The following is a 72,089-nucleotide window of genomic DNA, read 5'->3' on the forward strand; positions in this document are numbered from 1 at the left end:
CTATAAAAGCATTTTTGGCCGTTTTCAAATGTTAGGTCAGATTTTAAAAATCTGAAAATATTTTTATTGTAAAGATCAGACAATTTTACATAAGAATGACGATTTGCACTTGAAAGTTTGACACATTTATGTTGATATAGAAATTAAACTAAATAAAATGATTGAAGAATCATTTTTGGGCCAATTTTCCCAAACGCAGAATAAACTGCCTTTTACATACATTTTATTTTTATCAACATAAATGTGTCAAACAATCAAGTGCAAATCGTCATTCTTATGTAAAATTGTCTGATGTTTACGATAAAAATATTTTCAGATTTTTAAAATCTGACCTAACATTTGAAAACGGCCAAAAATGCTTTTATAGCGGAATTGGGGTTAAATGAACCCTAGGTGATTTTTGCGGTGCAAGTGGTTATTTTTACTGGATTCCTGGGACATTTTCACATAAGTTAAGTGCATTTTGGAAGGCCGCATAAAGCCTCCGCTCTAAATACAGACCGATTTTCAAGGAAAAATGTGAAAAAATGGGGAATTGGTGCAAAATGGACCCTTTGCCGTTTCGTGCGGTGGATGAAACCATCACCAATCGATTCCCCGGATTTTTTTACATTAGAAACAGTATTATTCATACCAGGGAACCAGCCGCGTTCAATTAAGTCCGATTTTGGGTTCCATTTCGCCCACTGTGCGGTGTGCTCAATTGTTGGAAATATTTAAGGTTTGCAGTTAGAGTTGCGGTGAAATGATGATTTGAAAATTTTCATGATAGTTTAAATATTTTTAGAATCAGATATTTAACTCTTGGCAACACAATTGGAAAAAAATTGGTAATCAAAATATCCACCAGGTGTAACAATCCTTGAACTATAATTTAATGCCCAATAAACACAGCTGGCCATGATTACTAATGGCCATTTGCAGCCTGGTGACCGTGGTAGCCACCGTCGCCGCCGCTCATGGCCTACTTTGGTCGTCCCGCAAAAACATTCATCAACCAAGAAACGACAATTTCCTCGCCCTGGAAATGGCTGCCGAGTTGGCTAATGGTAATTATGGTGTATTAATTTATACGAGCCACCACGATCGATAACGATGATAAATCACAACTGTCTCACCGGTGTATAACCTCTACCAGGGACATTTGTTACAATAAGGCTTTCTAGGCCCAGTGAAAAAAATATAATTTAACTCAAAAATGATGAACTTCTCGTCACAGTGTCCTGATGCAAACAATGATCGAGCTCAAGCTGTCACAGCCCTGCGAAGTATGTTGGCTGTCATATCGGGCGGTCAGTCAAAAAAAACAACTAGAAGTCGCCTGACAAAAAACTTTTGCTAGAAAGAGATAGGAAACCTGATGCAAACAATCGTCCAGCTGTAATGTAAACATACTTTGAATGTATTGGTAAATTTCTGACTAGAAAGCCTTATAATGGGCGCTCTTTTTTGAGGTGGTTTACTTTAACGTGTGAAAGCTCTTTAAATTACTTGGAAATTTTATTATTTTTGATTTTCTCGTTATTTAAGCTTGACTGTAATATTCCATGTTCAACAGTTACCACTCACATGGATTCGATTCAAATTTACGTTATTTATGAGAACATTTTCCTATCCATTTAACGATCAGCAATAATGGGTTCAACCGTCACCATGGTGGCGACACTTTCCACCCTTTTCACTCTCTCAGCATGCATGCTGCGATGATGGAAAACGGCTCAATTATCGGTCGCCAATTGCTGAAATTAGTTTTTCATGGCATGCTAATTATACACCAGTGCAACCTCTCACGGCTTACTGAGCTTTGCATCGGGAACATAATTAATCGCATTTTTTTAGGTTTAATTGTGCCCAGTTTGTGTGAAGTGAAAATTTAAAAGATTATTATTTATGAACTTTCCGCTTTCGAATCAATAACATTTCGAACAACTTGTAACCGTTTACATCAAAATGACTGCGCTTTCACAGCCTACTACGAATCGAAACCCAGCTATTTGTGACCATTTTCACCCCTTTGGAAACGTGTGATTCATTTCACTGTGAAACCAAATCGAAAAGAGGCTCTCCCTCGGTAGGTTCAAGTGCAAACAGTAAATATTATTTCAACAGTTTGCAGAGTGACCAATACTCGGCCATTTGAGGAGGATAGCGGGGGTCGTCCATAGAACGGGAGCCTATAAATTGCACCATTGGACATGGGACAACAAAACGGTGGTCACTTCGTTTTAGGGACAACGTAAAGGACTCTTTTGGGGTTCAACTAGATGGTTGAGGGTCGAACATGCAAAATGTGCGTCGAACTAGAGGGGGTGAAATTGGTCCAGAGAACATGAGCTTGTTTTGGGGTTTTGTAATGGGTTGGTTTTGGGACGATAAACTTGCACTGGTGAGTTGAATCATGTTTTCTATATTTTTGAAAAAGAATTTTTTCCTCGATTTAAAACCGCCTTTTAAGCAAAATATCTAAGAGTAATTCCAAATAAGTCTTATGACAAGGTTGCCAGCGCATCGCAAACAATATTGCATGGTTGCCAGATCATAATATTTTAATTTACTCAACTCAGCTTCATCATTCCATTTCACAAAGCATTAAACAATGAATTGCCCTAAAGTAATTTTAAATTCTCACTTCAACAGACCTTTTTGCACGAAACCACTTCCCCATACAAGGAGGAATTCAGCATCATTTCGACACCTCCTAAAACTTCCGACAGATCCCATCTCCCGGAAGCCTGCACCAACGACTGTGAGTTAAATTTCAAACAGTCACTTTCACGTCGTGCAAAATCCCATCAAAAGCCAACCCGTCCTAGTCCCAAACGGTCCCAGGATTCCGGAAAACTATTACGGAAAAAGTGGCGCAAAGGCGACTTATCATCCATCTTGCGGCGCTCGGTTGGTCGTAGCAGGCCTTGCCGACGACCCCCGACGACTCGTCCGCACAAACTAGCAAAGCGCTTGATTTGGGGATTTACTGCGTAATTTCTCATTTTTATGACTGTTTGATTGGAACTCCGTTGGAGCGGGGCAGTGTTGCCAGATTGTGGTGCAATTTTTCAAACAGGGGGATGGCAACACTTCCCGAAGTGAGAAGGATCACTTTCCGGGACTGAAAAGATGGTGTTGAACTGACTACTTGGTGTTATTGGGTCAAATTGGCTGCAACGAGTTGAAAGAGTTGAGTTTTTGAGGTTGACGACTGTTTTTTGGAAATTTTAAAGTAGAATTATCAAGGGGCTGGAAACTCTAATATTTCTTTAAAATACTGAGTATATTAACGATATTCCAGTATACTTGTTAGTATACTAACCGAAAAGCAATAAACTGTTAGTATATTAAGATACTCTCAGTATATTGGTAAGTATACTGGCGATATGTAAAGGAAATAATAAGTATACTAACATATATTTTGATATACTGGTTGACATAATAATTATAGCTCTAAGAGTTTCCAACCCCTTGAGAATTATTCATTTTCTAACAGAGAGGATTGCTCAGCGAACCGAAATCCGACCAAATTAATCAAGCAAATCCCTCTTCAAACATTTTATACTCCCGTCCCCAACAGAAAACTAATCTTCTAGTCCCAACACGCAGACAAGTGCAGGCAAAACTGTCCACAACCGTCACTTTGCCTGCACCACCCTATTATTAGTGTTCCGCGTTGCAGCAGCTCAGGCTGAGCCGTCATAAAACCGAGTAGACCTCGCGCCGAGCAAATCCGTTTATTGAATTTGGAACATTTAAAACAGAGCATATTGGTTGACGTTCCGCCGCCATGTTGAAATAAATGTCGTCGTCACAGCCTACTGTCATGACACGTTTCGTTTCAACCAAAATTTGCCAAATTCACAAATTCGGCTTGTTTTTGGGTTTCGAGTGAGAGGGGAAAGAGTATGATTTAGGAAGCAATTTATTTGCTCTGTTACTCACCCCTCGGCCGCTCTTCCTCGTGTTTTGCTCGCTCTGATGATGACTAGCGGTGGACCCCTCGCGTCGCAATGATGTGACATAATCACGGCGGAAAACATGCAAACATTTATGTTGGAGCTGCTCATTCGATGGTGGTTGTGGTTGCAGAGTTGAAACGTGAGCTGACTGTGTATGTTTTTGGCGGGTTGTTAGTGTGACAGTTTTTCGTTGTGAGGGTGGTGGCGGGTGAGGGTTAAATTAGCAACGGGAGGACAGATACTACGAAAAGGACTCATAAATTTTCGAAATAGACGCAGCAAAGTGCTGGAGGGGGCTAATAAAAGGGGTCCGTTTTGGTCAGAAAATGGCGATGTGAGCACGGTTTTATGATGATTAACGTACGCGTCGTAATGTGTGGACGTGTGAGGGTTGACGACGGAATGACTGAACACGTGTTCAAGATTTATTCTGTGGAAAGAGAGTGTCATTTTAGCAGTTCGAGCAAATTTGCGGTTGTCATTTCTAATTGATGTGATTTCATCTCTACTGAAAAGAATCTTAATCAAACTCTAACTTTAACTCTAACTCTGACTCTAACTCTAGCTCTAACTCTAACTCTAACTCTAACTCTAACTCTAACTCTAACTCTAACTCTAACTCTAACTCTAACTCTAACTCTAACTCTAACTCTAACTCTAACTCTAACTCTAACTCTAACTCTAACTCTAACTCTAACTCTAACTCTAACTTTAACTCTAACTCTAACTCTAACTCTAACTCTAACTCTAACTCTAACTCTAACTCTAACTCTAACTCTAACTCTAACTCTAACTCTAACTCTAACTCTAACTCTAACTCTAACTCTAACTCTAACTCTAACTCTAACTCTAACTCTAACTCTAACTCTAACTCTAACTCTAACTCTAACTCTAACTCTAACTCTAACTCTAACTCTAACTCTAACTCTAACTCTAACTCTAACTCTAACTCTAACTCTAACTCTAACTCTAACTCTAACTCTAACTCTAACTCTAACTCTAACTCTAACTCTAACTCTAACTCTAACTCTAACTCTAACTCTACTCTTGTCGATATCGCTCTGAACAAAATTAATCAGTTTACTAGATTAAATTTTCAAAAGGTCCTATCTGCATAGGAAACCCATGACGGATAGGTTGTTTTGAAGATTTAATCTAGGTTCATCCCGTTAACGTTTGTTTACTGCCTGGAGCGATTTCCACTGATGCAGAAGCTTTTCGAGCGAGCTTTCTCGGAAGCAACGCTCAGCCGAGGCGTAACTGATGTCTCCTTCGAGACGACAGAGATTTATTCTTTGCTGTCTGAGACCCGTTTTATAATAAGATTTTTACTTTTATTTTTCTAGCCATTTCTCCTTCCTGTATCCACGTCGTCTTGCATAAATCACCGGAAACTGAGTGGAAAATGACGATAAGAACCATGAATCACATGAGGTCGGCTGCCTTACTGGTTGCAGCATTAAAAGCGCATCGCTTCGATCAGCACCATCTAGTGGGCAAAATTTCTTTCATTACGCAAAATTTCGCCTAAAAACGCCACAAATTTGTCGAACGACTCCTCCAAGAAGACATTGCTGAAAGTTGCGAGGGTTTGGTTACCAAAAATTTCCACTTTCCAAGTGCGGGTGGTGGAAGAATAATTGAATTTTACGCCTCAACCGGTTCACTCTCGCTCACATGTGTGCGACATCAGCCGTAAAAGCCATGCAAAGCATCCTATTTTGGGACCATTTACGGCACCCGCGATGGTCACAGAAGAGACGTTGACGACGAAGAAGTTGAGGGCTATCAGCGATTAAATTACGCGAGAAATATGGAAAATTTTCCACACGAACTGCCTGATTTGATGGCTCGTATTCCCTCCGTGCTTCCTTGCCAATCTTAGGGAAGGAGGAATGTTTTATTATTTGATTGAATTACGAACACTCACACGCCAGACACGCAATTTCCCAAGCTCAGATTAAATTTCAAGCATCGAACGTCTTCAAATTTCGCTTGATTTCAGTCCGCAAATTAAATTTTAATCCAATTTAATTTCATCAGAATTCCTAACCTCCCCGCATCAAGTTAGCCTTGCGCCGCCGTCAAAAACGTTTCGAATTTCGCACCCCACACTTCTTACCCCCCCACACGAAAAAAACACGAATTGTTTCCGGTTGTCACATCGAACCCATAATAAAGTGTGTCTCGGCAAACAAAAAAATATGCCCAAAAATGTTGTTTCAGTTGTGCCAACATGGAAAAGTTGGTCCTTGTGGTCATCCCCCAAAATGTCGCCACCTCCAGCGCAAAAGTTTGGTGCTATGTTGGGCCAATGTTGGTCAAATTTCGGGCTTGTTTCCGCTCGGGCAGTAACTCTAACATTGAACCGTCATAAAAACATGGAAAATTGTTAAACTCACACCCATTGTCAAATTCATAACGGAGGGAGCACACTTACAAACACACACATACAAACAAAAAGGGAGTGACGAGCTTTTTTGCGTTGTTTAGTGTGAGCAAACTTTGTGTTTTTTGCTTGTGTTTGTATTGAAATTGACACTTTTGGGTGAGGGACGATGAGTGGAGTTTAATACACTGGGGGTTGGAAGTTTGGCTTGCCTTTTTTGTTTGGCATTTCTGGTTATTTTAACTACGTCGTGATAATTTTTTCATGCAAAAAAAACAAATTTGAAATAACTTTCGCTGGAATGGATTTGTTGAACAGCTTGTTCAATTTGTTTGACATTTTGTCGGGTCCAACAAGTTGCTTTATTGGTCGAAATTTGAAATTTTCTATGAAAATAAATTGCTTTAGAATCTACAACTTTTCTTCTCTCTCTGAGTGACATTCATCGGAATTAGACTTCACCTGAACGCGTTTCACCACAAGAGGAAAAAAGCGTCAACCACCTGGAAAACACCAAAAACGCCCCCAAATACCCCAGAACGATGACAGTCATGGATCAAAACCTGCCCCCTTTTTTGTGTGGATCACACAGCAAGCCATTGCCGGGTGTCGAACCAGATTCGATGGTGCCTGTCATTGGCACTTACGACGGGGCTGTTTTGAACTTGAAAGGTTGACATCCTCCCCTCTGCCTACCAACACTTGGGGTCATGGATTGCTTTGATGGTTGCGCGAAATTGCCTCCTGGGAACCAACAAAAAAAAGTGTGTAAAAAATTCAAATATTCCGTGTTTGACGGAATTGACGGATGAACGGATTAACACGTTTCGAATTTTTAGGGGGTTTTTGGCGAATTCCGGTGAACACCTTTAAAAATACAACACGTTCACGGTTTAATTCCACCATGGAATCCGGCATTTTCCCAGTAGAACGAAGGAAAACCAATCAATTTCCCGGGTGTTCTCCCACTGCAGCTGTGCTAATCAGATCTAATACCTTAGTCTCTGCGAGACCCCAAGCGAATTTCTAACCTCCAAATCTGTGACAAGAAAGCAAACTCAGTAGTTCGCCCTCTCGCCTGCTGCGATGAAGAGCACCTGTTTTATGGCTGCAACATTTTGTTGATTTGAAACAATCGGTGGTGCGAGCGTGAAGTAAGTTTTGAACTTTACGACCCCTGGGAGGGTCGCAAAAGGGTCGTAAAATCGTTTGACGTTAAGCGTTCTTCTGCTGCTTTTCCTTGAAGATGAAGGAAGGGCACTTCAAATGACGTCTTCATGAAGTTCACTCCGAGAGCTTCTTGGAATTGATTGAAAATCGGTTGAAGACTTCTTTTATCTGAAGTCATGATGGAAGCAATAATCATCTTTGGTTGTAATCGTAGTTGGCTTCGACGCAATCGTTCACTCAGAATCCAGAAATGCAGCCTACTGTGATTCTGTAAAAAAAACAACGATTTCTGTGAAATCTACACAGTCAATTAACGTCCAGAGCTATCTGAAATTTGACCACCCCAAACTTTCCCGGAACTCATCAGGTTCATTTCCGGAATTTGTCCGACATGGCACCCATATAAACTTGGCAAACCCAGTATCATTTTCGGCCATCGAACACCGATTGATTTAATTTCCCCCACACTCTCCCCATCTAGCTCGCTCGACCTCACTGCCTAGTTTCAGGAGCAACTGACAGATTGGCACTTTTATGGCCATCTGTAGAACAAGATGTGATTTACGAACCGAAACGCAGCGTAGCAACTGGTCAAACACCCAAAGCGGCTGGCCTGCTGGGATTGTGGACCAGAGGAAATGACTTTGTGATTTTGTAAAATCAGTGCCAACCGAGGATGATGGTGATGATGAGGGTGGTGGGACGACCACTCATTCGCTCACTCGTAGTAGGCCAATATTGACCGAACGGGATTGGGAGCCAACTTGGATGCTGCCGAAATAGTTGGCGGTTGTCAAATTGATTCGACAATAAGTCAACCGGAAATGAGACGTGGGGATTAATGAGCCCAGGCACGTGGACGCTCGGTGGTGGTATCGATCAAAGCTGGCTTAGAAATCGAGTGCATGAAGCGAATTAAATAGATTTGGAATTTGGTAATCACGTCAGATGTGTCACATTTTGGATGGAATGTTGGACGTGTCAACTTCAAGAACTTAAATAAGAAGAAAATACACAAAATCAACAGCATTCCAATGGAAACTCGTCAATTCACAGAACCAGAAGTGAGGTCTGTGGTTTGATTGCAAATTCTCATTTCACAATCACAGTTGGTGTTGGTCGTCTAAATTGGATTGCTTTTTCCCCTCAACCAAACTCAACCAACCATCAATTCACGCTGTAACAGGCTCTCATCAAAGTTGGCTTTGATTTTTTTTCCGAAGCACCACAACAAGTTGAAGTTGCATTCTGAGTAAACTATCATTAACGCACTGGTGAGCTTCAAAAACCATCCACGCCCTTCCCTTTCAACACAGTTGGTCATGAATCGTAGAATTTGAGGCTCACAACCATCATGGCCAGCTTTTCCGAACTTGTTTGGAGTGAGTCCTATTCCTGTTATCAACAGAATTGATAGCGATATCAAAATTTACCAGAGCAACTGAAAAATTCGTCTGGCTTCACAAAAAAATTTCATTGACTCGCCACCTCACCCCCTGACCTGTCTTCCTTTGGGGCTCGAAAACTCAACTTTGAAACGAAATTCACGGTGCTTTTATCTGTGGCCAACGAGTGCGCCTGGTAGCACACTGAAAAAAAGTTGCAATCAGTTATGCCAGTCTGTCCATTTTTATGATGTCAGTACTATAGGGTGGTTCTAAATATTTTGTAACTAGAAGAAGATGCAGGTGATAATAAAAATACTTCTATTTTGAAATTTTGACATAAATATTGAACAATTCTAAAAAACAGTGCAAAAGTATCTCGTCCGGGTTCACGCTTGAAGTGTTCTCTCCTGCTGCACTAGAGTGTGTTGCATTCCACAAATTTGGTCATTCACGATAGTACCCACGAAACCCCGTTGGCTTCAAGTTGGTTTTTTTTTTTCGAGCAGTTTCGAGCATTTTCGAGCAGCGCGCGTCTGGCAAAGCGCATAAAATTAGCCAAAAAGCGCGGCAAACCTCCATCGCTCTACATAAAGGAGGCTCTCGAACCACACTCGACGGAACAATTCGAGTCGTTGTCGGCGGAATCGGGTCGGTGAACCGGAATCGATACCGGTCACTGACTAGTTGGCTGGCCCTGGTCAGAGTTGGTGCCTTCCGGAATGGAACTTGGACCTTTGGTGGATCAAAATTTGATTTTTAACGGTTGATTTTTGGTTATCTTTTTTGTTCGCAATTTTCTTGTCAATTTGTCAAGTTTAAAAAAAATCCCTCCTCAAAGCCAAGGGTTAGTTCACAAAACCCAACTGATAGCGTTAGTTCGCACGAGGGGAAAGTCACCCGAGTGAGTAATTTCAAAGCGCACACAATTTTGCAGTCTAACCTTTTTGTGGGTGTTTTTCCACGCCACGCTGAAAGTACCCACCACGTGACAGGACACTACTTGCAGGGCAGGGCGGAGTTTATGGATAATCCCCACCCCTTCACCACTCTGGATAGGATAATTTCGCCATTTTAAACAATCTCTCTTGCTGCCAATTAGGAGTGCTTTCGCGTGTTACTTATTTCGTGACGTAAATTTGGGGTGCATCCAACCTGAAAGTTCGCGATTGTTTATTTTACGCAATTTTGGGTAGATTTTGACAGGGCGTAAGTAATCTTTGCGATGCTTTGCGCAATTTTGATAAGATTTGGTTCTATAAGTCAATTCAAACAAATTTTAAAGCTAAATTTAGATGTTCTTCAAACTTGTTCTCGTAACAAATATTTATAACACAAAAGTGCACCTTGTTTGCTCGGTGGTTGCCGACTTGAAAAATTTCTTTCTTTGCAATCTTTTGTTGACATAAACACATACGAGTCATTTTTTCCCATGCTCTTCTCAGAAAGAAACAAGAAAAATGCAACAAGCTGAGCTTCCTTCTCGTGTACCATTATTTGGAGAATACAACTTGAAGAGACATCCACACACACAATCACACACAGACACACACACATGATTTATTGACAAGGCAAGAAGAGCATTTTACTCTATTCCTTATCAGTTCCACTCGAGTGGTGGAGCGCATTTTATGGACACGCCAAATTGGATTGCAAAAAAATTGGAAAATTAAATGAAAAATCTAAAATTTTAAGTTATGCAAAAAATTGCATAAAAAATACAATTTAAAATGATCCTCATTTCAACAAAAGCTTAATAAATTTTGACAATTAACCTTTGAGTGTCTCACTCTTCTTCCGTCCCACCCGAACAACGATGCAATTTCGTGTTTCATCAGCAGAAACTCACAGTAACAAACGAGAGAAAAATAAACTCTTCGGGTGCCTTTTCCCTCCCAGTGTGTGACCATCTTTTATCCAAGCAAGCTGCTTTCTCATTGGAAACTATCATATTCGTGAAAAAGTCAGGAAGGTGCTGTGTCCTATCCCTCGCCTAGATCAGACCAAAATCCACGATAAAGCTGTCAGACCAAATCTGTCAGACCAAGACTGTCAGATCAAAGAGCAAAAAGTAAACAATCTTGGTCTTCAACGTAGGTGCACACAAATCAAGAAAGGAAAATTTGAAACAGAATTTTATTTTTTCAATTCAATGACTGGTTTTTGACTGCAAATTGAATGTACGTCAGAAAATGATTGAATAGTGCGGCGGCCTGTACACCGACAATTAAATAAGCAGTTATAAGCCTTATTCTTCCACTTTAATTTTTGATCGCGTTTTCGGTTTACACCTGAACAATCTTGAAATTATTTATACGGATTTGTGATTTCTCTCTTTCCATCATTCCCTTGGAAAAAGTGGGGAAAAGCTAAAACATGGCATGCTGTCCACGTTTTGACACGCAAAAAAAAACACAAACAATTTGACATAAAGCTCTTATGAAAATTGAAGCCCTTTGGCTTGAATTGCGCTGAAAAAATGTCGAATTGATTCTACTTTTTATTCCAGAAATGTCTCCCACGCAAGTGACACAACAAACAATTCCGCAAATTGGGGGTGAAATTGGATAAAAGCAATTCGTGGAAACTGTCGAAAATGTGCTTTTTTTAAGGTTGCTGACGCACGGTGAAAGCAAAAGTTCTCCGACAGACACCGCACAAAACTATTTAAACTTGAATGACGACACGGAAAAACTTGAATTGACGATAATGTCTTAAGACAAAACAATAACACGACAAGATATTTTCTCCGTTTATCATCTGTCAGTCACTTCCAAGTCGTACCGCTCGCGGGGAATAGTTGACGAAACGAGATTCAACTTCTGCGTTTTCCCAACTCCCCCCTAATCTCCCTTTCATTTCCCACAAAACTACTTCACAAAAGAATTTCTCTTCTTCGTCTTCTCGAGCAGAAGGAGAAAGTCAGCGTCGAAAATTAGTTGGGCAAATAGTTTCAAAACTGTGTTTGCGTTCTCGACTTTGAGTGTCTTCTTCACCGTCAAACGTGGATCCGGAGTCGCTCGCGTCGCGAAATTATGAGCCGAACTTAATCAACGGTGAGCTCACGCGAAAGCGCTTTTAAAAGATTTTGAAGAAACAAAAAAGAAAGCTCTCAGTGAAAAGTACTTTTCCGTCGTTTGTTCGGAAAGAAAGAGCGAAAAAACAATTTAAATTCAATTAGAGCAGTAGGCTACGCGAAATGAGCGCAACCATGCGTGGTTAAGTCGACGTTGCTTCCCGTTGTACATTCGCGCCTACTTTGACTCGTCCCCGAAAACCCCTGAATTGCTGAAGGTAGATGAAAAGAAAGCAATCAGCACTCCGAGAAAAAAAAAGCCCACCTCCTAATGGGAAATCGTTGTCAGATGCAAATTTTTGTTTTTCCTCATAACAGCTTATTGCGCGCGTTCGCGAACTTTCAAGAGTTGACGGTGTCTTCTTCGTGCTTTGGCTTGACAGAGCTGCTCCCTGGAAGTAGGCTGTGACAATTATCTGAAGGAACAATGGCGGTGCCTACTAGGAGTGTGATTGTGAAAATGGTGGCGAAATTGGATTTTATTTTATTCACGATGGCACTTCGCATTTTGAGGAAATTACTTTGAAAATGTGTTGATATGGTTTCATTTGACTTGGAAAAAGTTGTTCAAAATTTTAAAATGCCAGCTTTTACCTGGTAAAGCTTAATCAAGCCAATAAAAATTGAGTATTTCTTCAGGCGAAACAATTTCATTCGAAATAATTCCGAAATTGAGTGGAAAAAATCGACACAACATGCTCCAAACGAAAAAATAAATGTCCCAAATTGGTGACCTTCGAACCAGAAGCTTCGTTCCAATCTGTCGTCGTCGTTTTCCCCCCTCCAAAAAAGGAAGTGAAAATTTTCAACCCGCAAAAAAATGTCACACGATAAAAAAGCATACGCGCTCCCAAGTGTGCAAACAAATTTTGGTTGTTTATTTTCCGCGCAAATAAATTCCAGATTATGTTTTTCCTGATTTCTGATAATCCCTTCAAGGGAACTTGATTTATTTCTTTTTCATTTTACCTCTCCCCGTCTGCTCACTATGTCGAGTTTTTTGCGTATTTTTGTTGAGATTTTTGTACAATCTCGCAGCAATTTTCAACAGTTATAGGAGATTTTTAATAATTTTACTTTCTATAAATGAATAATCCATAATATCTTAACAAACAAGGCAACTTTCAGAAGGTTCCCGGAACAAGACAGTGAGCAAAGCAGTTACTCTCATTTTCCTCATTTTCTCCTCTTTACCTTCGCCTGTTTGAATTCTTTCTTTGTTAGGTTTAATCTAGAGAATAGGAGAGCAAATGAGGAAACCGAGAGTTATTTCTCTGCATATTTTTTAAATTATAGAAGCTAAAAAAAATCTAACAAATTGAGATTATCTCAAAATTTATCTGTAGTTTCTGTTTGATTGATATTTGAGAGACATTCTCAGGAAAAATTCTAAACTTATTTCAGTTACCTTACCTTTATCCTTTCCACAAAACACAATCTGAAACATATCCTGGCCTACTCCGAATAACAACAACGCTCACTTACCAAGCAGCATCACCACCGGGACGACAACGACCAATCTCCCTTAGCACGCACATCACCGAGCAAAGCAGGCCATGTCCTGAAACCATGACCTAACCCAGACCGTGTCCGTAGCACAGCGCGCCTATTCCGTTCCGTTCATCAGCAACAACAGCCAAACAAGGCCTACTTTGTGATGGATTTCGCTCGAAAATGTCCTACATGGCCTGCTCGGATCGAATCGGAGGAGGAGTTCATCTTGAACAAACAATCCGAGTTCGGGTCGATGATGATCGGTGTTGGAACCTACTCAGCAAGTGGGGGTAATTCGACAAAGTACCAATTTGTGGTAAAGTGCCTCCTCCTCCACTTTCGCATCACAACGATAAGAGAGAGGATCCTCTGGCGGAAAGTTTTACGGCCACTTCCGGCAGCACTGCAGAACCTTGAGGGCACGGAACGGTAATGTCTGAATTTATTGGTACACAAAACCCGGAAACTGCGCTGCTGCTCACTCGGTATCGCGGAAGTGCTTCATCTCAATCGTCTTCCTGTGTAAACAAACGCACACACAAACTCACACGTACAAACGTTGTCTTAAGTGTCTCTCGTAAATTAAGTTTTATGTTTCTTGAAGCGCCACAAAACGTTCGAAAAACGCGGAAAGCAACAACAACAAGAAGCATCTGCTGCAGACACAATCTACTGTTGTTGTTGATTTTGTTTTTGTTTTGGTTCTGCCTGCCAGGCAAGACTTCATCTTCTTCATCTTTTCCAGCTCATCCCATTAGATTAAATTTATTTTCTGTCAAAATAATATTATCTCCAGCGTGCAGACAACTTCTTTCATGTCTGGAGAGTAAGAAAAAGTGGCGAACCTACTTTGAGTTGTTTTGAATTTTAACTAGTTCCATCGCGCAGTGTAGCGCACCACGTGTCAATGTATTCTCAGCCTACCTGGATCCTTTAAAAGACTTACTCAGAAGATTTCATTACAAAATCTTCCACGAATTATAAAGTATTTTTTTTAAGTGACTCTTCAAGAAATTAAGAAGAAATGTTTTTTTATGGGGTCATTCATAAACTACGTGGGCACTTTTTGGAAATTCTCTTCCATCGGGTTGACAATTTAGAGAATTTTTGAACCAACAAACGGCAAACCAGTACCAGACCTTTCAAACAATACTTTCTTCAATTCAGAAAAACTCTTCATTGTCATTTGGCAGAATCTGTTTCTTTCCTCAGAAACGGCAGTAGCAAGGCACCTCTGAACCTCCCCAAGGAAGTAAAATCTTGTCGACGAAGCGAAAAAGAGTAAGATTTTCCTCAACCAGGTGCGGAAAACCCCTTTTCTTTCCTTTTTTGTGGAAAGCTAAGAAAAGAATAGTTTATAAGGACGATTTTTTGGACTAAGAGGATTTTCTTCTTTCTCTCACTCTCCCAACCGGGAAAGAGACGACGTCGCCTTGGAGCAATAAAAATGAGAAGTTATTAGGATAATAATTTTTATATGTAGTTGCGGTGTGGTTTTTCGGGAATTTTGGGTGCTGAAAGAAGTGGGCAGGTGAGCCATTCTAGTTTGTGCAAAAGTCAGCGGAAAACAAAAATATGAATTGTTTCTGGGGAACCAGCATTTTGTAGGGAGAAAGGTAATAAAAATTATTAAGGTGATTTTTTTTCTTTGAATTTAAAATATGTTGCAGGGACATGTTAGTGAGTTCCTTTTCGTAATATTTTGATGGGATTTTAAGACATTTTATTCACATTTTTCATTATTTTTAAATTGATTTCTTATTGAAAGTTTCTTTAAAATGTAATTAAATTATAAAAGTTTTGATCACTACTCAGCTAGATGCTTGGCTAGATGTAAAAAAAAAAACCTTAAACTCATCTTATCACAATATCACCCATTTCCTTCAAAAAATCGCTTAAGTTGCTCTTCAAAAACACATCAAATTAAAGTTGCTCGACACGTGCGTCGAGTTTACCTCTTGAAATACGTTCCAAAATATCACTTCGATCCATCGTGAAAAACTGAAGCTAAAAACGATAACATTTAATACGCTTTCAAAGCGCCATCCAAGCCGCCTTTAAACCGCCAACGCAACAGCAACACATGACAGTTTTTTTATGGGAAACCAAACCGCACACACACGCACCATCAAAGCAAGCCGCGCGCCGAACGTGATCGGCATAATTAGTGCGATTTTGTGTTGGCCTTTGTCGTTTAGAGTGTATTGAAAAGCCATTTTTGTGTTTAAAGAGAGGGATTTCTTTCGATTGAGGAAAACGATTCGCATTTGTTGTTGTTTGAAATCGATACTTAGTCATCCAAGTAAGCATGTTAAACAATGACATTTGTTGAACTCTTTCACTTCAACCAGCTTGTTTTAGTATGTTTTCTTTGAATTGAAGAGGTAAATAATGTTGTGCCAGCTTTTCACAATATTTCTTTGAATCAGTACTTATCTGAATTTGTTGATATTCAACATAAATCGATCGATTCCACGAAAAAAATAATAAAAATCTACTTTCTATCTAATCCCATTATTTTCCGTCCGAGGACCATAGTCGCAATTAATTTCTTGTCCTCGTCGGTCCAAAGTCGACGCTCCACCAGCTTCAAGAGTGCTTAAATTCCCGGAAACCCGGAGCAGCTCAAGTGGAGCTGTATCGTCTGTCGAAAAGAAACTAGGAGGTCCTCCATGAACAACAAGTGGTGCCGCCGCCTCTTCATAATCATCGACGAGGAGATCTATTTTGGCCACCAGCTTGGTACCGAGTAATGAAGACCCTCTTGGCTCGGAGGTGGAACGAGACCACTTGAGAAGAATTCGAGGGGAATGAGAGCTGGATGGAAATGGAAACATCAAAAATTAAAGTAAAATTGGTACAAAATGTTTAGTCAAATGTTTCTTCGATCTTTTGTCAAAATAAATGAAGGTTCACAAAACTTTCTCCCCTCAGAATCAAAGCAACCCACTCTTGTTGATGGTGATGAGAACCTGCCAGCCAGCATCATAGAGTAGTGGTCAGTAGGTCATGGCTTGCTACGAAAAAGACCCTCATCGTCGCGTCCCCGCAGGTCGTTTTGGCCTGAAGCTGAAAATTTTCCTTCCCATACAATAAATCGCGTGGGAGCTTGTTTGCGCCTGGATGTAGGCACACAAGGGTGCGTTATTTTTTCACGACTCAAAAAGCTTAATTATCACCACGAAGTTAATTACTTTACGGTCGCGGCCTCTTTTGCCGAATCATTACGCTTAATGACGTTGCGGTTTTAATTAGGGAAATGTGCTTTTGAGTGTTATGGCTTTCTTTTTTCGTCCTGAGAAAAAGAGAAAAATCTGCAACACATGCTGTCCCTTGGGGTTATTTCCCGTCATAATCCTTTGAAGTGGTCTCAAATTGACGTTTCGCACATAATGCAATTACGTCAGTCAATCACAGCATGCCGCGAGGAAACGCACCATCGCGACGAACACAAAAAAATGGCCTCCTTTGTTGTGCCTTTTTGTTCTGGGAACACTGCATTGACTGGACTGGCCTGAGCGGGAAATCGTCTTTACTGGGTTCGATTCTGGGATTTCGACGGCTGGAGGAAGAGGATGGGGACCGATTACGTGATCCGTATTTTTTTTGTCCTTCCCTAGAAGTCGGTGTTCGACGGATAGGGTCCTCTGAGCTATTTTAATGAGCGTTTTCCTTCTGTTTAGCTTTTCGACGGAATTGTTTTCGTATTGTTTTCGTTACAGGCCAAATCGAATAGGGTGGAGTGGAGAATCGTTTCCGCCCAAGTTGTTGTCCAGTGAAGTTTCCGAAAGAATATCTAATGAAGCTGAGACTTTGAGACTGGTGAAAAGGGAAGGAGATTTGAAAAGGATCTTAAAGGGCATGGAAATTCAGGAATCGAACTTTTCTGTAAAGATAATTTATATTTATTGTAATTATTATTCATTTTACTATAACGTTTTATATCAACTTTAATTTACAAGAATAATAAACATAATTCTGGGATAGCTAATTCAAATCTGGTTAGATTGGAATTCTTTAAAAATCGACAGAACGTGCTTCCTTATCTCTTTTTTTTCGCAAAAAATAATAAATAAATGCTTTGGGCATTACAATTCGTGCATGGTAATAATTTTTGTTGACATTTTTGTTTCGATAAGTTTGATGAGTAGCCTCCGAACATTTGCACTCATTTTGCCTTTCTCCACATAATCTGGAACAGTTTTTCCCTCTTTGGTTTTTGCAGTTACATATGCTTCATTTTCTATTAATCTTCTCGCGGTCGCTAAATTACCGCTCATTGCTGCCAGATGAAGTGGAGTTTCTCCTTTCGAATTTTGACTGTTAACGTTTGCGTCGAGATTGATTAAAATATTTGCAACGTCTTGAAGATTATTTTTTAATGCAACGTGTAAGGCAGTGTTGCCATTTGTGTCCGTAAGATGAATACAAGCTTGCTTAAATAACAACAATCGTGCCGCGAATGATTTTTTGGCTTCTAGTGCCAAATGGAGTGGTGTTTCTTTATTGGAGTTACATCGATTTATTTTACAACAGTGATTAATTAAAAGTGGAAAAATAGCTTCAAATTTCGAAGCATGATGTAAAGGGGAATTGCCTTCATTATCAAATTGTTCAACTATTGCGCCAGCTTTTATCAACAACTTAATAATGTTTGGGTTTGGAAAAGTATTATTCTGCACCAAATGAAGATGAAGAAGTGTTTTGCCTGTTTTTCCATCCTGGAAATTTACATCAACACCAACTTCAATCAATGACTTTAACACGTTTTCCTGGTTTTTCATAACAGATTCTTTTAACAATGTTTGTAGGAGATCTAAATCGTGGTTTACTGAATGCTCTTTCAACGATCGTACAATTTCATGGTGTCCATTTTCAATCGCCAGCATCAATGGAGTTTTTCCTTTATGATTTTCTAAATTGATTTCGGATCCTTTATTCAGCAAATATTCCACAATATTTTTGTGCCCTTCTTGAGCAGCAAAGTGTAAAGCTGTATTTTTTTCACTGTCTTCAGAGTTTCCATTGATACCGCTTGTTATGAGTATTTTTACAGATTCTAAACATCCAAATGATGCAGCGTGGAAAATTAAAGAATCCTTGAAACGATAATCTTCGAAAGTATCCATTTTTTCTAGTAAACATAACAAGATGTCTGAAGAATGTTTAGAGGTTATTAAATCCAATGGAGTATTTCCAGATTCATCAGTTGCTATTAAATTGGCACCACCATCAACCAACAGACGAACGATTGCAGCATTCATTTGTTTGACCGCCAAATGCAGTGCAGTGTTGCCATCATTATCGGTTAAGACTAAACTTTCGACATTTGAGACAAAAAACTTACAAACTTCAAAAGATGAGCTCAAAACAGCTTCATGAAGTAGGCTTTGTTCAGTACTCAGGTAATCCGAAATAATTTTCTTGGAACCAAGTTTTTCCTCCAAGTCCAAACTACTGATTTGACTGTCTTTGAACTGACAAAGTTCCTTCCAGAAGTTTGTGAACATTTTTTCACTAAATTGATTGTCCATTAAAACTTTATATCTATTCCAAAATTCATGTATATCTTTTTCCTCTTTCGGAACCTTTTCAATGAAATAATCGGTTATTTTTCCCGACTTTCTTTTTTGCGTTGCAGCCGATTTTTGCCTTGAATTTGTTTGACGTTGCGAGGAAGATGATGTGCTCGGTTCAACATTCGGGATGATTGCTTCAGAGTTTGTTTCATCTGTTTCTGGGTTGCATTTGAGTTCTTTAGTCAAATAATTCTGTATTTTTATAGCTTTATTACTTTTTGCAACACTTAGGAGGGACCGATTTTGGCACTTTATCATTTTATACTTATACTTCTTACGAAGGTGTTTAAGCACATTAACGAAATCTTTTTCGCATGACCAAAATAAGACTTCTTGGCCCAAATCTTGTAATAATTTAAGCTGATTGTTATTTTCAGTGGTCGTTTCTGCGTTTCGTTTGTTCGCAACATTTGGAATGGAATTAATCATCCCAAAGAAGAAATTTCGAACATTTTGCTGATCCTTAAGGTCTTCTAATATTTCAGGAGTGCAAAAACTAATAGAAGCTCGACCCACGTATTCAAACAAAAACTTTGCTGCATAGTACTCCCCGTATGCAGGATGACTGAATTCCAGTACATTTGACTCAATTTTTACCAAATGATGGTGTTGCTTACCAATCCTTTCTTCAACTGTCTTGAACAAGTCGTTTTCCATAAATAACAGTAGTTTTTCTGAAAACATCCTTTTGGCTGCCAGTATTTGGTAATCATAGTCGATGGATTTAAAAGTAGCGTTGAAAAAGTGATTTGATTCAAAATCATTGCTCGCATTGAATCTCCTGTTCATCGTTATTTGGATAAATTTTGTAACTAATTGATCAAAGAAACTGTTGGCGTTGAACTCATCTCCGTGAATGAATTGGCCAAAAAAAGGTTTTTTTTACAATATACTTGGAAATGAGGTAAAATTATTTCAGCTAATATGCTTAATGTCATTGGAGTACCGGTAAATTTATAGTCACCATAATCTATACCATTGTTTATTTTACTTAAAATTTCTTTTGAAAACTCTTTGAGATTAGTATTTTCATTTGAACCGAATTTCAAAAATAATTTAAGAAACTGTTCTTGTTCGTCCTTATTAAAATGTTTCATGAAAATTGTCGTCCCATTGAGGCGCGTTTGGATGCTTTCCTTTACGTCATTTCTACAAGTGATTACAATTTTTGTATTGATTATCTCAAGTAAATCATCAATTAATTTTAGTACCTTGCCTTGATTGTGTTCGCTCAATTCATCGAAACCATCCATAAATAGTACTTTTGGGCAGCTGTGATTTTTTATGACAAGATCCACATTTTCGGGGGATAAACTGGATTGCAAAAAGTCTTCTAAAGAAAAAAGGTCAGGTATTTTGATCTGAAAATGATTTAAAAACATCAAAAATACTGCCGTTTCTGGAAATGATTTTTGCGCTTCAAATGCCATTGATTGCATGAGTATAGTCTTTCCCATGCCAGGATCAGCTGCTATTATGAAACATTTTTCAGGAACTGAGTGACTGCAGCATTGTTTGATGAACTTGGTTTCATCTAGCTCACTGCTCTGATAAATCAACTTTCGTTTTATGTAGTAGCGATCATCCAACCTACCACAAGATCGATTAGCATACATTTTGGCCTCATTACGCAGTTCAATTTCAATCGCTTCTAAATATTTTTTACCATTTTCCAAACTTAAAAAAGATTTTTTGGTGCTTTGTGTGGATTTTTCCCAGTCGGAAAATTTGTCCTTAAGTATGTGCAAAAATTGCATAATTTGACACTTTGTTAACCTACCTAAAATTTCCGGCTCGAGCCTCTCGCGCATCCAAATTTGGCCTTCATTGAACATGCACCTTGCTAAATCATCCACATCCGGCTGGGAATGTGCAAATATAAATACTTTAAAGAACTCCTCAATGCTTTTCCTGGTTGTCAGCGTAGGTAACTGATTCTTGGATTTGTTTTTTCTCTTTTTCTCTAAAGGCTCGACATAGGAACTGTTAGTGTCATTCCAAAATTGAACCACATTTGTTGCGTTAGTTGATCGATTGTTCAGTTCGGGATGTGTTTCCATCAAGGCACTTAGAAAAAACGTTTTCAAGTCTTCACATGAAGAGTTAGAAGTAAGTTTCACCTCATTTTCTTCAACAGTTATTATTTTCCTCAGGTTGTCCTTGTATTTTTCTAATACATCGTCCACTTTACCCTCGTCAAACATGGCGGATATTGAGTTACCGACAGAGTAGAATTCTGAATTCATCAAAGCATTCATTTCTTCTTCTAAACCTTTGAATTGAATAAATCTTCCTCTGCCGAAGTTGATAATTTCGCCAACTTCCACTTCCTGTTGTAGACCTTCTTCTTCGTTAAATGTTACATTTGTAAACAGACAGAACCACTTCTCACCACCATCGTGTCTCCAGTCTTGCATCACTCGTTGATAAGCCTCAACGTACTGGGCAAGTGCAAAATCATTGCTCTTCGATGCGGACACCAGCGACGAGCGACTCATATTCTGCTGCTCCTTCTTTTTCACGTGCTTGTTCTGGAACAACCACCACTGTTTGTCCTGTGCCAGGTGCAACACCACGTCGTCAAATTTCACACCCTCCTTACACTCGAACGCAAGTTTGAACGTTTTGCGCTCCCGCGTGGCCCTCTGCAGCAGCATCAGTGCGAAAAGCCGTTGAAACTCTTCGCCAGCACCGCCGAGTCTTCCGCATGTGTATTGCGTTTTGCTGGCAACACTGCCCGTTAAAGTTGGCAAAGTCATTTGTTTGTTTCCTGATTTCCTCAGAACAGACCAGGGCCCCGGCGATGGCCTGATATGAGCTACCGAACAACATTGGCAATATGGCGTCGTTTGTTTACCAACATGAGGTTGTTTGTGGACGAACAAAAAAAAAATACTTTTTAGTAAACATTTCTATAACCGTTGTGTTCTATTTTTGAAAAGTTACATAATACACACATTTTCACTAAATTCTAGATCAGAAAAAATATATTTAAATTTCTCACTTATATCGCGATTGAGCATGAGCATGAGCATGAGCATGAGCATGAGCATGAGCATGAGAGACCACCCATGGTTGTCCTTCTCCGTTGCTGGACCGTAATATCCTATCAATACAACCGGTCATACGCTTCAACGATCTAATGGTGTTTCCCTTATCAACAGCATGTATGAATGCGCTGAATAGATAAAACATCAAGATCATTAAAACTAGATCTGAAGCAAATAGGTAACAGTCATTGGCCACCAACGGCGCCCGCCATGTCAGTTTGTAGATCTCGGGGGATTGGGACGGGAATGTTAGTTAGACAGGTTGCTACCAAAGGTGGGTTCTATACGATATCCACACCCCCACGTGTGCCAGAAAAACTACTTCTACTTGGGATTTTGTTAATGGGAAAGGGTAATGGCCAGGATTCATCATAGAGGATGATGATGCGACCCAATAATCAATAAATTTTGTTTAATAGTGTGATGGATTATGAATTCTCAAGGCAAACAGTCGGATGATGCGGATGAGACTATTCCCGGTTATTTGGTGTTGTTTTAGAATAAATGATTCAATCTTAGACAGCCGGCTGTGGAAAGATAAAACCAAATAATATTCGAAAAAGCGAAAACGCGAAACCGCCCGGATAGAAAAACAAACGCAATCGGGGGGACAACAAAGACGGAAACGGCAACGAAAATCTTGCGTGATGACCGCGACGTGCACCGTTCAACTTCACGAACGCAACTCTTAATATAGTATTAATTCGACCGCGATTCTCCAGAAATTCTCCGTCGGCGTGCCTTCCGATCAACGGTGATGTAGGAAGGGCTTCATTTATTGAAATGATTTTTATATCATTGGCCTTAAAAAATATTCGACGGCGTGCCTTCCAATCATCGATGATATAGAAAGGACTTAATCCAGCAATACGACTTGCTAGTCTCAAAAAATAGGACCGTTTTGATAGAAAATTATAAAAAGAGAACAACACAAAACAACTCATCGGCCAACGAACGCGAGTGAAAAAAAAAACAATGAAAAAAAGAAGAAGGTAAACAAACAGAACTGCGCGTCCCGAAAAACACCACACTAATGATGCTTTTATTTAATAATAATTACCAATCACCCCATGCACTCGAACAGCGACACAAAAGAGACGGAAAATAACACGAAAAAACAGGATTGCGCGTCCACACAGGCACCGCACTCAATTTCTCACTTATATCGCGATTCTAAGCAAAATTATGCAACAAATCATCGTGCCTATAGTTTATCTTAAGTTTTTAAACCGATTTGCTGTAGATTCAAGTTTAAATTTTGAAATTTAGCATAAATTAAGATAAGTTGCAAAACTGCTAACTTCAGTCATGTGCAACAATTTCCACTTCACCCGTGCGGGAAACCGATAATGGGGTAATTCATGCGTTCCAGACTGTCAAAATTCCAAAACGTTATTGCCAATCTTCGGTTCGCTGCTTTTGTTCCTGTTTGAAGTTTCGGGCCGAGACTCTGGAACAGACATAATTTCTCGATTAAATTTTCAAAAGGCCTTATCTGCATAGGAAATCCATGAGGGATAGGTTGTTTTGAAAATTTAATCTAGATTTGACGTTTCTACTTGCGACAATAACGTAAATTTTTAACGTCAGATCAAAACAAACAGACTGTTGGGTGCCTCTTCAGTTCAAAGTTACTTTTTGCTCGAAATGAAATTTGTCACTGTCGTAATCTAATTATTTACTCACCCTGAATCTCGAGTGGCTCACTAGGTCTTCAAAAAGTATGTAAATAGCTATCAAAATAAATAAAAAACGCAAAGGAAATGTAGAATCATACGAAAATCTACAAAATATCGAAAAACTCACGAAAAAACAAACCAACCCACAGAATGTAGATTTTTACGAATGAATGCAACCTTTTTTGCGGTACAAGCCACCTCCCGCTCGAAATAATCAATGACTTTTATCAATGCATTTATCGATAGCGTTGGGTTGTGCTATTATCTCTGCTCAATTGTTTCTTTTTTCAACAAAGTAACCATTTTGGTTCGCTTTTTGAATCAGCATAATTTTCGAAAAATTAAACTCGAAAAATATCTGGTTTTCTGAAAATATCAAATATTAATTTTAATTTTGCATTTGATTTTTTTTAAACATATGAAAATGTTAAAAAAAATGAATTGACCATCCCGAGCTATTTCTTATCTTATCGGAATTTCGTAAAAGTCGACAATAAAACTAAGTATCAATGGCTGAACTGATAAGAAAGCTCATACTGTCGGCAGGTGATATTGTTGACGGTAATAAGAAAACAGGTGCCTTTAGTGATGAGATCTCAGTAGGCTTACTAATTGAATTTGTTCTATTTTTCTAGAATAGTTTTCTCAAATTCCAATAAAATTTCAGAAATTCTCGGTGTCTCATTCGAGAAATGAAAACCCCCTTCTTTAAAAACACATTTTCCGTGATTTTCCTGTGACAATCACGCCAACAAATCTGAAGCCGCGTCCCAGATTTGCTTTTAAAATTTATTATTTCCGCTCTGATTCCGAGCAGCTTAGGATTTCACCTTTTTTCTGTTAGGGGGGTTTTACCTGACGTGACGTCGCGTGGAGAAAACGATCTTCCAGGAAGGAATTTCTTCTTGTTTTCTTCTTTTTAATGCTAAGTGTACTTATCACCCGTTTCACAAAGGTGTAGAGGGTGGAAAGAGACAAATGAAATTGGAGATTCGCTTTTCCTTGCAATTTTTCTCCCTCTCTCGATCTTGATGGTAAAAAAGATAAAAAGGTTGTACCCTTTTATTGCAGGCATAATTCATGGTGTTAATTTGGGTAGAAATGGAAACGGGAGAATCTGGGTGAAAAATAAGCAGCGTGCAATCTCAATTGTCAGTTTTTCGACCAAAAAATACCGCGTCGGAAAATAAAAACCCTGAGTAGGCTGTAATTTTTTTTCGCGGAAAGGAAAAACTGGGAAAAAGGGGTTCAAATTTTTATCTTTGAAGCTCAGGTGTTGCGTCACGCAGTAGGTGTTGATGATAGCATCAAGTGAGAGGTGAATATTAAGGCTGTCAGAATAATTTTATGGATTACTGTTTTATAAGGGTGACTTTTAGGAGGGGTAAATATCCAGTAAAAATATTTATGGAATTATTCAATATGGCATTACTGTAACAATAATCCAGTTTAATCATGATTTAAACGTTTTTTTTGCTTCAAGCCAGGATTAATCAAGTCAGCATGCAATGTAATAAATCAAAACAATATGCATGTGAAATGGAAACTAAGCCCCAGGATAATTGCTCTTGTTTTCATTCTGAAAAGAGCTTATTTTCCAACAAAAGCGCAAAAGAGCTCAGCAGTTTATGATTTTATTATTTCAACTCATATGTTACTTTAACAAAACAATTACCATTTCAAGCACTGATAAGCGTAATTATGAGATTCAATTCAAAATGCATTTGTAATCATCCGCAAAACAATCACAAAAAAATCTCTGTCCAACAATTTGCATTGCAAATCGCACCCAGTTCCAATCAGAGCGCGGTTTGAAACAATTTCTCTGGCATCACTGCTGCCACGTGTCACGCAATTTATTGACACAAATTAGCGCGCACCACGTGGCTGCAACACTAGATAAGCTCTCCAGCTCCGTGTTGCATCACCCACACACGAGTTGAACATCTGATTATGCAATCTGGAAACCATCGTCATCATCATCAGTGGGCAGAACCAAAGCAGATCATTTCTGGTCAATTAATTATTATAATGATGCTTTATTGACCACCGCAGCTCGCAAAGTGGCCTGATTAGAATAAATTATAAATCGTTGTTTGAGCCCACCGTGTGTTTGGGATCGAAGGAGGCTTTGCTGTTTCAATTAATCACGCGTTGTCAGGGGGATCGAGTTGGAAAATTGTTATCTGATATTTATTGATACGAGACACAAAACATGATACAGATATTTTGTTCAGATTTTGTATTGAGTGTTGATATATCAAGACTCTTAAATTAGTAATTCCAGATGAGCGTGTTGACCTGTGAGCAGTGCTGCCGGTTTTGTTGGTCATCAAAGTTTAACATTTGTGGCAAAATAAAAGAATAAATTTTCACCGTCGTTCTCGCGAAATTCCTCCCATTTTCCCCCATTAAACAAAGCCACTTTCTAAACAATTTTGCCCCGAACAAGTTTAGGCACGCGTAAAAATTCCTCACCGAACTCTGAACTGGTGTCAGAAAATGTTTCAACTTCGAGCTCTAATGACAGCGCCCACCCCCAGAAAACGCCATAATGAACCGCGTCGAGGCTCAATTTATCGACGCAAAATTCCTAAACTCGGAAAATATTCGCCTGCTTCGATCCCGTTGCTTTTGACAGTTCCGCTTCCACGCAGGGCCTACTCTGACAGCCTGTCAGGGGTGGGGTGACGTAATTTGCATGTAATATTAGGTTTCACAATCTCTGCCTCTCTCTCTGTTGGCAAATTTTAACGACGGACGGAAAAGGGCTCAATCAGTGTCAGGGTGGCCAGGTTGGACCGTCCCTCGGACACGTCAGGTCGTCCGTGCCAGCTGCGAAAAGGATTCGGTGTTTGGGATTGATTCTGGCGAAGTTTTTGAAAAGAACTTTTTGAACAAATATAAACTATTTTAGTAGAATGAGTTTAATTTTCAAATAAATACTAAAATCGTTTTCTACAAATCTGTCAAAATTTCCCCTAGAATTATGCAAACCAAATTGAAGCAATGAACATGATTTCAAACGTCACCGTGGGTGGCGCTGCTGTGCCCCCCGAGGGCACAGCTCTACTTTGTTCCCTCGCTAATTTTGCAAGTGAAGTTATTTCGGCACAATTTTCGCAACTCAACGTAATGGTACCAGGCCCGCCTTTCCTCTTCAAAAATGAGCTGTCAAGTGCCGCCCACCACCAGCGTGATTGAGCGATGAATGAGAATAATGACGTTTCCTGGAGGTTTGAATTAAGCGTGTACTCACTTAGTGCAATTGAAATAATCTGCATTAGTTTGCAAGAGTGCTTCATTCGTGGGTTGGTTGATGTCATTCGCAAGTGCACTCGATTTCATTCCGTCGAAGCAGGCCCAACCTAACCTCAATCCAGCGTCCGTCCATGGTCCCAGCATGTCATGGACAGAGAACCAACGAGTGCATCGCAGCAGCTCTGATGATTGATGGTGCGCCCAGTAAGGTCTGACATTCGCTTGCTTTGATGGTGGGTTCTTTTTTTGCTCATGTTTGCACGCGATATAATTTTAATAGAGTTTGCATTAATCGAGCTTGTAGTGCTAATCTAGAGCAACTAATCGGATTAAATGGATGAGTTAGGTTCTTGCTAAGTGGTAATCTCGTTATGGAAAAGCATGGAATTGATGCGTTGATTTTTTTCAGTGTATGAAGTGGCACTCTCAAATGACTTTTTTGCTAAATATCAACGATAAACATCTGTTAAACTGACAACTTCAAACAAACGAAATTTTTAAGGAAAATTGAATGAAGTTATGAAGGCTGCACACGTTATTCCTCAAAACTCCAGCTAATGGGATAAACTTTCGTTATTTACAAGCAACTTTCTCTCTCGTTAAAATTGAATTTTCTCCTCTTCCAGCTCTCAGATAACACAATAAACTCTAACGAAATTCAGCGCAAGTTAAGCTGAAAAACTCACATACTTACAAACCCGTCAAATCCTCCAGGGATGTTCATCATCATGGCGGCGGTGCCGCCATTTTCCGCGGAAAATGCCCATCAAAAAAGGCACAGCCTGCTACTGCTGCACTCTAAAATAAAAAGAAGACAGACTACATCGCATACAATGCATAACGTAATTTATGTTCTTTTTTCCTTATTTTTCTCATTTTTACTCCCTTCATTACTTCCCTCATGAAGAACCAACTACTTCAGCCTTCTTCAACAGGAACTAGCTAGTTGGTTGTGTAGTTACGTTACGTTATAAAGTGAGTGTGGCAACAAAAGAGCTTTTCCTTCCATTTTTCCTAACCAAGAAGACGAGCTCAGACTGACGTTCGTGCATGCAAAGATGGCGGAAGTTTTCATTTAATTTAATGAATAGAAAATATTTCTCCAGCTGCTGGTGAACAGGGCAGGCTGACAGCACTTGAAGCTTGCTTGCTGGTTAGGTTTGATTCAATTTCTTTCAGGGTGCTTCCACTTGAGAGAGGCAGTATAATTTATTTTGTAATGTAAACAAAGTTCACTACGTGGAGTAGAGGAAAGCTTGAAGGAAAATTACCTAAGAAAAATGTTATCAGAAAGAATAATATGGTGCTGCCCCTGCAGCAAAAGCTTCTTCAACTCTAAACTGCGTAGAAGTTTTTTAACGTGTAAGAATTTGACAGCTCACGCCATGCTAAGCAGTGTTGCCAAATTTGCAAATGCAAAATATCGATTGCAAATTAATTTATACACGAATGACTTCAAATTGGAATATAATTCTCTCACAACAATCCTCACAGTTTGCTACAAAATAGCAATTAATTTGACCGCAAACAAACGGGGCGATTAATTTATGGGTGCTCGTGAAATTGGGCAAATTAAATTCGACCACGAAAATATTATTATTGCTACTTTTCTGCCTCATTACTCTTCACCCAGTACACAACTTTGCATGACTTGCTCCCAGTGGACTATTTCATGCTTTTCATATTATCGACCACAATTATTTAATGGTCATTATTCACAACGTGTTTTTGCACGCAGCAAAACCGAGTATTATAAATTTCTGTGTGTTTCGTACCCGCACAAACACAAAACCGATTAAAACAATTGAATTTATACATTTCAAACAGCACATTAATCACGATGCAATCAATGGTCATAACCTCAAATGTAGCGTTTTGTAAACGATGTAGACTTCAGCTATTCAACTTTTATGTTTTATGAAAATTTTAGAAACATAAAAAAAAGTTTATGCTCCAGCTTTACAGTTAGTCCCTTTGGAACTGTCACCTGATTTAACCACATCGCAGCATGCCATTGAACTGGAGAATTATGAACAACACTACAGGGAAAGTTTTCCGTAAAACGTGTCAGCTCACCAAACTAAAATGGAGCAAAATTGTGTGCACATGTGCGTTTCAGGAGGTTAACACACTGAAAGCTAACGACACCATGTTTTTGTTGCCATGAGTCAGCAGCTGCTGTGTGATGTTGTGGTTTTATTCCTCAGGGTGTTGTAAACAAACTGTTAACATAGATGGAAAAAGTTTAGATCACAACATTACCTACCCTTTTTGAAAATCAAAAATTTGACCAAAAAACTGTTTTTTTTTATCTTTTTCAACCATTTTTTTTTTTAACTTAACGGTGCACATCAACCAGAGCTTTTGCACCAAGATATTTGTTACTGCCATTTTAGTATCTTCAAAACTACGGGAACTATCGATATGATTTTTCATTCATCCCCTAAAGTACTGTCCACAAAGTAATTTACAACAAAGTTTGACTAATTTTACATTCCCGTTGTTGCAGGATTGGGTCCGTAAGCCAAACTTACGGAAAAATAAGACAACAACTTCCCTCGTTGCTGTGCACCCTTAAGTAAAATATCAAGAATGAAGTTCTATGTCCCCCCCAAGCCAGAAGCAACAGTTTCAACTCACCAGCAAATGTGTGGTTGCACTGTGATAAGCATTCAAGAGCACGCTCGCACACAGGTGCGTTAAAATCTCAAGAGATTTACAATATTCCCATACAGGGTACAAAAAGTTTTAACCTCAACCTGCTGTTTGCTGCTGCACCTGTCTGGGGTGAGATTGTTCCCACAACGCTTGGAAAATTCACAAAGCATGTCATGACGCAGGGGTTAACTTTTTGGCAGTTTACATAGCAGGCCATGAATCAGGGGACTTGGAGAAGGGGGAGGTGCTTTAAATGCTGTAATATGCATTTTAAGGTGGAACTAAACTGTTATTGGAGGAAATTTCAAAGTTTGGATAGACAAAATACAACTATTTCGGATGTTTTAGAGTTGAAAATCTTGTCAAAATTGATTTAAACGCCAACTTGGATCCACACGCCAATAAATTCTGCACCACTTCACACTCAATTTTCACCCAGCTGTCAAGCTCGTGCGGTGACAGCTATGACGCCCACTCGTTCAAATTTTCAACGACCAGCTTGTGAAACTCGATTAAAACGCTTCTGACAGCGCGGCTAAAAATTTCTCATCATTTTTTCCCGCCACTTACCTCCACGAATGACATATGGTTGACAACTCCGATGCGTGCACGTTTCGTTTGAGATTTTTCGATTCATTTTTTTCCTCCTTCGCAAGCGGGTTTCGAACGAGCATCGGCGGACCCCTCGTCACAATGTTTGGAGCATGTTTTTTCATGATAGCGTCACGTTTGGATGTTTGGACATTTCTTTCAAACGCCTATTTTGAAGTGAAACTAGGCTGATGTTTTTATAATTGATTTTTATTTATTTAATTTGTTTTATGATTGTGGAACCGACACTCGTCGTCGCATGTCTGAAAATGAAAAGAGAATAGTTTAGAATTAGGAGATGGTTTAAGTAAATCAATGAATTTAAATTTATTATACAGGTCACTATCAAGTATGTTAGTGTGACTAACGTTTCTGCCATTTTCCTACAATTTTCCTTCTCGAATCAAAGCAATCCAACGCAAAACTGCCAAAATGTGTACCCCCCTGTTTGAGCCAAACAAGCATCGCAGCAACCTGCTCTTCAAAGTGCCTGGCAGCGATTTTCTGCCATTTTTTCAATCCTCCAGATTTCCCGCTGATCCAAGGAGACCACGAAAATGGCTTCAAAACGGTGGAAAATTCGGAATTTGGGTGACGTGCGATGCAGGTTAAGCCCGCGATGAAAAAAGGAACATGTGTCGAATCATAATTTTACAAGCAAGGCGGAGTAGACTGTAATCCAGCTTTCATGACTTTTGCTTGCTTAGGAGTGTGTACACTTTCATGAGCTAATAAACATGGTAGAGAGCTTTTAAGGAAAATTTTGTGCCGAGTAAGTTGGTTATTTTGCATCGAGTTCCACCCCGCCCTGAAGCATGCATAACATTACACAGCTGAACAAATTTGACGACAAAACATGTTTTCGTTGGAATTTGCATATCCACAACAGCAGCCCTGCGGGCGGCAGTGTTGCCATACGTCCCGAGCTTGTTCCAGCATTGTGCAGCTGGGAACAAATTTAGCCATTTATTGAAAAATGGAAATCGATCACAGCAAGCGAAGCGGAAGAAGGGGATTCGATTCGAAGCGTATGCCATGATGAAACTATCTCAAGAGGATCACTTTCCGCAAGGGACTATAATCAATAGTTTCCGGTTTCGAGCAAATTTCGGTCGAGAAGGAGGGTGGGTAATCGCATTATGCTGGTCGGACGTGACCAAGTAGGCTTGGGAATTTCGGTTCTTTCGGCGAGAAAAGATTGTTTTTGTTACAGCGCAATTTACGAAAACAAACTTCGCAAACTGCTAGGTGGATCGCGCTGCGTTTGTCTCCAGTTGCCTCTTTGGAAAAAGGAATAAATTAGATTTACCATGAAAAGATGCCCCGAAAAGTAGTCTCAAAGTCTCATGTCTAGAAGTATATTTAGGACGGATATGAAGTTTTTTCTTTGTTCAATTTGGGTAGCAAAGTCTGTCTAGTAGGCCATGTCTCAGACACTAGCACAACACTGACGAAATTAAGTTAAGCCTTAGTTCAGTATGACGAACAGAGACATGGCCTACTACGTGCCTCGTTGCGTGTGAAGACTTTATTTTTCGAAAGGAAACTTTTATTTAAAGGAATATTGACCCTTCAAAAAATACAGTTGGATTGGATATTTCAGCTTTTTCAATCCTTACAGAAAAAATCAATGAAATGTGGAAAAAAAGAAATAAAAATAAACATCTCGATGCTAAATCCACCTTTCGAGCTATATATCCTTTTTTTCGACAACTAAAAGATCCACCAGTCGAAAGATACCTTATCAAAAGCAACTAAAGAGGTGACATCATTAAGGTGAAGTTGCTGTTTCTGTGTCAATTATCGTTAGCCGAGAGCTGGTGATTTCAACACGTGAGCAAAGTTAGTGTTTAACTTGGTTCTGGCAAGACACTCTGGGGGACACTTGCTCCTGTAGGGAAGTTTCCTTCCAGGATATATCGTTACCAATTTGGAAGTTTTCGGTTGAGCACATGTTTTCGGTGGGGTCAAATGAGATCTCATTATCTTATGGGATTTTGACTCGGAGAAATGCGTCCCCATTAAAATGAATAACTATGACCTAAATTCTCGAATCATTTTGGCTTATTTTTCCTACGGCACGTAGTTTCTGGATGCACCCCTCCTTCTAAGCTTCTTCGAATGAAATTTTCTCTGCTCAAAATTTGGACCACTTTGCAGTGTGATTCGAGAAGGCGTTCGATAAAGTTTCATTCAAACATTTCGAAATGTTTGACAGCTCCTGTCTGCGGGGATGCTGCCGTCGTTATTTTTCCACCTCTCAACACAAAAAATCGAACCCAGATCTAGTCAGCACTGCTCCGATTTTCCTACTCCTCCACCACGTGGTCGTCTGCGGTGGGTGCAAGTGGGACGAAGCAGGCGCTGGAAAACGTTTCAACTTTTTCCCACCCCTTCCCCACTTTCTTCTTCCATAGTGTTGTTTGCAGATTGGAGCAAATCATGGCATGCTGATTGACTTTGGCTAGGCGACTTTCTACCGCTTTTTTTTCTCTCCGTGTATCTTTCCATGTTTTCTTCCGGAAACTTGCTCGTCCAGTGATATTGCACTTAATAAACTGTCAAAGTGAAAATGCTTTTTGTCGTCGTCAAGATATTACGAAATGCGTGTTCCAATATTTTTCGGAATGTGAGTAAAAACAAGACGATTTTCTTGTTTTTTTAAACGCTCAGTTTTCCATTGACGACCCTCACGTCTAAGATTCCGCGTGTTTGGGCCACCGACAATCGGTGATCTGTTATGCCCGTCACGTACAAGACAGGACACATTTTTATTGTCCACCAGCACCTTTCACCCACTTTTTTTTTCGATAAAAACATATGTCCGAGTAGGGCACAGTTGAAATATTCGACAATAATCGACGAATTCAAATTTGACAAAAAAATTTTGTTCAAATAAATATGTTTGAGACCAGTGCTGTCAGCAATAGCCTTCCTCTTCAAGGTCGTACCGAAAATCAAAGCAATATTTCCTGACTGCCGCCTTTCAGCAGGACCTTATCCTCCAAAAAGGACGATTGTTCTTATCGGAGTGGAAGGAGATGATCCGAAACAGGCCAACTTGGAAGAGGAAAAGAAATTTTGTATCAGAAAGTCACATCAAAAGCAATAATGGCGACAGCGGCGTCGTTTTGTATCGCAGAACAAAATGCCAATGTTTTATTCATCTATTGTGAGTTTTGTGTTTCCATTCTACTTTTTAAGCTAAAGCTTTGATAAATATGGCGACTCCGGCAGGGTAAATATAAGGCTTGAACGGGGACACGAAAAACATTCAATAATATTTTATTGTTCCTTTTCGTCGATTTCGGCATAATTTTGCTCTTCTCCGGCTTCCCAGGTTTTACCATCGTTTTGAATTTCCAATGGCTTTCAACTTGTGACCTTCGTGCTTCATGATTTATACAAACTCTTGTTGGCTGATTGCGACAGTTTCATGGATCGTTTGAGTTGCGCACTTTTTTCGAATCCGAAATTCTTTTAGCAAATAACTACACAATTTAGAAGCGAAATGCGCAAATTTTCCTCCGTCCTGGATTGGTCCAAGTGTGCCGAGAAATTGCTTTTGGACTCACCCCGCGGTAGTAAATCATCCCTCGCCATTGCTGGCATCACTGCTGTCAAAGCCTTCTGGGGTCATTTAAAGGAGGAAACAGTCTGACTCAACGCGTATTAAATGTCACGATAGCTGTGTAGGCAATATGGAAAAGGTACCAAATAATCTCTACTCTAAGCTGGGAACACTGGAAAAGGAGGCCACAAGTTTATTGCTAGGTAAAAAGAAATCAAAGTCTCAGGAGTGGCAAAAACAAGTATTTTTTTCTAGTAGAGTTGATTGCAGTAGGTCGAAAACAAGTCCATTTCAAGACTGGCTCCCTAACAAAAACAATTCCATCTATTCAAGAGATTGAAAACACAATTATCAATGGTATCTTATGCAACTACTTGGAAATAGCCAATCCCAGCTTGTCATGCAATCTCATTTCTAAAATCAACGCACAGTTTTGTAACTTTTCCTCCTGAGAACTGTGAAAGAAGCAAAATTTAGCTACATTCTTGCACAGCTCGACTAGACGCCAAATTCCACCTCTCACGTTTCTGGCTAGTACAAACAACAACCAGATTATCTTCCCCCCCCCCCCCTTCTGAACTCTAGCTGCACAACAATGCACCAGGAGAATTCTCCAAACTACTCTCCTTTTGTCAGTTCAAAAGTTGAAGAAGCATCATCATCGCCAGCAACCTCCCGGGGGAAAACACCCAAACAAACAGTGATGCTGGTATTTACTTTACCCCACCGCACCCTACCCCTATGAAAAATTTGCCTTCTTTAGTTTTGGCACCCATAAACGAATTACCATGTTGACCGTCGTCACCGATTTCGTCGGCGCAGTCAGAGCAGGCCATGACGACCAACACTTTCTGCGCGCTAGCGCATCTGTGTTTGTTTTGGTTTTCCTTAGTTGTCGAGTTGCACCCACGCTTGAAACATTTTTTTTCCGCCAGAAAAAAAAGAGTCCGGGGAAAAAGAGAGGAAAACATAATAAAAACAAAACACACATTAGTGCAATTTTTTTTGTGTTTTTTGCAAATATTTAAATTTTAAATAACGTTTAAATGAGTTTCAAAGCTCCGATAAAACCATCGGTGATCGGTGATTATACAGGTAAGTTTTTGGTGTTACAGCAGTGAACCACGAGTGAACCAGTGAGGAAGCCGTCAAAATTTGTCAATTCTGTCAATTATTCTGTCAAATTTCACACATAATCCTTGAAATTGTCATGTAGACCAACAAATCAGCATTGAGCTTTCCACTCTACCGCACTCCTTGTTTTATATCAATGATCTGCTCAACTAATTTGTCAAAATACCAAATTCGATTAAGCCTCTCCCAGTGATAAATCCCTTGAAAATGTCCCAATTGCCCTTATCGCCAACCCTGAACCACCACTAGCAATTAGCCAAATGGCTTTCCAGCTCGCGACAATATTCACGTCCTCATGGTCAATAAACTTTATTGCCCAAAACCATATCCCAAAACCCAATAATGAACCCTCCCGCTCCGCAAGCACAATAAGCCTACTTCGGTTTTAATAGTTCCGCCTCCCGCCACCGGATCGCGCCATTATCACCAAAGGGGATTAACGCCTGCTAAGTTAATTAATTTTGGTGCGTTGATGTTCAATTTTCATTTAACGCACAAGTGTCACAACACGGCAATTTTTATTGCACCTCCTCCCCTTTTGTCTACTCGGATGTCATCGATGAGCTTTTTGTCACGCTAGTAACACAACAAAAACGAAGTAGGTGGCGCGTCGGTAGTCTGCAATTACACGCTCTATTTAAATTCAACCGGCAGTGCTGCCATCCGACTCAGGGGTAGGTGAAGGCAAGGTGATTTTATAGTCCTCTTTGGGGAATTAATTTTTCACTGTTGCGTCTTTGCTATCGTTCAGGTTGACAGGAGGGTTGTCACCCGGGGGAAAACACGTCCTTCCTGTGAAGACGCACCTGTTGGAGCTGACCTCCCCCTCGGGAGGCGATAATTTATGGAACGTGACAGAAAAGGTGTTTACGAGCGCTTTTGGAAAGATTAAATTTAAATTTCGTTAATGGCCGAAATTGGCTTTGGATTAGATTCCGACGGTATTGTTTACAATTTGGAGCGATTAAGGTCACAGCAGGCCATTGTGCGGAAGTCAGAGAAGTAGCAAAGGAGATGGTGACTCTTCTATTACAAAGGTCAACTTTGTTACATCGCTGGTAAATTTAAGTGTCACCAACCATCAGGTAAGTGTTTAGTCCAAATAAAAGTGAGTTCGAGAGAGCAATTAAAAATAGTAAAGTCTTTCAATTTTTTCATTATTCTGTCAACTGTCAATAATTCATTGAAAATTTAAATAATCTGTGTTCGAATTCGAACAACGAATTTCGGGGCCAAGGCTGACGCATTTGAAATAATTTCGTTTATTAACTCAATTTAAATTGACTCAGTTAAATCATTCAAGACTGAAGGAAACAAGACTAAAGAGACGTGAGGTCGAGGGTGAACAAAGCAAGACAATGCACATATTGTAACCTCCTGGTTACACAGCGCCGGTTAGATCAAAGTGAGGAAGGAAACAACTAAAACGAATTTGCCCGCCTCTCCTCACAAACTGTAGATCGGGCGTAGGACCGGCTCTGCCTTTCTGGAAAAGGTCAAAAGAAAATTGAAAAATACTACCTACGTAATGACGTGGCCCAATCGCGATCAGCCACGATCGATTATCGGCTTTTCCTCTTTGCGCTTTCCGCGATCGTCCGAGACTTTGGGGGCTCGAGGCAAGAACGATTGTCTGATCTAACCCATTAGCATTCGAACCGCGCTTTGAGTCGAATCAAAAGTTAAAGAACACGAAGTTTACGCCAAACCACGTCTTAGACGCTAGAAGGGTGAAAAGATCATCGAGTGTAGCGAGTTGAACTCGATCAGTAGTAGGTATAATTCTGTTGTACTTAGTGCAAAATTGTAATACGTTGTGAATTACTAGGGCGAACAGCGCCGAGAGGCACGATAAGAACAACGAAAGTGAACCGCACATTTTGTGCAAGAATATCTGCTGATACAAAGGTATAGTGCGTTAGACACGGGTAGGGCCCTTTTCCTCATGGTTGTCGTGTTTCTCGCCTGAAGAAACCTTCAGGCGAAGGTTTTTTTGTTGGCCTCTCGTCCACAGCTCCGGAAATTGCGTCGGCGTCGGCACCCACTCGCACGTGTGGGATTGTGGGTCACCACGTTACACCCGCGCCCTGCCGGCCGACACGCACTGGACTCGCGCTGAGCATCTCACCGTCCGCCAGCGATCGAGCACACGCCGAAAGCTGTCGAGCTTGACGGCGGCCTACGGGAGAAGATCGCAGTTTACCTGCCCCGCCCACGTGGTGGAGCCACGCGGTGAACCAGCCAAGCACGACCTAACCGCAGCATACCTCGCCGGCCGACGACGGCCGCTGCAAGCACACGTCGCTGAATCGTACCAGCCTGCCATCGCAGAACATCCTCGTGGTAAGTCGCACGCACTCCAAGAATACGACACGTTTGCCCCCGCCGTTCACCGGCCAGAAAAGTAATTGTGTAAAGTGAACACGTGTTAAAAAGCCCTATATCGCAACACCTCGCACATCCAACGAGAACGTGGTATCAGTCCGTAGGAGGTCCTCGTTCAAAAGCCTCTGAGCAAGTGGACGCTGACCGTAGGGGAAATCCGGTCCTGTGACCGGTCGCCTGGCCTACAGCGTGCCAAGTGGACACTCTCTGGGTGCACTTGTCACAGTACGCCAGTGGGTTATCCGTAGGGGTCCGATAAAGCCCTGAGACATTGGAGCCCACCGACGGCAGTTCTAACATTGGCCACGTGGGGAACCTCGTTGTGATCTTCTCGACGCACCTGAACCGAGAAGATAAGTTGCTTTCGACCTGCGGCGACGCCGCTGGGAATCGGCATCTTACGAACACCTGCCACGTGATCCTGGTCCAGACCGCGCGCCCAGCGCGGCCGAACATTGATCGCCGAACGCGGCGAGCAGATCATCACCGCAGCCACCTGCGGCTTGCTGAACACCGTTCGAGAAACGCAGCTAGCAGATCAGCCCGCAGCCACCTGCGGCTTGCGTCGTGAATCCCGGTGAGCAGAGCATCCCGCAGCCATCTGCGGCTACCCGAACGCGCGCTGCACCAGCTGTTCGCGCGACACGACCAGGGAGAACCGACACCATGAACTCGTGAAACAAGGTCAGATAGAAAATGCATGCAAGTTCCCCCCAAATATTGTAACTTGAACCAAATAAACCCCATGGTACTTCTGTTCATCCCCAAACTTGCGTTTAACTTATTGCGCGCTAGAGAACTATTTGGTTTCGATTATTCTTTCCGTTCTTGTTGATTTTGGGCATTTTGCCGCCTTGTTATTGATTGACTCCTTTACCTGCCCTGAGCATTGACTAGTCGGGAATTAACAGACCTCTCGCAGTACGGTCCCGAGACCGTACTGGCGCGAAAGCGGGAGCGTTTTCAAGGAAGGTTGAGTCTGGCCTGGGTTTTGGATTTTGCAGACGTTGAGTGTGAGAATAGGGTTTTCCAAATTCTTTTTAGTTGGTTCTTCCTTGCCTCGACTTAGCTGAAGCGCACCCACGCCCCCCTTAACTGTTACAATATGCTTAGCTTCCCCTCACCCTACTCGGTCGTGGCAAGCTTAGTTGAAGAATCTGACAGACCACAGCATGCCATGTTGCAGGAACTGCCTCCACGGAAGTGACGGTTGGAGAAACAGCTCATGGCCTACTAACGATACCCTGAGGGAAACTGCCTCCGGGGTAAATCGTGACAGTTGACAGAATAGTTGACAGAATTGACAATTTCACTAGTCCACTTGAATTCACTGATTTTTGCACTAAACACTTACCTGAAGATCGCCAAACACTTCAAAACTTGAGAGCTTCGCTCTGAGGTACCTCGATGTTGACTTCCGTGGTTGGGAAGCATTTCGAAAATTCTCTTATCAAGTGATTTTTGCTTGCTAAATGTCTAGAACACTTCTAGTAGACTCATTCTAAGCTATTAGGCCTCGCATTCGGTTCAACAATTGTCAAATTGCCCCAATCTCAGAGTGTAGCATACACTTAGAAACCGGAATGGCACGTGCATACGCATAAATCATTCGTCTTTCTCCGAGTCTCGTTTTGGAATGGTTCTCGACTCCCTCTTGACTATTTGCATTTGCTGGTGTAACAATATCCATTGTGAGTCTGAATGTGTGTGGCAGCGGTTGGCCCTCGGCAGGTTTACCTTGCACAATTCCGAGAAAGCTTCTCTCTGAGGAATTAGAGAGGCACATACTTTGAATAATTTGGAATGCTTGAGCGGATTTTGCTGCACTCAAAGCGAAACGAAACGTTAATTCAACTTTAATTTGAGGAATAAATTTTCCCAGCCCGGCTCTGTGACGTGTGCGGTGCTGTGCGGGTTGCATAACTCTCGCTTCAATGGTCACCTAAAAGCAGAATGTGCAACAGCATTTTGTATGTGTGAATAAATCAGAATCTCTCTCTCTTTCAACAACCCAGGGGTGGGGTGGAAAAAGGTTCGAACGCAAACAATTTGTGTGCATTTTATGTACAAATAATACGAATTCATTTCCCCTTCCCAACGTGCACATTCGTTTGACCCGATTGGGGGGTCGTCATCGGCTTTAATGTGGATTTAACATGTTTCGAAAGCCCCTCTCTGACATGGGGAATGATTATCGGGTTGGAATGAGTTTAAGGTCCTGATGATGTTTGTCTGGTATTTTGCTGGGTGTTGAAGTTTTGCATTTTTCATCTGGTTGCAAATGAGCTTGTGGGTGGAAACGATTAGTCGTGTGCACGGCAGTTGATTGTTTGATAAAAGAATTAAATGAATCAATATGTTGAATTGTTTTGAAAATTTTAAATTAAATTATTTCTTAGCAATTTATTTGAATGAAGACATTTTCAGCAACTGACACAAATTTTTGACATTTTTCACCCTCGATAAAAGTTCCAATAGGCATTGGAATTTACGTTTCAAACATAAATTCCCACCATCAAAAAGGACAAAAACAAAATAAATTCCCAGCCACCTCCATCGAAGCAAGCTGGTGTCCAGCGTCACGAACCGACAATCGTGTGGTTTAACTTTCTCTTTTTCCACCATTCAACCCTAACCTCCAAGGGCGGTCAGTTAAACGGCTAGAACGTCCCTCGGGGAGGGTAGTCTGGTCGCAGCAGGCGCCGTCCTCCAGTTGGTTGGGTGTCAATCCGATTGTGTCTAGTTGACCAGCCATCTTGGACCACGTGGCCTACTTGGACGGAGTGGTTGGAAGTGTGGCGACAACAACAATTCTCGGGAGTTGGCGACGGACGGTTGATGGTGATAAAAGAAAACAGACACCAGACTACAGTTGGCCGTGGCATTCCAAGAAGATGGGGAGTGACTGAAGGGTGATGGAGGAGGGATGTTGGACGCCGCCTACTGGGACCGACTGGAAACACGACTGGTTTGGGCTGGTGGCAGAGAATTAATGCTAGTGATTTAGTCACCCTGATGGGATTCTTTTTTTTTTTGTTTTGTTCGTCACAAAGAAAGATAATAAAACAAGAAACTTTGATGATATGTGGTGATAAATTAAGATGTATTTCTTTGGGGATACATTATTGGAGTTTGTTTTTTTTAAATCTCAATCTTAAGCTTAACTTCTAGCTAAAAACAAGTTGATTTGATACAAACCGAACAAGTGTTTTAAAAATATTATATATTACCATCTTTTAAAAATCCATCATATTGTGTATCCAGTTGCAGCTTGCAGTGGTGGAATCCGTTCAGCTGTCAAACAGTGCAATCCTGAATTCTGACGCATGCGCACTCATTTCTTCACCTGACATGCCGTCAGCTGATGGTAGATAGGGTATTCCTTCACCAGCCTGCCATAATCGTAAAACGAAAAAAAAAACGAAACTATTGGCACTACGCCCCCCGGGGCATGGCCTTCCTCTAACGTGGGATTTCTGCTCCAGCGCCTCTGACGAGACAGGAGAAACCGGGACCGACGTTTTACTTCACCATCCGATAGAAGCTCAGTGGATAAGGCGGGAATCGAACCCGCGTCTCATAGCATCATCGGGATCGGCAGCCATAATCGTAACATTATTCAATTTTTATTCCAGTTGCATCGATTTCTGCGTAGTTCAATCCCCTTCAGCGTCAGATTTCATTCGCCCTCGTTTGATGGCGATGTAAAATCGCCGATACTTGTGATTTGTTCGTGAGTGATAATTTCCAGTCGGCCCTCGCTCAGTGGAGAGGAAACAATGATTTACCATGTCTGCGCTTTTGATGCCTCCTTTCTTCCAGAATCTACACTGCCACTCATCAATCACGCATTCTCTTCTGACACTCATTTTGTGTGAACTCATCACTTTAATTTTTCACTGAACGTCGCGTCAACAACACGTTCCAGACACTCTCACAGTCTAGGACACTTGGACGACAAATCGATATTTTCGTGCTTTATCATCGTACAGCATCCCAACGCAAAAAGGAAAGAAAAATCAAATTCTGTGTCCTACCCCTCGAGTCCGGGGTTCACGTGAACGAAACGAAACAAAACAAACCGCCGGAAATCGACGCGCTTACACGCTGAATGTGACCGTTTCGGGCGACAGCCAGTGAAAAACTGGGGTGGCGATCCAAAACCGAGTCGAGAACCGATGACGACGACGACTCCACGATGAGCCGAACAGCATCTTTCTGCGAAAAGTTCGGGGTTTTGTTTCCTACCCCTCGAACGGTGTGAGACAAATTGAGAAAGAGAAGTTCGTTTGTAGTGGGAATAGAGTGAATGATTCCACCCCACAATGTTTGTTTCAAAATAAAAGACGAACCAGAATGAAAAGCGAATGAAAAACAAATCAAACATTACAAATTTATGCTCACAGCATGCTGTGACCTGTCAAATGCACGTGTCGTGTCACGCGCCAAACAGAGCTCTCACCATGACGTCATGATTTTTTATCCGTTCACTTTTCTCTCATTTTACGCTCCCACGGAATTTTTTCTCTTTTCGAACGCATGGCGAGAAAATCTCCAAAATGCGCATGCTTTGATTTGCGTTTTGCTCTCCTAAATCGGCACAAGGGACGCAAGCCTCAGACAACAACAAAAACATTACAGCTGTCACGCAAAACATCTGGTTGTCTCTTTGGCGATTTGGCGAGCTTTTCGGATGTTTTAGTTTGACAGTTTTGTTGTTGATGTTGTTGTTGTTGTTGTTGATGATGATGATGGTAGGAGGTAAAATATAACAGGCATTTTTGGTCTCCCCCTTGAGAGGAAAATGTAGAGAGAGAAATGGCAGATTTATGATGTTTAAGACAAAGCATCCAGATGGCCAAATCGAAAACAGAAAAGGGTTTTCCGTGTTTTGACATTTTTGAGGTTATGTTAAATTATGATCTATGGATTGAACAAACTTTTTAAAATACTTCAAAAATCATAATAAAAGATAGAACTTAAGATCAAACCCAATGATAATCAGTTAACAGTGTAATTTATCCTGAGCAAATTGTTCTAAATCCCAAGCAAGCTTAAGGTCAAAAGAGGACGAAAACTTTACTCTATCTTTTTTAGATATAATGGAATGAATTTCTAGAAAAGTTTAAAAATAGCAAATTTTGACTTTTTACATTCTAAAATCACACTAACTAACCTACTCGCACACATACAAACCTTCAAACACGAAGAACAAGAGTGGGTCTTCCCTGCTTAATCTCGTCATCACCGTCGTCGTCTACTTGGATGGTGATACCAACGCCGATAATGGTCGTTTGCGTACGTGGTGCGGTCACTTCTGTGTGTGTGTGCAAGAGTGCACGATAAACCATATAATTAATTGCTTTATTATCATCAATTATGGACGAATTATTTAATCCGACATTACTGATTTCGCTCATTTTCAGATTCGCATCGCAGCATGCCTTTGTTGGGGCCTGCTTGGATGTGTGAGCTCAGGAGTGTCAAAAGGACCACGACGACGGAAAGGTGTCGGATTTCCCCCATTGTGTAAGACCGGGAAATTCCGCGTGTCGATTCAATTCAGTTCAGCCACTCTATCGGAGCAGACATAATTGAAATGTTAATTGCTTGATTGTTTGATAAACGTGTTGGTGTTCGTCGTGGCCATCTTCGATTCGGTTGGATTGTTAAGTGCAGCGCGGTTTGGCGGTTGGGGCGGCGTAGTCCGGCGTTAATTGAAGTTTATTGGACGTCATCGTTATTGTTTGCCGTTTATTGAGCCATTTGTACGGTTTAATTGTGATGACCATCAAGTTAATCAGATTGTGTTGAGGAGGTGTCAATTATTGTTAGTTTATAATTAGTTTGAAATTAGATCTTGGAATGGAACTCGAAATTTTAATATTATTATATAAAAAAAATATTTCTCTGTGGAACAGGCAAATCAATATTTTCACGGAGAATCAGTCTCTTCAGCAAACTTTTAGACAGTTTCCACTAAAAACTGTGTGTAATTGAAAGAATAATTAAACTGAGACAACACAACTTTTGAAAATTTAACAGGAAGGAACATTAATTTTTCAATCATGTCGACTTTTGGAAGGGGTAAGCGATGTGGGGAGACAACTTTTTCCTTGAATTTTTCACTGGGTTGTGAAATATCCTTACCTGGTTCAGACTTCGTTTAGAGTGTAGGCTGCATGTGTGAATGCTTTTGAAGATTTTTTAAAGATGACTATTCAAGCTTGGCTATTAACCCATTTTCATTGAACAAATTCAATAAAAATATTAAAAATTGATTTTGTAACAGGATTGTAAAAAACTTTAAAAATAATTTCAAAATCAATGACAATTCATTTATTTCAACATAATAAAAATTCTCACTTTTAAGTGAAACTCACTAAATTCCTGAGCAATTTCTTCGAATTTAACAAAAGAGCATTCTGTTGCGCATTCCAGTTCAAACAGAAAAAAGAAAGGAAAAAAACATATTTATATGCAAATTTCTGTGCTGCTTCTGTCACTGGTGGTGCACGAACGGAAGAAGCTTCCGGAATCTCATGCCACTGACGGTTTGCTTCCATTCTTTCGAAAGAAAGGAGTCGCGATGTTGTAGTGAAGGACAAAAAGATTTATTGGCAATCCCATATGCACGTTTTTCTTCGAAAAGAGTGTAAAGTGTTAGGAATCTCAAATCATTACTCCGTTTCTACATTGAAAATCACATTAAAATTTTAATTTATTTGAGAAGAATTCCCTTTGAAAACAGAATTTACATTGAAATCAGCTCCTAATCAGATGTATAATTTGTTAATTTCGTTTCGTTTTGATTTTTGGTGAGAGTGTATTGTTTTGGTTTTCTTGTTTTGACAGCAGTGCGGCCAGTTTCACATTTTTTAAATATTAAGCTAATATTATTAAAAACCAACATTATTTAACAAAAATTTCAACAATGCAAAAAAAATATACTCGTTGCATCTGCTTCGAGAAAGAAGCTTGTTCCTTCCTGGAAAAGATGAGTAGAGGATAGGGAAAAAGCCATTAATTTAAAACTATTCGCCACACTATCTGGAGCGAAATTTCCAGCGGGATTCTTCTCATCTTTGAAGGATTGAGCAAAAAAAAAAAAAAACGAACAAGGGATTCCGATCACAAAGGATTTAAAAAAGTGGAAAATTATGTAAATTAGGCAATGATTAAATTTCGCTCCTTTGTCGTTTGCGCCGAAGCCGGGGGTGTCACATTTTGGGACCTGCAAAAAAGGGTACATTCTCGAAATACTATACGAACATTACATTTCAATTTCCTCCTCGCTTCCCTTTGAAAAAACAAAAAAAAAAATGTTCGGAAGCCCAACGACGACAAAAAGTTGATGAAAAGGGAAATTCGACTTTCGGGGAACCATTTGGGTGGTCCCTTTTTTCTGCTGTTACTTTTTTTCAGCAGCACCAGCAGGAGGAAAATGGTAATAAGACTCCGTTGAACAAGGCGCAGATCCCGGGCACGCGGGAGGTGTAATTTCAAAGTGAAAATGAGATTCAGGTAATTGAATTCGAAATAAATCTATTTACGGGCGTGTTTTTTGAATAAATGAATTTTCTGGTGGGGGATCGTTTCCGCCCTTGGTGACAAGTAGGCCATGATTTGGTGTTACTTAAGGGGCACTTTGAATTTAATTTAGTTTTATGAAGTACTTGATAAACGAATTTCTAATAACAGGAATTCAATTTTTTTTGATCGCTTATCTGAATTGTATTTTTTAGCTTATAATTCTAACGTAAAAAAGGTAATCTCTCCTTCACTAGCAGCTTTTCATCTACCAAAATATAATTTTCCACCGTTACACCACTTTTGTTACAAGCAGCTTGTAAATAATTAATCCAATTACCGTGAAAATTAATCCAAGAGCAAAAGCTCTTCCGTCGCTCGAGCACCTTTTCAATTAGCGCAAGAGGGGTAATATTTTCCGATCAACTTGAGGCACATTTTATCACTTTTTCTGAAAAACTCCTTAATAATTTATTCCCTTGAAGAATCTTCAACTTTCACGGTATGGCCAACTTTGAGGGAAGCTGCGTGAAAACGCAACGGAAGCTTCTTTTTTGAAATTTATGAGTGCCCACCGTAGTAGGCCTGGAGGTTTTTGAGTGATAATGCGTCGCTTTTGATTTATGAAATGGAGCTTGCGAAAATATTTCCTCACGCATGTGGGACCGAACATGTATGGAAAGAAATTCTCACATGCATGTAAATTTACAGGGTGAAAGTTTACATGGTTGGGAAAATGCTGCGAGCAAGTTTGCACATTTTTCCCTCACTTTATCACTCGGTCAAAGTTTGCTGACAGTCTCGAATAACTCAAATTGTTTTATGAAGCATCTTAGTAGGCATGGATATTGTGAAATTATCTGTCTAAATTACACGTTTTGCTGACAACTTGAAACAAGAGCGAGAATGTCGTTTAATCTGTCAAAGTGGTGGACAATCACGTTCCTGAGGCTAAACGGAAAGCCCACGCTCAAGATAAACAGGAACGACTACCCCCTCAAGGGAGCAAATGTGATGATAATGTAATGTTTACATTTGAGTCTCCCCCTCATACACCTCGCCCATGTGTATTCATTACTTCTTCATCGGAAAATGAGGTGGGTTGCTTGGATAATAGGCCCCAGGTTACAAATTCCACCATTCTTCAAGGGATTATGGCCCCCCTCGTTTTCGTCCGGTGAAATGGTGGTATTAAGGTGGAACCATGCCAATATTGACACGTGGTATCATTATCGTTCATCTTGATATTGAGCAAACGTCACGTTTTGGACGGTGGAAAGGATTTCGAACTCTGAAAATGCCGATGGCGATGATGCTGAAGATGCTGCTTTTGAGGCAAATATTATCAAGGTCTGAATCAATATGGGAGGGTCTTCTGTGAAATGGAAGTGTTATTTTTGAGATTAAATTAACAAATGTTAATAACTATGTTGATTCTGAAAATGTTTTGAATGCGTGATTTTCTACCAAATTGAGAACTCTGAAATGTCCTGCTTTGAGCAGAATAAAATAACTCAATCAAAACCATTCTTTCCCTTCTCCTCACAACCAACAAATCTCCACTCAGCAAATCAAAAAACACAAATTTCTCACAAAACTTCCGCCCAACTTCCGGCAGCCAATTTCAACTTCAATCCGGAACGCCAAGGCACCATGTTCGCGGGCCGGTCCGGCAATATTTTCCTTGTCACACCATATTTTTTCCCTCTTCTACTTTTTTTTCTACTTCTTTGTGGCAAGTGACAATACCAATTTGCATCCACTTTCTCTCCAGCTCTGTTGGTTGGTTCGCAATTCGCCAACTTATAAATTGAGTCAAGCTTTTCCACCGTTTCCGGAATATTTTTTCTTCTTTTTTTTGGGTGGGTTGCATAAGCGCAGGGGCAGGTGTAATATGGATTGGCTTATTTATTTCTTTTTTGTGCTTCTTATTCTTCTTTTGTGATATGATTTTTGCTGCCAAAGCCAAAGTTGTTTACTTTTGTTGTTGGTCTTTTTTCATTTTTTATTTGAAAAAAAAAAAAAAAAACAATGCTTTCTCTTGCTGCGGATGCTGGAGTGAGATGAAAAATATAAAGTTTTATTTGATTTGCAGCAGGTGGAGGAAGTGAATTTGCAAAAAAATCGGTTGGAGAAAATGTTCTGCGAGAGATTGCACAGCAAAAAGTGCAATAAATCATTCCATAAAATAAAGATAAAAATTTGCAATAAATTTGATTTTAATTCTTTATAAACGTTTTACAAATTCTGATGAAAAATTTACTTACAGTTAACAAAATTACAATCTTGGCGTTGAACCATGGTTAAAACCTCGAAGCAAACGTGAACTAATTTCCCGGATTACAAACATCCAAGTTGAGGAGCGCTCCACATTTCAAGAGGGAAAAGCAACTTCCGTCGAGTAGAAGTTAAATAAAACTTCCGGGCTGATTCTCTCGCACGCGTGTTTTCTGGAAATGTTTGTGAACAAGTGTTGCCAGCAGAAAAAAAAGCAAGCAAAGTGAACGACGAGCATGAAATTGTGTTTTTTTTTTCTCAGGATTTTTTGTGTGTCATTTTTCTGAGAGCAAATCCCGTTTTCTGTTCTAGACTCACTCCCACTCACTTCTGCTGGGTTTTATTCCCAAGAGTAGAGAAAGCATGTAATGAATGACTTAGCACGCGAGCAAACATATGAACACACACACACTCAGACAAATCTATAAGGGGTTCGCCCCTATGGTTCTGAACCATGTCTTGGGGTGACTTTGGTCATTTAGATTTCTTTGCATGTCATAGAATGTTATAGAAAAAAAAATTTTTTGTTGATTTGCGTTTAAGTTGTTTATTGGTTTCCAAAAATATAAAAAATAGAAATTAAGGACTAATTACAATCCATTTTAAGTCTACTCTACTGCACAAAGTTAACCCAAATTTAGCCCACCCACTAGTTCACTGAGTGGCGGAAACATGCCATCCAAAAAAACCACTTTTGCAAACATTTTTCCCATCCATTTGACTGCCACCACCCCGAAACCATCCAAGCAGCCATCGCCAAGTTCTAACCAGCCAGCTGAAGCAGAATCAGACCTCTTGTTTGTACAGTAAAACTAGAGCTCGCGCAGCATTTTCCACGGCTGCTTGGATGTTAGTTTGATCTGCACTTTGCTCGAGAAAAAAAAACTTGTGGAAAATCTTGTTTTATTTGCGTTCGGGATGAAGTTATGGAAACAAGATTTTCGCGCGCGCGTTGATGTTTGGAGAGCAATTTATCGTGCATGGCAACGTCACTGTTTTTCTTCTTTGAACTTTTGATGTTTTTTTTTTCCATTTCATTGGATATTTTTAATGCTACGATTTGGTGTTTGCACCGTGTTTTAGCGTCTTTTTCAAGTGGCTTAACTGCAAACTAAACGCTGTGTAAATTTGATGGATCTTTTTCCATTACTTAATGTTCTTTTTATTTTGATATCGTTTTTTTTTATTTTGGCAATAAATATTTAAAATAAGTATTCTTATCATTTTTACTACTGTCAAAAGAAACTTTTGATCTAATTTCTATTTTTCAAACAAAAATAATTTCTGCCTGGCTTGGTATTTAATTTCGATTAATTTTATATAAATCTTATTTAAATATTATCCAAATTAAACAAAAATCTTTTATGTCTAGCATCTTTTTTGGGTGGTTTAACTGCAAACCAAATACTGTGTAAATTTGCTGCCACTTTATTAATTACTAAATGTTCTTTTTAATTTGATATCGTTATTTATTTTAACAATAATTTCTTAAAATAAGTATTCTTATCATTTTTATTACTGTCTAAAGAAACTTTTGCTCTAAGTTCTATTTTTCAAACAACAATAATTTCTGACTTGCTTGGTATTTAATTCCGAATGATTTTATATAGATCTTATTTAAATATTAGCAAAATTTAAAAAAAAAAAATCTTTTATGTCAGAAATTTCAAAATCAATCAACAAAAGTAAATTAATCACATTATTTTACCCTCGTCAAACATCCTCTCCATCGGCGCCGGAACTTTATAACTTTTTATTTACACGATTTCAAATAACCAAAAAGACGCTTCCACGCTGCTAAAATATTGACGTTCATAATCTTGCACGAGGAGAGAATAAAACGAAACAACAAAAACGCAACATCATAAAGAAAGTCGAAGAGAGAGAAAAAAGCTACGGTTGCCAACAAATTGAGCTTATCGATGTTGGTTTACGATATCCTTCAGTTGATGCTGATTTTTCCCCACCTCTTCTTCAGCAGACGAAAAAAAAGCTTCAAACAGATAGACAAAGTTGATGTGCCTCTTCTCCCCCTCAAAATCGCTTTGCGAAAATACAAAAGAAAACAATAATCTGGGCGCAGGGTTATATATTTTCTGTGCGAGCTGGCAACACTGCACAGGGGGAAAATCGCGCTCAACTCTGTCGAAAGTGTTTACTCTCATGAATATTAATGAGTGATTTCGGTATTGAGACGAAACGGGTATCGTTCCTTCTTCAAATATAGAGTGGAAAGGGGGCAAGTATGGTAATGTTCATACATTTATGGGATTTACAAGGAATTGACGTAGAATTTTGGGTCTTGGAAGGGAGGAAAAATAAAGGCGAGACGGGTTTTTTATTGACGGGTTTGGTGAATCAATCTTAGTTTTGCTTGCTCTACAAAGTATAACATATTGTGAGAGAGGAGATAGTAAAAATGAATACGACCGCAGATTTTGGATGGATAAATTGTGATGGAAGTAGACAAAGATCGTGAAATATGTTCTTTTAAATATTTTTTTGATTATGCTGTTTCAAGAAATTCTGAAAAAAATCATAAAAACTTGCAATGTTATGATCACAACAACTAAACTTTTCGCAACAGATGCTCACTTCACGTTACCAGTAACTAAGAAACTGTCACCATAAAGTTCTGCACAATGGTCAAAGTTTTGCTTCCTTTTCGTTCTCAGTCAAGTCCAAACCAATTTGAATCAGCTCAAAGTGTCGCATTTTGCTTGTTGGTGAGAACTTTCTCCAGTAACTAACTGACCACTTTCGTACTCTTTTGAGAAGTTGTGATCACCTTACTTTTAGGAAATGAATATTTCATAACTTTCACCTTAAAACCATTAAATAATTGTGATTTTCAGTGGTCTACCATGCGTCTCCATTGAAATAAGTTGGAGTTTTTCCACTTTCCACACCTCAAAAGTTACCTTTCAACGAAGTCAGTGTCAATTCTAATGCAAATTTAATTAAATTACTTGCTTCGAAAACTCGCTGGCCCAAATGTGGGTTCCACAATTTTACCGTAGGTCGTTCCGGTTTGTTTAGGAAAAACAGTTTGCACTTCCACATCGAAGGAAAACTTTTCTCCAAACCCCAAACCGCTCACCCAAAACTCACTCTGGCAGGAGGCACTCTTGTTCTGTTTGTCTGTGAGTTTGTTTTCTGATAATTTTCCTGAAACTTTTGCACAAAATATCTGTTGGTAGTATCTGCTGGTTCGATTCACTTGTTCAAACACACCCACACACATTTATTCGAAGTGTTTATTAATTTTGACTATCGTACGGAGAAGGCAAACAAAAGTGAAACCCACCGGAAAACGTTGGCTTTTCAACCCTGTCTTCCACTTGTTTGATTTTGTTGGGAAAATTGATTACAATCGATCCATTTGCTGATTGATTGTTGGCAAACAAGCGAGAAATCTGGTTCCGGGAATTGAAAAAAAAAAATAGCAATTTTAAGCACCTTCAATTTCACCTTAAGCAAATAATCATTCATATCAATTTTCGCGAATACTCTCTCACACTCCTCTTGGTCATTCTAGTCTCACCATATATTCTAATAAATCGCACGACACGGTTCCATGTTTCCATCTCTTGGAGCCTCCACGGTTGCAAAATCCCACCCCCGACGGCGTGATTTAGTGCAATTTGGTCCGATTTATTGCGAGCCACTGTGACTTGACTTGGTGACTTTGTAATCCAAGTAGGTCATGCCTTGTGAATTTTCCTAAGCAATTTTCAACCTCAATTTGACCGTTGCACTGTTATTTGAAACAAAGTAAATTGAAAGCTAAATTTGATGCTCGAAATGTCAAACTGAATTTTGTTCTCATATTTCATATTTTATGGTTACGAGGACCGGGGACAGCTTCGATCCCCCGCTTAAAAAGCTGACGATTTGATGAAAATTCGAGATTATCTCTTCGACAGCGATAAACCGACGAATGTGATGTATATTTTAAGGTGAGGTCGGCTATTTTGGTCTTAAAACTGGATCATCTTTTCGTGGAGGGTGCAAAGTTGCCAACCAACAAAAATAACCACCTTCGTTGAAGAAAATATATTTTTCTGTCAAGTCACGACGTCAAGTCACGACGACACCATATAAAAGCTCAAACTGCTGATGTAATCTGGCCCTGATGGGACACTTTTCCGATGACAAAATAACAAAAAAAAAGTGAGTAGCAAACCAACGAATGTGGGTCGAATGTTGCACCGACCGACGTTGGCTGTCAGTGTGAAAGGGGTTTATTTATTATTGATTAAAAATGTTATTTCTGGGGACAGTTTTCGTTTTGAGCAGCTTTGCCGGTCCGAGGTCTAACGAGGACACATCGTAGTAAGCGGTGCATTTTTGAAGTGGGTTTTTTTTGGGTTGTGACAGAACATTTGGTTACTTGGATTAGTTTGTTGTGGGTTGAATTTTTAATTTTTTAAGGTGATTTTATGATTAAATGAGAAAAATCAATTTTACTAAGTAAAATCTGTACAGTTATAAAAAAAAATCTCCGAATTGAAGCCCGTAACGAAAATTGATAAAATCCCGCAAAAATAAATTTCTATGTCAGATGAATTCCGAGTTTCATCAGTCAATAAAAACTGCCACTTCATCAATCATCAGAGAGTGGGATGATGGATTGGCTCAAATGTCATCGAAGTTGGCGTTGTCAGAGTGCCAGCCCCATAAATAGAATGGTTGGCAAAGTTGGCATTTGCATCGGCTTGAATTCAACAAGAAGGGTAAAGGGCAAACAGATGCTGAAATTATGATTAAATTAAAATAAGAAAGTGAGAAAAGTATATTGCAAGGTATGATCGTCAACTAGAACAAATCGGGACCGTAGTTTTTAAAGCACTTGAAAGCTTGAAATTTGAAAATTGTTGAAAAAAATAACCCAAGTCAATTACCTCAACTATATCGAATCAATAACACATTCTCAACCAAGAAACTATCAAACAAGCTTATTTCCCACAAGATTCCGGCAAAAAAGGAGGACAAACTTCCCTAACGGTGCACAAACCCACCTAGCCCGGGGGAAACTTATCTTTATTGACACAAACATCCTGCCACCACCAGCTGGCGCTCACCTTGTCTGGTTGGTCGAATAAGCTGACGTTGCTACCTGTTTGCCATGCTCTTGGAGCTGAGTGTATTCATTCCCTGAAGAAATTTATATGGCGGTGCTTTCAATTTTGTCACTTTTGCCTTTTTATTTATTTTTTTTTGCGTCAGCTTGAAGGGAACAAATAAGGGGTGATATTTATGATAAACTTTCTTCTTGGGAAGCAACGGAGCATCGGCGATTTATTTGTTATTATATTTCTTGGGAAAGATGTATCCAACCACTCAAAGCTTTTTTAGAAGGTAATATTCATGCCGAAATTGATTGATATCACGCAACCGTGTACTCTTCTGTCACTTTGCACACTAAAGTGGAAACGCCAAAAATCAAGATACTTATTATTTTTGGTGAACACATTCTCAAAACAGCACTTTAATTTGGTTCGTTTAACGACTTCAACTTCACCCGGAAAAGATACTTCAAAAAGAGTTGCGGAAACAAACCAAAACAATACTTTCCCGTGGGAATCGAGTCCTTTATTTGGCAAACTTCAACAGGACTCGAGTAATGAATGTGTGGGGCGGAGATTGTCGCCTTTGAAGAGTGGGAAAAGCATACAAGTTTCCTTCTCAGCGTAAGAAAAACTGCGAAAAACAAGAAACTTTAACCCATTCTTTCTCCCACCCTCCCTTCGTTCAAAACAAAGATAAAACTTTTCCAAATTCACACGAATTGTCACTCACGCAAAAATGGCGGATCTTTTGCGTTTGTTTTCTTCGCAGAAAACTCTCTCGAAACATATGTTTCCTCAACTTGACGTGTCAGGAAAAGTTTCCGCCACTTCGACAAAGGGGGCTGCGACGACGCGAGTCATTTCCGGTTCACATAACCTCAAAGTAGGCGTTTGAAGCCGGTTTGAAGCGCGATGCAGTGTTGCCAATTAGTTTCGCAAAACGGTCGTAGCTTGCTGCGTTATGCAAAACTAAATTTGAGCAGTTTGCGATTCGAAGAAACTTTTCGGAGAAGGGGTGAGATGAGATGTGCAATTTCTTACGTGATTCTCTTAAGGGCGGTGAAAGTTTTTGGCCCGCCCGCTATCAATTTTCCCGTCCGTTCTTTTGACAAGTTTTGCGAGAAGCAGGTTATGGTTCTGGTAGTTGGACGATGAATAACGTCAAAATGAATTTATTACTGACGGTTAGTAGTGAGAAATGTGTGAAAAGAAGAAATATGCTCAGTAAAATAAAAATTCTGAGCACAACATACGTTACCTGTTAAAAAAAATATGAAAAAACAATAAAATTGTTGGACATTATAACATGTTAATCTCGTTGGGGACTCATTTGAGGTTATGAAGAACCAACCATAACTGAATTATGTAGAGGACCAGGGTTCATGGCCTGTTGAGGTTGGAGGGTACAACCAAGCACTCGTGGCCTCTCGCTTATACCGTACGGAGAAGCACACGGGTAGAATTAATGTAATCAAAGCAATCGGTGTCATTTTAATTTGATGGAATGGTATTTCTAAAGGGACTATCTGTAAGAAATTGGAAAAAAAAATGTTTTTGACAATTTTTTGTTTCCTCTTAATTTAGAACAAATTAGACGATTAAAACTGTCTTCTTTTTCCAGAATCAGTTTTCCTCTTCTACTTCACAAGTCCTAACGTTTTAGTTCAACCTTTTCTGGTCTCGTTTTCCACGCTCTGAAGATGTAAAATTCACACGCTCCATGGCCGCTATTGCTGTCATCTGTCAACTACTTTCCTTTTTTTTTGCTCACTCTAGCACAGGTAAAATTGCACCTCAACTCGTGCGACAATCTGGCATTTTCCGGGGATCAACAGCGTGAATTATGACGGCAATGAAAAATTTTCTACATCTAACCCTGTTGGTAACGGGATCTCTATGGTGATAGGATGGTTCAAACGTCAAAATCTCTTAAAATAAAATAATATTAAAGAATTTTTCAAGGTTCAACAAGGAGCATCTTTTGAAGTACCAAGCGACTCCATGAAAACTTCAACAAGTTATGTACAAAATGTTAATTATATTTGCAAATCTGGAAGTGATCCACCCTAACTGACAATTTCGGTCACCTAAAACGCACCTTTAAACCCATCCAACCCTAAAATCACAAACGAAAAGCTTTTTTTCACCGGATCCCCAGGACTTTGGGACGACCCGGCGATGGCAGAGATTGCAGCATACCTGTTCTAATGGGTGGCCATAAGAGATTCCCCGGGGGGGCTCATAAAATGGCTCACACAGATCATAACTTTTAACGGCAACCTTGGGACGAGCAAAAAACTGTGCGATATTTTGACGAATTGTCACCTTTTGCGCTGAGGTGGTGCTAATTTGTCAATTTTATGAAGAAGATTACAATCCTAGCTTGCCATGAAGTGGAACTCCTTGATTGCATTCAATGTGGCCTACTAGATTAGAACCAATTTGGCCTTCCTCAAATTTCTGAATAGAACTTCCGTTCGTGGCATAATGCAAATTGCTTCGAAAACCATGTTGCTTCATCAGACAAAATAGGCTTTTGCGAATTAAATTTCCGTTTTGCTCCGCGGCTGCCAACTCTGCTGTTGCATCATTATGATCATCATGCTCGTCAGAATCCTAGTCCAAGCAGGCCGTGGACCAAGAGCCTCGTTTGGCGTGGTGAAAATTTCGCTTGTTATATTAGTGGCGAAATTATTCCAATTTATTCGGCGGTTCCGGAACGGATGAGGCCACGAACAAAACCGCGCATTTTGGGAAGTAGTTTTGAAGGACCTCCCCGTTAGGGGATGAGTCGACGGAATTTGACTGACAAGTGAAAAGAGGCCACTGTTGCGGGAAATATAATTAGTTCGGGGCCACTTTTTGGTGGACATAACCTGAAATCTGTTTTCTGCACCATAAAGATTCATTTAGAATGGTCAAAATGGTCAAAACGGTCAAAATGGTCAAAATGGTCAAAATGGTCAAAATGGTCAAAATGGTCAAAATGGTCAAAATGGTCAAAATGGTCAAAATGGTCAAAATGGTCAAAATGGTCAAAATGGTCAAAATGGTCAAAATGGTCAAAATGGTCAAAATCAAAATGTCAAAATGGCCAAAACAAAATGGTCAAAATGGTCAAAATGGTCAAAATGGTCAAAATGGTCAAAATGGTCAAAATGGTCAAAATGGTCGGAATGGTCAAAATGGTCAAAATGGTCGTCAAAAGTCAGAAAATGGTGGTCAAAATGGTCAAAATGGTCAAAATGGTCAAAATGGTCAAAATGGTCAAAATGGTCAAAATGGTCAAAATGGTCAAAATGGTCAAAATGGTCAAAATGGTCAAAATGGTCAAAATGGTCAAAATGGCCATGGTCAAAATGGTCAAAATGGTCAAAATGGTCAAAATGGTCAAAATGGTCAAAATGGTCAAAATGGTCAAAATGGTAAAAATGGTCGGAAAGGTAAAAATGGTCGGAATGGTCAAAATGGTCAAAATGGTCAAAAAAGTCAAAAAGTCAGAATGGTCAATGGTCAAAATGGTCAAAATGGTCAAAATGGTCAAAATGGTCAAAATGGTCAAAATGGTCAAAATGGTCAAAATGGTCAAAATGGTCAAAATGGTCAAAATGGTCAAAATGGTCAAAATGGTCAAAATGGTCAAAATGGTCAAAATGGTCAAAATGGTCAAATGGTCAAATTGGTCAAAATTGTCAAAATGGTCAAAATTAACAAAATTGCTAAAATGGTCAAAATGGCCAGCTATTCGAATCTCTCGCTGACGGTGAACGCTTAGGTTCAGTGTGGCCTGCTATGATGATCCCGACCTGTCATCGGCAGACCGCCGCCGCGTGGCAAAGCCTACTGAAACGAGCAGCGCTCAAAATAGTTTCGGTCAAAATGAGGTCAGCGAATGTTGGATCAGCAAAACCACAAATGTTGGCATGTCGAACTTAAAAACGCCATGTCAGCTATGTCGTAAACTCGAGACCTCAGCCAAGAACTTGCGTTTGGCTGCCACACGAACAAATGGTCAAAAATTTGCAAAATGGTCAAAAGGTCAAGGCTCAAATGGTAGAATAATCTTCAAAGTGTGAAGTGGTCAAGGTAGTGAAAAGGCGATCCCGTATCATGGTAAGTCATCTGTCAACCTGTCAATCTGTCAATGCAATTACGAGTTAATTCTGCAGCATGCGAAATCTCGTTAGCCTTCTGCTAATCTCCGCTTAAATGCTTGTTTTGCACACAGACATGTCAGGTCAGGAAATTGCTCAAAGTAGGCGAAGCATTCCGCTCCCACAGCCTACTCAGACGTTGAGCTTTCTCGACTGCTACGATGTGCATGACTTCAAGAAGATGCCTTTTCTGACGGGTTTTCTGTTGTTTGGCGTGACTTTGAACACTTTTGAGGTTATGAAACTAGTTTGAAGCGACTCCAATTGACGGTTGGAGAAGGTCTGAACTTGATGCTTCTAGTAATACGGCACGAAACAAGGATAATGCCACAAGGAGGATGCTGCTTTTGCGCTCCAGGGTGATTGACGTCGAGTGTGATGTTATTTGCAGCCGGAAACTAGCGAAAAATGATCCGGACACGATCTGGAAGGCAGCGTTGTGGGCGTTGTTAGCAAAGTATCGATACTGGAAGACGAGAGAATTGAATGCAAATGGGCCGAATGAATATTCCTGGTTGTTCTGCCAATTGTAATTCGTCCGAATCGTCACTAAATTAATTTCGAACGCTCCAAATTCGATATCGCAGCAGGCGAGCCGGAATTGAGGAAAAATCGGAAATCAATCTCTTCACGTGGTCACTTTGATTGGATTGCGAAGGATTTGAATTGCAAGTTTCACAAACTTGATGATGATCGCTGCCGCGATGAGGATTGTGGTTCGGTTGGCTAATCACGGAATTTGCATATCGCTCCACTTTCCGACATCGCGAGGGGGAAATAGTTATAATGAAATTTGGCTTTTGAGGGATGAACCGAGATGGTAATCTCGGAAATTAAAAAGTTGAATTGAAATCTCTTTATTCCCTTGTGCTAAATCCGAAAACGAGTCCTTATTTGCAAACCACTAATTGAAATGAAAACTGTGGGGAAAAATTTCGCAAAAATATTTCAACAGACATTCCCATGCACATTCAAAAGGACCGCCCAACCGCAAAGTGAATTTTCAAATTTCGACCATACAAGTTATGGCCGAGGACTATTCTTCCGTGTTTACATTCATGCTCCAGTTTGCGCTGAAAAGAAAAGGCAAAGGAATTTATTTCTCGTTCCGAAATTCCTTTTGCCCTCACAGCAGTAGGCAGCGGGCTAAAAGTTCGAGCTCAGCGCCTACTGCGACTTTTTTCCTTTGAAAAGGCAGATGTTATGCAAAGGGCAAATCCTGCAAATCTTTCCATTTTCCAGCGAAATGCTTTTTGCTTGCTTCCCCTGAATGTATGCTTGTTTGTGCTGCAGCTGAATTGCATATCACCGGGCGCTTTGAATGTACAATTCCATGGAATCGCTGGCTTTTCAATTTGCAGTTTGTACATCGATTTCATGGTTTCGGATTTGCAATACGAAATTATTGTCTCTAATTTCAAGCGTGTCAATTGTTGACCAAAAAGCAGGACATAATCAACAAAATGGGTGAAATTTGGGAATTTGATGTTAAGCGACTCAAACAATTGAATTAGGCAGAATAATTGTTGTGATTGAGAGCAAATTCAGGCGCAATTTTCTGTCGAATTGGGACTGATTTCGAATTCAATTTGCAGCTTAATGAGCGGTTTTGCGTTTTGGTTCGGGGAAAATTCGATCCCAAAATTTTGAATTAATTTGTGGAATTGCATAGTCGAATAATTCTATAAATGATAATTTGATTCAGTTGAATGCATTGGTGGATCTGTGCATTGACCAGAGCTTGTTTTATTTTTCAATTCCTTCAAAAATATTAACTTTAATTTAATTTTTTCATTTGCCTATCTTGTTTTCAAAATATCGTCTCTGAAAGGTGGCCAATCCACTGGAGAGCACTTTCTCGCTAGATCAACACCCTCTTCAATCCTGGTTGAATCAACAAACAGAACGAAAAAACCCTTCTCAAGTCCCTACCAAGAATTGGGGAAAAGGTGTAACTTTTGTGCACCCAAAACACTCGTTGTCTTTCAATTGCCACCGAAACCACTCGATAATAGATCCACGAGGTTCCTGGTTCACTGAGCTTCCGATCCTTCTTCTTTTTTTTCGATGGAGTTTGTGTTTATTCAGTCTGTTCGTTTCAGCTCAAGAGAACAGCACGTGTGTGCCCTTTTTTCGGCCCACCCCACACGTCCCTTCCCCTTTGTGTAATTCTTTTTTATCAGTACAAATCCGCTGAGAGGGTGCTTCAATCGGAAACGGGGTCAGAATGCCACCCACGAGAGCAATGGTTCAGCAAAATGACGGGCAAAAGAGCCACTGTTATCCAAATAAAACGCGATTCAAGGGGAGGGGGGAGGGCCACAATCGTCGATTCCGGTTTGACGTTTTTGTTCCGTGTGAAATTCAAAGTGAGCTACTCTCCTCACATGAGCTGGGCGTTTGTGAGCGCTTTTTGGAGGGCACGTACTTTGATGAAAAGAAGATCTCATGTTGTACGGTTAGTTTTAAATAATGCTTAAAATTTCTAAAAACACTGTCGATTACGTAGTCCAACGCCAATCTGGTTGAATGATGCAATGTTTAAAAATAGCATTTTTGGCATGAAATTTTACTTTAAATATTGTTAGATGATCAAAATAAGCCTAAATTTCATGAATTCAGAATGCCTTTAGAAATAATGACGTGGGACTACTTCTTCTGTTGAAAATTTGTGTGATATTTGGTAACCAAACTTAACAAAATCCGACTGTTGACTCCGTTTCCGGCTGAATCACGTGCTTCACCCTTTCTCTGGAGGGATTTCCGTGAGTTTCGATATCCGTTTCCCATCCCTGCTCCGTGATAACCATGGCGTTCGTAGGATCTCACGAGCTGAGTACGGTTCGCAGATATATCTCGTGGACGACGACGACGTTCTGATTCGATTACAGAGCAAGGTACTTGACCTAGAGTTGGAGAATCGTCCTCTTCAAATGGCGGGATTTTATTTCTATCATTCTATCTTCTATTTTTTCGCTTTTGACATCCGGTGGACGGATTCACCGGAATAGCAGGTCCCGGCGAAAAGTGACACTCTCCACGGAATTCTGCTTCGTTTTCTGCACTAAAGTGGTCGCTTTGAACGCTTTCAATTGAGATGGCAATCGTGGAATGAAAATAAAAGTTTCCGTTTAATGTTGGAATGGATATAATTTCTGCCCCTCGTCGTAGTTCTACGTTAAAATCTAACAAATCTTGTGAAAAAATATCAAATCTGTCTCTTAACATTTTCCAAAAACTACCCATATTTTGTAAAAAAATTAACTCTTTCAAAATAAAATTTAAAGAATGACAACTGAGGAAATTGATTTGACGTAGGACTATGTTGTAAACATTATGAATTTAAATTATTTAGCTCCATTCATTTTATCATTTCAACTAAGCAGGATGTCACAAATCACCCCCAAACGACCACTAATTGCGCCCAGCTTGTTACACAACCACTTCTAACCACCTCTAATTGATGGTTATCACTTTTGCACTGCAAGTGATTTGTGGTCCTCGTGGTCGAACGATTTATCTGCTCACCTGGTTGACATCTAGTTCGAGCGGTGGTTTTCAAATGGTCATATCTGATTGAATTTTTGTTTGATTTGTGCTGGGCGCCATTTTTAAACTTTTATTTTGTTTGAACAACTTTTCAACATTGAACTTTTGAATAAACTCACCAAGGACCACTTGAATCGAGCACATTTTCGCACAATCAGTGTCTGAATGGTCCTCAATCTGGCACGAGTGGAATAAAATGTGATCGAAAAATGAAATTAAAATAAAAATCCACTCGGGAATAAATTTCACTCCCTGCTCGAAATACAATCATCGAAGCCGAGCAAACCCAAACAATACATTTATTTACAACCACTAATTGAGAGTATCGTCGTGACTTGCTGGGACCGTGGGAATTATTAACAAGCAAGCGCCATTTTACTTTTTTTTTTTGCAATTGTCATTATCAACCGTTTGAGGGTGGTCCAAGTTTGCGCTTGTGGGGAACGGTGGTGCGAAGTAAAAATCTCAATTTACAAATGGAAACAACGGAAGTTATGCCCCCAAAACGGGAAAGGGAAGGGTGGCAGGAGGTCATAAATTATGCCTGACTGGGACGATATATTGAATTTAATTGTGCCCCTGCGTTCGACGTCATAAATTTTGCAACAGCAAGCCCCACCCACGGCTGATTGATAAAACCCGAACTGTTGCAGTATGTCATGATTTTTGCAATTTTTTCATTAAATGCCAAATCCTTCCACTAAATGATTGTGTTACTCTCCTTATCGTAATTTTACAGTCACTTTCCTGTAATTTATTTCTCATGTGATGTCTCTTCAAAAGACTTTCTCGGCATTCAGTCTTCAGAATATTCCAAAAGCAAAACGAATAAATCTCACCCTCCAGGTCTCAGCAGAGCCATCTGTAACGTTTCTGAAAATAATCCTGGATTTCCGGTCTTCTTCCAAGCTAGAAGAAGACGAAGAAGTGTGCCAAAATCAAACATTCATTCGCCCTTTATTAATTCCCCTCCAGGCGAAGACGGTTTGTTTACGGAATAATTCACCGGAATGAGGAACCGGAATCTGTGCCTGGAAGAGCCTCATTCCGGGGGTTATTTATTGGGGCTGGGACGGATTCCCCACTGGGAGATTGACAAACACAGTATTATAGAGCAAAGGTTCGTCCAAGCAGTCCTTGACTGATACTAGGAAGTAAAAAGGGGGGAGGATGTGGCCAACTACGATTGCTGAAAAAGGGGGTTGGTTTGGCAAAAAACATAAATTTTATCGCTCGAATTGGTCAGATGGAAAATAAACACCTGGAAGTAAATTGAGAGTGGAGAATGCATTTTCCAGCTGGATTCCCTCCCAGTTACAGTTGAGTGTATTTTCAGAGTCGAAAGTTGAATGCGTCGGTTAGCACTGGTTTGAAATGTGTTTACTTTTTTGGGGAAACATTTGCAGTGAAAATAATGCCGATATTTTTGCACATTTTCCTTCTGCCAGCAGTATTATTTCTGAATAAACAAATTTGGTCTGAATTTTTTCTTGTATGTCCAGGATCATTTTTAGCAGACTTCCACAATTATTTTTTAAATTGATGATAATGACTAGAGAGATTACACTTTCCCATCTGTAAGTTTCTTCGTTTTCATTTCATTTCTCCACATTTCGGTAAACTATTGCCTCTTTAATGGCTAACTTCCTTGCCTAGATTTAATGGTTGGTTTGATTTATACCAAGAGGATGCGTTATTTCTTGGAATTTATTAGAGCAATTTGGCAAACAAAATTTAGGTTACGGTTGTGGTTAGGCAGCTTGCCAAATAATCTTTCAATTGAAGGTGATTGGCCTTTCCCGCAAACTCATGATTAATTAATACCACTAATAGCGACGATTACCTCCCTAGACCCATCAACCCCGGGATCATCCCCGGAATGAAGTCATACCACGTGACCCAAACCTCCGGACAACCTGTCGAACCCAAGGTCGGTTTAAAGAGGGTTTTGCGGCAACGGTGGTGATAATTTGCATAATCATACACGACCCTAATTAAAATCCTGGTGTGCCAGAAGGAGCAGCAGGCCAGGGGAGCGTGAATACTTCCCATCCTCCGACCTGATCGACTGATTAACCTGTGAAATCTGGACCATCACTTGAGCTGATTATCCTAATGGGTTGAACCCCAACTCGTAGAGGTTGGATTTTGTGGTGGAAAATTTCACCCAATTTTCGTGAAAATTTGGTAATCGTAGTAGGCTTCTCGTTTCAACTGTGTAGTTCATGGCCTACTCAATGGATTTTGGACGTGGTTTTGCCACAGACGCTTCGCTAACCAGGTTTTGGCAAATAAGGACGGACATGTCACGGAAGTATTTGCACGGTTTCCGGATATCAGAAGGGAACAGTTGGTACGACGCATACATGCAACATTTCGCAAACATTGACTCTCGCTGGGTTAGTGCACAGTTAAGAAATGTCTAGTGAAATTGCTTATATTTTAGTCTGACCAAAAAGAATAATTTTAAAAAAGTTGCCTAACATGAATTCACCGTGCAAACAAATGTCAAACTCTCGTTGCTTCTTTGCACAGTGTGTTTCAAAAACTTGCAGTTGCATTTTATCTCACTGAGGCAGTTGCTTTCTGACACTCACAACACATACGAATTTCCGCCTGTCTGACCAGTGTTTGTACAGTAAATAGGAAAAACTTTGTGGGAAAAATTTACTGTTTGTGATGTATTGAATTTCTTTTAATGTATTTATTGCACTTGTTTCCCAAAATTTTCAATAAACGGTAAAAAAATTAAAGAGAAATTTGTTTTTTTTCGAACAATCCACATGATATGTTTAAAAATCATTTATCCAATCTTTGCAGTCCTCCCCTGATGAAAAGGTGATCCAATTTGCGTCCTATTCATATGCTGCACGTAAAAAGGTGACTGCACGAAAATCCACCGGATTTCACATTATATTTGGTGAAAAAAAAAGAACCATTCTTCTCCAGCGTACCAGAAACAAGATAAAGCTGTAACAACAACTGCTTGCTGGCAACACAAAAATTATGCAAAACACATTCCATTACGATTTTGCAGTTTTGCTTGAAGAAACACACACAACAGAAAAGTGGCCTGCAGGTGCACCTTGAGTATTCGAAAACGTTGCTTCTTTTGTATGAAACCGAGAAGTTGCAACACTTTTGTTATTCAAAATGCTGAAAGCGATTTATTTTTTGAGTGTCATTTCGAAATGCAATCCCCTTGAAGAGTCATTTCCACAAGATAAATTTATTTGGCTTTGGTAAATGTCGTCCATCAGGACTTGCTGAGGAGTGAAGTAAAGTGACTTCACAAGCTCTTTTTTATTGTGGAGTCATTCTTCGTTTAACAATGATGGATGTGCCCTTCCTTCAACCGAAAAAGCCACAACAATGGTTTTCCTCTCGAGTGAAACATTCTGGATGGTGTTTCAAGAGTGTATTTTTCATGTTAAATTGAATGGGATTAAATTACAGAAGCAATTTACTTTCATCTCAGGGATAAACTTTTTTGTTCAATATAAGTTGATTAAGGAGCTTAGCTTTGAATCTAAAAAACATAAATGTTTCTAGAGAATTATTTGAAAGGGTCCTAATGAACCCCATACGCCCCTGATACGCCCTTCTTAAAAAACTTAATATTTGTTGACTCAGTTGAAAAGTCTTTCAAAGGCATTTCAATAATGTAAAGCAAAGTGGTTCTAGAAACATTGTAAAGCAAAACAAACAATATAGAAGCATTACACTCAAATCCCGATGATTTGACACCAACTGTTTTCAAACGAACGGGGTCACTTTTTACAGTTCTTCACTTTTTAGTTTGACTTTGACCAACGAACGGTGGGGTTCAGTGTACCAAATTAATTGTCAATTGCAAATGGCAGTGTTGCCAAATCAATTATAATTTCATTGTTATTTCTACTTAAAATTTAAAAGCATTAAAATTAGGTTTAAAAATCAAGACATCTAGAAAAAATAAACAAGATTTAAAACATAATGCACTAGCAAAATTCAAGTGCAAAATAAAATAAAAACAAACCATCTGCCACCCGAAATCTTTCACCTCCTCCACCATCTTTCGGTAGATCGAAGCAGAGTGGTCGCTCCAAATGTAAAATAAGCATAAAATATCGAAAAAAGAGCCCACGCTGTCAACACCCTCATCAGCCGAATTTAGTGTCAAAGTAGGCTCTTCTCAGTCCATTTCGGTGGTGGCCCCAAAAAGGCAAAAGCAAACAGGCTACTTCGATTGGGAGGTTCTGCAAAAAAAGCAACAAGAAAGGGGGAAAAAGTTGAGCTTTTCCGGAAATGGACGGCAATAAATAAGGTGGAAATTTACGGGGGTGAAATATTGTAGCTTTTCAGCGGTGGAAACGGGTTGAGTTGTGATGCTTTGAAGGGTTGTTTTCATTCAATAAAACTGTTACCACGCCCAGGGCGATAGGAATATTTTATTTGTTTATCGGCTGAGAGGTAGGTTCAAATTGATTGATGGGAGGATTTTTGTTGAAGAATCTATCAGATAGTCATAACGAGCAGTGAGAAAATGTTACATGTCTGCGGGAAATTTTAATACTTTCAGCAAACTCAATCTAGTCTAACGGAAATTGCTTTTAGTTTGATGACTTTCGAGAGGTACCTTTCACCTGGATTAACTCTTGCCAACACGAAAACAGTGACCATCAGAGGAGACCATTGAAAATAATATTTGTGAGTGGAATTTCTGCAGAAGCGTACTTCGCAGTTCATCAAACTGCAAAAGTTAGTGTATGTAGGGAAAGGTATCATAATAATATTAAATTCTTCAAAACACATAGTGATTGTAAAATTTGAGAATTTTTTGAAAAATATATTAATTTCGAAAAAATGATCACTTCACCCAATAATCCCTTATTCAACCCGGGAAAAATACACAAAAAAAAAAACGAAATACTAACCAAATCTAGTTGATTGCCAAAAACCCGGGGATCTCAGTAAGCCACGTTCGGCTGCGTCAGGATCGCCATGACGGCATCCAGCCTTGAAGTTTGGTGGTGCATTTACCGATGCAGATCTGGCTGCATTTCAGCACTGAGTGTGCTGTAATATCAGAGTCAAGCCAACAGGCCAACTGGGATGATCCACCTCCAAAAATGGGTTGAATCGAGTTGGAAGATGTGAAGGGAATTTCTAATGGATGACTAGCTCAATTTCGCATTAGACATGTTTGTCGGCGTTATCCGGGCGAAAAATATTTGTTTGAATACGGGAATTTCGAACGAGGTATCGTGGTTTGGAGATTGAAGGCTGTGATGGCATCATTGTCGAGATGCAAATTTCACCTATAAATTGAAGGGTGAGGCTAGCTTTCGTAGACTTTCTGTTATTTTTTGGAATAAGCCATAAGACATTCGTTTATCATTTAAAAAAAAATCGTCTACTACCTTAATTTAATTCTTCAAAATTCTTAACCTCAAAATTGGCCCCAACCCCCTAACACGACTCACGAATTCCAATGTTCGGTTGAAAAGAAGCACTTGTAGTATCAGTTGATAATACTTCCATGCCACGACAACGACACTCGATTGACATTCGGGGTCCGGATTACTCCTCCGTTTTTCCCACGCCCACAGTCATCAACCAGTTTCATCGCCTACTACGACGACGACGCCAACTACTTTTACAATCCAAACTCACCTTTGCTACTGTCATCACCGCATCGTCATCTGTGTCTGACAAATCTATGCATACTTGGATGCCTCTACCCTTCTTCAACATGCAGCAATAAAGCACCTTACACCTCTGATTCATCGCAGCAGGCCCTGCGGATGCCTTCCAAGCAAGAATGTTATGACAGGCTACAACTGATTGCGCGATATGATATCAAATCGTGAATGTTTCACCCCCCACATACCAATTCCGATGGAGTGCGGCAACACTGCCTGACTGACAGGTGTTGAGGTGGAGGTCAAAGGAGGCGGCGACGACCAAGATATGACGACGTCGATGATGATGTGTGTACTGTTGGGCCCCCCTCTCCAAATCTACCAAGGATGGCTGGCAGCAGTGTCAGAGTTATTGATGGGAATAATGTGGGAAAGTGAAGTGTACGTGACATATGAATCGGGTAGCACCACATTACTTACCCTTTTTACAAGGATTTTTTTCGGATGGGTTGAGTAGATTTTCACGTTTGGCTCGTTTTTTGCGGAGAAAATTATGGAATAAATTTGACATGCTTCAAAGTAGACTTTTTGAGGGTGTGTTTAAATGTTCGTGAAACAAATTGTAGAATTTCTCTCTTTTATTAAACTACTTTCAAAGAAACCCATAAAACCACCTGAAATCTTCTTGACAAAGTGAAGAAAATTAATCGTCTTACCTGTACCGAAGCGCACAATTTTTTCTTGCAATTAAAAGGAAGAAAAAAACTCACAAAATCGTTTGAGCTCACTCACTTACAACGAACGAGGAATACTTCTTACGAGTGACACATTATTAAATTTTTGCAACGACGACACACGAAGCTTCCTCTCCGCAAGAAATAAGTTGTTTCCGCCAGTCACCGCCAGGGTGTGCGCGACATCGCTTAGGGGAAAAAAGGAAAAGAAGCAGTTAAAATTATTTTTTTGTCCCAATTTGCCCCGCTTGGATGTACCACATGTATACCATAGCATTTGTCAGTTCTAAAATATAGTTACTCCTGTGTTAATTTAGGCGCACTTTCCTGGCTTGACTTCATTCTAGAGCTTAATTCTTTGGGAGCAAAGATAACAAAATGGAAAGATGGATCACTTCTGGTTTTTTCTCTCAAAAGATGGCGCTGCTGTTGGTTGGTCGAAATTCCATCAATTCTTGTCGAGTTGAATAATTATGATTAACAATAACATAAATTCTGTGAATTGTGCCTCAAAGACTAAAGTGAGCCATTTACCCACCCCTGTGAGCACTGAAAACGTCATTTCCATGCCGGAAAAGGAGGAAAGCTGCTCTCCGAGCACTTACTGTTATTGTTTGAAGCAGTTTTCCGTTCCTGAACCCCCTCTCCCCTCCTAAAAAAAGGAAAACTTTTCCCGAAAAACAGGAAAACCTCCGACGACAGGACCAGAAACAGACATAACCTCAACCAAGAAGAGACAACTTCCGAACCGTTTTCGACAGCCCTGCGGGCCAGACATTCCGCAAGGGGAAAGTCAAAAACGAGTTTGCTCAAAAAGAAAGAAGAAGAAGAAAAGAAGTCAGAGTGCACCCAAACATCATCGTCTTGTTGGGTTGCAATCAAGCAGGCGGTGCGTTTTCCTCTCGTTTTGAAGAGTTGAGGAAAAACGGAGAAGGAAAAATAAATCGTTTAACTCAATTTTATCATTACCATCAGTGCCGTCATCATTATCATCGTTAGGGCTTTTGTCGCATTTGGGTCTGCAGAATTTCTGTGTGAGAGTGTGTGAGGTTATTTTTTAACATTTTGCGTTAGAAAAAACAGCAAAAACACCGCAATTGGCAATTTTCCTATTTTTGCTATTTTTCTGTATGCATTGGAAATGGGATGTTTGGCCTGGAATTTGGTTCACCTTTTTTAATTACAATCGTCAATTTAAGCTCAAAGTGTGCCATGATTCGATTTGCAGGTTGCTTCGACTGTCATTTCTCCTACACTCTAAATTTAAAAGAAAGCAAAGATTCTTCAGCTGTCATCTCAATTGGCACACTATGATAACATTAAGCTGGTATTATTTTTCCTCCTTTTTTCATAAATAATACACAATATTGCTGACAGCTGCGCAAACAAATTGATCCGCAAATGGAACAAGGCGATGTCGGGGGAAAATGCAATCCTTCGACGCGAGAGTGCCTCGTCCATATTGGATTGTCAATGTAATGCCCGTCCATTTTCTTTCATTCCATCACGAAGAGAGGTCCCTCAGTTGGTAAGCGCCTTGTTTTCTTCGTGAGATCTGGGTATGCAACAGTGAAGTCTTACAATATTGGTATTCCATAATTGTTAATTTTGTTTTCAAGTCGAAGCAGCAAAACAACTTAAACGCTATTTTGAATGTAGTTTTCGTGAACGTGCAATTTTTGACCTCTCTTTCTTCAAACGTACACTCTCAAACAATTTTGCTCAAATCAAACCCACCGTGCAAAATGTCTTGCAACTGTCAATATTGTAAATCCTCTTGCGCTCGTCCGTACTTTTATTTTGCAGATTGCATGTCCCAGTAGGCGAATGCAGAGTGTTTTGCAACAGTCTGTCTTTTCTGACATAATCCGATTTTGAGTGCTTTAATGTGCTTCCTTTGCAAACCTTATAATGATTTTTTATTTCTTGATTCAGGAAGAAAGTTTGCTTTACCTTGTCAAACACTTGTTATTCATATTTTAACGGCCTAGATTTCCGCGAAAAAGTATCTCCAAAAGCTCAAGACCAACTTTTCCTCCCCACCCTCAACAATCTCCACAAACTGCTCGTAATCCACCACGAGGCAACCTGTTGAAAAAAAAACCCACAAACTTTTGATTTATGGCTTAATTCTGATCGTGTAGCAACAACGATCAGAGTAGGCCGTGATTCCGCTTGTTGGGGGTTTTTGCCTTTTCCTGCGGCCCGCGGCATTTGACAGGAACCGACGGAAAAATAGGGCGAGTTGTCCTATTTTCACCATATTGGAGTTTTCTGCTGTCATTGTCCACGTTCAACCAAAGTTACTCGGAGTTTCACTGCGATAACTGAGTTTGCATCATGCGCAAATGGGTCAAATTACAGATTTGAGTAAATTACACTGAAAAATTGAGTGAAGTTCACACAAATCTAAGCAAAATTTACTAAAATTTTACATTTTTGGTGTGAAAATATAAAAATAAGTCCAAAACAAAAATACCTTCCTTAACCCTCACATGTTTGTTTTTCGCCACGCCATAATCAACTTTCACTTTGGGCTGGCCATGACGATGATGACGGCCCCGACGGGTCCGAGTTGGCCTTGGCAGGAAACCTGGGCGGAAACATAAATATAATAATTTGATCACAGCAGACCGGTAATCTGTTTAGCGAGTGTTTGTTTCCGACTTATTTTCTACTCTTTTTAGCGCTTGTCATTTGGGGAGGGGCGGAGAAGCTGTCATCTCATTATGATTATGTTTCACTCAGCGTGTACTGGGTAGGTAAGATTTTTAGAAGTTTTTAAGAGTGTAGAGAGGTGGGTGTGTTAAATTAGGAGCGCGTGACAAATTTTTAATTTACTTTGGTGGTTTTTGATTGATGCTTGTTGATCGACTTCAAATTGAACAATGAATTCTGAAATTTGATTAATTATCGTTTTAAGTTTTTCAAGTTCTGCTTGAATTTCAGAACTTTGTTTATTACCCGAAAGACTTAAGTTAAAAGGTTCTCTCATAAATGCTAAAAAAATAGAACTTTGTTTCATGCTTCTTTCAACTGAATATCAAAGCAAAAATTGTTAAGCTAGTTTTCTCCACAGTCCAACAATACCGGCTAAACCAACTCAAACTCTCTTTCCAACAAAAGTTTCCGCATAATAGATGTTAATTCTTTTTCGGTGGAAGACGAGAAAGGATAAAGTTTTCCCCCAGTACGGTCTGGCTTTATTTAAGTTTTTTTTGAACTACAAAAAGAAACAGCTTTTAGACTCCTTTTGCTGTGGACTACTGAACAGGATCAGATTCTTGCATATAAAACGATGAAATGGAATAAATTTTAGAACAATATTATCATCAACCCATAAGTTAATTTCTGAATATCTTCAACTTTAACAAATTCAAGCAATCTGTTGCTTCTAAATCTCCCTCAAGAGAGGAAGCCAATAAAGATGGATTACACGCCGGAAAAGTCCTGGCCTGCTGATCCAGACACCAAGAAGGAACAACAACAGGTGAGCACGTATTGACCAAAGTTTTCTTGCTCCCTCAACCTTCCCTCAACCTTATTTGGACTGCTCCAAAAACAATGATCCCAATTACCTAACACATATTTACCTTCGGAAGGAAAAACAAACCCAGTTCTAGTTTGTTCCCTGTGAAATGATACCAAATTGTTGATTCAGCTAACAAGATCATTAAACTTTCCCAAGGTGCGGAACGTGATATACTCTTCCACGTGGCAAAAGACGTGCCAAATATTTTCACCTTTTTGACCCACCTCCCATCAGCGTTTGTGGAGATGGTAAAGTTAATCTTGAACTGGGATTTGCTTCCTTGGGAGTGGGGGCAATTTTACAGATTTCACAATTTTTTAAATAAACTTTCAGAATAGTACTTGTCAAACTTTTGATTTTGAAACTTGAACTGAAATTTTTTTTTCACAATTTTTATTCAAAAATATGTGAGTTAGGTTTTTTTTTCAATAAACCATTTTCATATGTTACTGCCCCAAAATAACTCTCTTCCGCCAAAACTCACGTACTTCAAACAATTTCCAGAGTTTTAAGCTGGCGAAAGCGTCTCAGATTTGCTCTTCATCTTCTTTGGGAGCAGAACTTCTGCTCATTCCGACTCAACTTTTTAATTACATTTTCTCCTCCTCATCAGCAATCAGATGACGATTGTGCGGGGGTTGCGGAAAAGGGAAACGGAAGGGCAAAAGTTTGCATTTGTTTCGAGGTTGTGTTTCTCTCAAGCTTTGCTGTCAAAATTTGCAATTAAAATGGTTAAATTGCGAACTTAATAGTGACTGTTGAGCCGGAAATTAGCTAGAATAAATTGTTGTGATATAAAGAGGTCTGTTTGAGTTTAGTGTGTAAAGATCGTAGCAAGCTATGAAAAAACCTTACGTCAAACAGAAAAGGGGTTTCCATTTAATGATTTCAATGTATACCAAATTCCATTGAATTTACAGCCAGAAAATATTCAACCATTCAGTTGTCATTTAGCAAGAATTCAGAGGTAAATTCACTATCCTTTGAAAGCATCCCATTAGCACTAATGAGCTCATATTTAGAGGCAAATTTCATCCCATCAACACCGCCTACTCTGACGTTTGACCTAAATATGTTACCTCTGAGCAAACACTCAAAACAGAGTTGCCTCTGTAAATGATAGATGACAGTCAATTTCCAGCGTGATTTATTATTCAAACCAATCGATTACGCGTTTTCTCTCTCTCTATCTCAGTCATTAATGCCAAAGTGACGGAAGCAATCAGCTGTCATAAACTATTGATGTAAATCTGCGGGCAAAACTAGCTAAAGTTGCAACAAACTTGATGCAAACCAAATCGGCGTTGAAGCGCCATTTTGGAAAATCTATTCAATGACAACTTTGGTTGTAAAAGTCAAACAAATGATCATTTTAGTTTGTTTTGTAAGTTTATACGAAATTTTCCAAAACTTTGCTCGCTGCGGCGTATTGAAACATTCATAAACACGAGTACGCGTACATCGTCCGTCATTAATCAAATAGACTAGCTTCATCTAAAGTATGTTTACGGTTGTGTTTATGTGTGCGAAATAACAAGAGAAACTTTGCCCGAAATTGTTCCGACCCACTCAATCTCGAATATGCTTTATTTTATTGAAGCTCACAGACACACAACCGAAATTGTTTCCTCTTCCCGAATGATGAACACTCCACAACCACCACCACCAGCAACATCATCTAGTTGGCCATGGCAGGTCCTCCCAGGGGAGCCATAAAATAAAACATCCAACCAAATCAGAATCCCCGAACATCCATCAAAGTAGGCCGGCCATCTCCCAATATGGCGGCGACGGCGGCTTGTATGCGGGTGTACGTTCGCCTACTTTGTTGATCTCCCAGGATGATTCAAGGGCACAATTCCACTACCACTCAAGTTATCCAAGAAGGCTTTGGCGTGACTTGAAACTTTTTTTTTTGTCGGTGTGTCCGTTACGCTTCCACTTTTTTCAACGATTCTGGTCGCGTTTGAATCGTAATTTTCCCCAGCAATTGTCGAATCCATTGAAATTAAATTTTTAAACTGTCCTCCAACGCAACAAAATAAAAACAAAGGAATTTCATTTCATCATTACACCGCAAACGATAAACATTCCAGAAACAATTGTGTGCGTGTGTCCGTTCGCAAAGTGCGGTTCGCCGCGGGAGTTCCCGAGGACAACATGACCGCAAATTTCATAAAATATTTATCGGTCGGTTCGATGTTGCGGTGTTTGGCATTCATTTTTCAACGGAACAAACTGAGTT

General features: G+C 39.8%; 1 protein-coding gene and 1 long non-coding RNA gene across 4 annotated transcripts; both read right to left on the bottom strand.

The window, feature by feature from the left end:
- Window positions 1-17,079: 17,079 nt before the first annotated feature.
- Window positions 17,080-23,961, bottom strand: LOC119765358 (serine/threonine-protein phosphatase 6 regulatory ankyrin repeat subunit B-like). 3 transcript variants are annotated; one of them, XM_038249080.1, is made up of 4 exons: window positions 23,900-23,961; window positions 23,780-23,826; window positions 19,463-21,861; window positions 17,080-19,423 (listed from the first exon to the last, which is right to left on the bottom strand). In XM_038249080.1, exons 3-4 carry the CDS (start codon window positions 19,830-19,832, stop codon window positions 17,553-17,555), a joined length of 2,241 nt encoding a protein of 746 aa, XP_038105008.1. In that variant the 5' UTR covers window positions 19,833-21,861; window positions 23,780-23,826; window positions 23,900-23,961; the 3' UTR covers window positions 17,080-17,552. The 3 variants fall into 3 exon arrangements, with proteins under 3 accessions (XP_038105008.1, XP_038105007.1, XP_038105009.1); XM_038249081.1 differs by having other exon boundaries at window positions 18,902-20,404; window positions 20,824-21,861; XM_038249079.1 differs by having other exon boundaries at window positions 17,080-21,861; window positions 23,916-23,961.
- Window positions 23,962-30,474: 6,513 nt separating this feature from the next.
- LOC119765483 lies at window positions 30,475-41,589 on the bottom strand. Its single transcript, XR_005276766.1, has 2 exons — window positions 40,603-41,589; window positions 30,475-30,545 (listed from the first exon to the last, which is right to left on the bottom strand). It is a non-coding gene; the product is annotated as an uncharacterized LOC119765483 (long non-coding RNA).
- Window positions 41,590-72,089: the final 30,500 nt, after the last annotated feature.

The sequence above is a fragment of the Culex quinquefasciatus genome, chromosome 1, assembly GCF_015732765.1.
Source record: "Culex quinquefasciatus strain JHB chromosome 1, VPISU_Cqui_1.0_pri_paternal, whole genome shotgun sequence".
In the NCBI taxonomy this organism is placed as follows: Eukaryota; Metazoa; Arthropoda; class Insecta; order Diptera; family Culicidae; genus Culex; species Culex quinquefasciatus.

What these genes read in the sequence shown, in the direction of transcription:
- LOC119765358 (XM_038249079.1), bottom strand. Translation starts at nt 19,832, where the DNA reads ATGAACAGGAGATTCAATGCGAGCAATGATTTTGAATCAAATCACTTT.